Here is a 72,089-nt window from a genome sequence, read left to right as displayed (position 1 = left end):
GAAATCGGTTGGGGCACATTCACAGTGGCCATCCTCTTTGATCATGGTGTTTACGGAGAGAGATAAAGGGGTAGGAGGGTGGTGACCCTTTTTGCAGTCAGGTGACATGGCATTTCACATTTAACACAATTCTCCCTTTTAATTTACAGCAATCTGACTTGGAAATTTGAAGGGTATATAAGTCACTCAATATCTCATAGCATTTCTATTAATTCTGTAACATATATGGACCATTTGTTAATTTTTGGGCCCAGTTGGACCCAAAACACAATTCTCCCAATTTTAAAATTGTATCCCAAACCTTTAATACACAAATTATCAAGAACATTTTTTCACTTATATGTGAACATTAAATGACTATAAAAATTTATATATAATAAAATTGTTATTAATAATACTATTACAAGTTTAAATTATTTTTATCAAAATCATTCTCAACAAACCTTTAATATGCTTTACTCCTAATTATTATTTTTAAGTTAATTATTATTATTGTTGTTGCCGTGGTTATAAATTAATTTATAAGTTAAAATTAATATTTCTAAATGTAAACAATAAAAAATAAGAAAAATTGATAAAATGTTGATTACTGATGGTATGGGATTAAGGAATGAAAAAGCTGCAGCATAGTCCAAAAGTGAGAAAAGAGGCAGGCAATAGCAGTGAGTCTTGACTTTGATGTCCACCTTCTTTCCTGGCCTATTCACCTCTCACAGAAAGAAAATGCACCGGCCTTTCCATGAAGCCTCGCCCTTCGTTCCAAACACAATGCATATAGGCATTAACAAAATTAAAAACTAAAAAAGAATAAGATAAAATAAAAAATATGAAAGTTCCTTGCAAGATTAGGGGAAGCTCCTATGTTAAAAAGGTCGAGAGAGAGACTCTTCCCATGACGACCCAAAATTTTCTTAGTGTCTTGGAATTTGGGACTCACAACCAGATAGCGCCCAAGAATGGCTTCTTCAGGCACCTCTTCTTTTCAATGGAGATGGGATGTTTTTTTGACCTTTAGAGGGGAAGATACCCGCTTCAATTTTACGGATCATCTTTATTATGCTTTGTCGAGGACGGGCATCCACACCTTTAGAGATGATGAAGGACTTGAAAGAGGAGGAGAGATTCAACCTTCACTCTTAAAAGCTATTGAAGAATCAATGATTTCTGTGGTCGTTTTTTCGGAAAACTATGCTCATTCAAAATGGTGCTTGGATGAGCTTGATAAGATCATGCAGTGCAGCAGAGAAAAGGGCCAAAAAGTTCTACCAATTTTCTACCATGTGGATCCGTCTGATGTGCGGAAACAAACGGGAACTTTTGGAGAAGCATTTGCAAGATACGGAAACGTCACTGAGGAGAGGGTGCTGAGATGGAGGGCGGCACTGACCGAAGCCGGCGGTCTGTCTGGATGGCATGTGCGGCATGGGTATGTTATATAACTACTCCATCTCTTCCGTTTTGAGTTGCTTTTTATTCATTTACAACTCTGTGAATTGAGCTTTCATTGACAACTCAAGTCACAATTATGTTTGATTTTTAAGTGTTTGGAAACTGAGTTTGATAAAATCGGGTAAGCATAACCAAAATTAACTGAGAGCACTTCCTATATGCTTGTTTACATATTAGAAATTTAGGGCGTCGAATTAGCAATGCTTTTTTCTACTTGCTTTTAAAAATTATTTTTAAATTAAAGAATAAAAAATGATTTTTTAATATTTTCTAAAAAGAAATAAGATTTGGTAGCTCGTCTTTAAAATTACTTTTCAAAAATAAAAAAAATAAAAAAAAAACCCATTTCGATAAATTATTTTTAAAAGTAATTTTACTATTTAAATTTTATCAAAAAAATTGTGAATTCAATTTTTATGATATCAATGAAATTTAGTCCAAGTCTTATTAAACTAAAAATAGTTTTCTAATTATAAATAAATTAAAAAATAAGTAGTTTTAGTACTAAAATAATGAATTATATATATACAAAAATGATAGTATTTTAGTACATATTATAAAAATATGATCATCTTTCTAAAGCTTAATTGATTTTTTATTAAAAGAAATAATAATTTAAAATTAATAATATTTTATTCAAAAAAATTTAAAAATAAATAAAATTTCATATTTAAATATGTAAAATTTTTTATCACATCTATATATTTACCATTCAATTAAGGACATAGTATTTTGGATTAGTTTTTTTTTTTTTTTAATTTCAAATTATCTTAAAAAAGAGAAGATTCATTAAAGAATTTATGATATTAAGTCTCAATTTATTCAAAAAAAAAAATCTAAAAATAAATAAAGTTTAATATTTTTAATATGTAAATATGTAAAAATTTTATTACATCTATACATTTACCATTCAATTAAGGACGTAGTATTTTGGATTAGTTTTTATCTTTAGTTTTTTTTCAAATTATCTTAAAAATGAGAAGATTCATTAAAGAATTTAAGATATTAAGTCTCAATTTATTAAAAATAAATAAAGTTTAATATTTTTAATATTTAAATATGTAAAAAATTTATTACATCTATACATTTACCATTCAATTAAGGGCATAGTATTTATCTTTAGTTTTTTTTTTTAATTTCAAATTATCTTAAAAATGAGAAGATTCATTAAAGAGTTTAAGATATTAAGTCTTGATTTGGATTTTATTTACCTAGCAAGAAAAATTGAAAAATATGGTTATGCGCTTAGGAGAAACAGTAAGTTATAACTTATTATGTATTAATTTTGGTTTATTATTTTTTATAGTAATTACGTCTATTTTTGAATTCTATTAAAAATCCATTTTCCAACGACAAAACTCATAAAAATAAAGTTATGTATGAGAAATATAAGAGTCATTTTGGACAGAATTTAGATCGTGAATTTCCACTACTAATTGTGTTGTGTTTTGAATTTTTTTTTTTAAATTGATAAACTTGCTAACAAATTAAAGAAAAAATGATTCTACAGATTAATTAAATAATAAAGTCATATTAAACTAATTTTTGTTTATAAATTTTTTATATTAATTTAGTTATTATTTGAGTTTAAAATTATTTTAAAAAATTACTAAACTTATTTATGAATAAAAAAAAATATGAAGTTTTGCTTGATTTAGAGTTCATTTGCTTGGTAAAAAAATTAACAAAATTTGTTTTCTATATTGGTTTTGAGTTTTGTAACTTTCCAACATTGATTGGATTGGTTTTTGAGTTTTAATTTTTGTTTTAAAATTAATAAATCATATATATCAAGTACCATTTGATTTGGAATTAATTTATCTAAAAAACTTTAAAAGTTAAAGTAAATTCAAATAAATAAATAAATAAAGTGTAATTAAAAAGGAATCATATTTAAAAATTTTGATATTGATCGGTGGAGAGAGAATAAAAGAAGAAAGACATCCATCGGACTTTGTTGATTTTTTTATTGTTTTCTTTTTTAAATTACTTCCCAATGCTTTTCTTTGTTTTTATAAATATGTAAAAATAACTTCTATTACTTGTTATTCAAAATTGTTTTTTATTTCATCTTATTTTTAAAGATTATTTCTAGAGAATGACCACCAAACTGACCATAAATTTTTAAAAACAGGGTTTTAATTTCAAAAATAGAAAAACATTCTAAAAAAAAAATGTTTTTGAACAAAAATTTAACCAGTTTAAAAAAATTAAAAATTTACTTTGAGTGATTCTTGAAAAAACACTGTTTAATGGAATCTTAGTCAATTCTTTGTATTCCTGATTGCTCACCTCCTGTATGCTTGTACATATTCAAATTTTAAGATCGGTTTAGCACTGTATTTTTATACTTATTTTTAAAATATATTTTTAAATTAAAGAACAAATACCATATTTTTTAGTATTTTTAAAAAACAATGGTACTTGATAACTTGCTTTTAAAATCACTTTTCAACAAATAAAAAATAAAATACTCATTTGGATAAATTATTTTTAAAAATAAATTTAATATTTAAATTTTGTCAAAAAATTTGTGAATTCAATTTATATATAATATTAATGAAATTGAATTCATATTTTATTCATTATTAATAGTTTTATAATTACAAATAAATTTAAATACAAATCATTTTTAGTACTTTAGTATTAAAATCCTTTTCATATATATATATATACACAAAATGATAGTATTTTAATATATATTAGTAAAATCTCGATCTCAACATCTTTTTAAAGAGAAACTAACAAAGTAATTCATAATGAAGTTTAGCATGTGAATTTCTAATGTCAATTAGATTGAGTTCACTAACTTTATGACATTAATTGGATTAGTTTTTGAGTTTTAAATTATTTTTAAAAATTAGTAAATTAAATGTATTAATTAGTATCATTTGATTTGAAATTTTTTTTTATCTAATTAAAAATTAAAGATGTGAATTTCTAATGTCAATTAGATTGAGTTCACTAACTTTCTGATATTAATTGGATTAGTTTTTGAGTTTTAAATTATTTTTAAAAATTAGTAAATTAAATGTATTAATTAGTATCATTTGATTTGAAATTTTTTTTATCTAATTAAAAATTTAAGAAGTTAAAGAAAATTCAAAAAAGCACATATAATTAAGAAAGAAATCATATTTAAAGAATTTTGATATTTATTGGTGAAGAAAGAATCAAAGAAGAAAGAGATCGCATCATACTCATGTGCCTTTTATTGGTTTAATAAAATTATTTCTCCATGTTTTTTTTTTGTTTTTATAAACATGTGAAAATAACTTCTACAATTGGTTCTTGAAAATTATTATTTATTTCAACTTATTTTTGAAAACTATATCTAGAGAATGACTACTAAGCCAACCATAAATTTTGAAAATAGTTTTTTATTATCAAAAAAAGAAAAGTGTTTTTAAATCACATCATTAAACAAACTCTCATTTAGCATTCGTGCGTTGAAATGATCCTTATCTTCAAGGACACGATCCACTATTCAAATAGAAATTGTCAAGAAAATTAAAGGCAATGAAAAATAGAAACAAAAATCAAATATGATAGAAATTATTTTAAAATTTCTTGCATTATCAAAAGCTCCTCATCATTTATTTAAAAAAAAAAAGTTGAAAATATGATCAAGGAATAAATATAGAGTCCAATATATTGTTATTTATTTATTTCATAAAGAGAGCCTCAAAGGGAAATATATATATATATATAAAACATCAATTCTTTTGGATAGATATGTGCTCTGCCCATTCCAGTTAGTCATATGCGTTTTGAGTTTTGTCTCCATGATAGTAATATTGATCAGAATTAGGCATTAGCATAAATCAATTGATAGCATGACAAATATTGAAATTTAACATCATCAATTTATTTTTTCCCTGCCTTTCTTATAATTAATTTGTGGTTCGTATATTGTGCTTTTTATTTGGCAGGTATGAATCTCGGATTATTCAAGTAATTGTTGGACACATTTCGAAAATGCTGATCAGTCGTCCTGAACTCTTACATATTGATGACAACCTGGTAGGAATCAATTCCCGTTTGGAAGAAATGTCGTCACTATTATGTATGGAGTCAAGTGATGTTCGAATGATAGGAATACATGGAATTGCTGGAATAGGCAAGACTACCCTCGCCAAAGGAATATACAACCAAATTGCTCATCAATTTGAAGCTGCTAGCTTTCTTTTTGATGTTGAACGGGTAGAGAAACGCCATGGATCGCTTGAATTACTAAGACAACTTCTAGCAGATATCCTAGGGAGAAAATTTGTACGCCGCATAAGCAACATTGATGAAGGCATTAGCTTGATAAAGAAGACGCTCTGCTCTAGAAAGGTTCTTATCATTCTCGATGATGTTTGTGATTGGGCTCACTTAGAATCCTTGGCTGGAAACCATCAATGGTTTGGTTCAGGTAGTAGAATTGTTATAACAACCAGAGATAAACATATATTAGATGCGCATGGAGTTGATCAATTGTATGAGGTTCAGAAATTAAAATCTGAGGAAGCTTTTAAACTGTTTAGTTTGTATGCGTTCAAGGCAGACCTTCCTGACGATAGGTTTTGGGAGCTCTCCGGACATGCATTAAATTACTGTGATGGACTTCCGCTTGCTGTTAAAGTTGTGGGATCTCTCCTGTATGGTAAGACGGAGCTTGAATGGGAAAATACACTGCTTAAGCTACAAACAGTAGGGGACAGGGAAGTCCAAGAAGTGTTTAGATTAAGTTACGATAGACTGCATCACAGAGAAAAGGATCTATTCCTTGATATTGCATGCTTCTTCAGAGGGAAGGACTCAGATTCTGTTGGAAGAATACTTGATAGTTGCAACTTCTCTGCAATTGGAATGAAAGTTCTCAAAGATTGTTGTTTCATTAGTATTTTAGACAACAAGATAGAAATGCATGGTTTGATGCAAAAAATGGGTTGGGAAATCATTCGGGGAGAATCACCTGGACAACCTGGCAAATGGAGTAGATTGTGGAATCCAGAAGATGTCCATGCTGTGTTGACACAAAAAACGGTAAGAGCCAAGTGCCTGAACTTATTTAAACTTTTAAGGCATTTGATTTCACTTAAGAAGTTGCTTATGTATATGATTTTAAGCATTTTGTGCTTCACTTATCCCCTGTTGTTGGTTTTAGGGGACAGAGGCAATCGAAGGAATATCCTTTGATGTGTCGGCATCAAAAGAAATACAGATTACGACTGAAGCTTTTAAAAATATGAAAAAACTTCGACTCCTCAGGGTCTATTGGGATGGACTTTCATCATATGATTCTGACACGGTGCACCTTCCCGAAGAATTCAAATTTCCTTCCTATGAATTACGATATCTTCATTGGGATGGATGGAGTCTGGAATCGTTGCCATCAAATTTTAATGGTGAGAAACTGGTTGAACTCAGTTTGAAGCATAGCAGCTTAAAACACCTTTGGAAAGGGAACAAGGTCTGATCACTACTTATTCTCAATAAATTTTGAAGTTCTTCCAAGAAAATTTATTCAACAATTTTTATTTTATTTTTATGTTACAGTATCTTAGAAATTTAAAGGTCATGGATCTCAGTCACTCTCCATACCTGGTTGAATGTCCGGACGTGTCTGGTGCACCATCTCTGGAGACGCTAAATCTGGATGGTTGTACAAGCTTGCATGAGGTGCACCCATCAATTCCTAGGCTGAAAAATCTTAAGATCTTGAATTTGGGAAACTGCAGGATGCTTCACTATTTTCCCAGAATCATTGGATTGGAAAAACTTGAAGTTCTTAACCTCTCAGGGTGCTCAAGACTTGAGAAGTTTCCAGACATCGAAGCCAATATGGAGTCTTTATTGGAGCTTTATTTGGAAGGCACTGCTATCATTGAACTTCCCTCATCGGTTGGGTATCTCCGAGGGCTTGTTTTATTAAATATGAAAAGCTGCAAAAACCTTAAGATCCTTCCTGGCAGAATTTGTGATTTGAAATCCCTCAAAACTCTCATCCTTTCTGGCTGTTCAAAACTAGAGAGACTTCCAGAGATCACGGAAGTTATGGAACATTTAGAAGAGCTTCTTTTAGATGGAACATCTATAAGAGAGCTGCCCCGTTCAATTCTTCATCTCAAAGGTCTTGTGTTACTGAATCTGAGAAAATGCAAAGACCTCAGGAGTCTTCCAAATAGCATTTGTGATTTGAAATCTCTTGAAACCCTCATTGTTTCTGGTTGTTCAAAACTCAACAGATTGCCAGAGGACCTGGGAATGTTGCAATGCTTAAGGAGGCTTCAAGCTGATGGAACTGCCATAACAAAACCACCTATCACACTTGTTCATTTGACAAACCTTAGAGAGTTATCATTTAGTGGATGCAAAGGATCAACATCTAACTTCTGGATCTCATCCCTTACATTCAGGTTACTGCTTAGAGAAAATTCAGATGATATTGGTTTGCAGTTGCCTTCTTTGTCAGGTCTACGCTTCATGGAAAATTTAGATCTAAGTGACTGCAATTTAATGGAAGGAACAATCGATAACAAGCTTTGCCACTTGGAGCTTCTGGAAGTATTAAACCTCAGCAGAAACTATATGGTTAGCATACCTGCAGACATCAGTAGACTTTCTAATCTGAAAGTTCTTTTGGTGAGGCAGTGTGAGCAACTTCAAAAAATTCCGAAGCTTCCACCAAGAATAAAATTATTAGATGCCTGTGATTGCACATCCCTGGTGTCTTTACTGACTCCATCTCGGATAATAAGCCCACAAAACTGGTTGGTTTCCACTTGGCTTCGTCCTGTGGAATTCATGCTATGGAATTGCTCCGGACTATATCAGGATCATGTGGCAATGGCATTAGAGACACTTCATCAGGTCTCTCTCTCTCTCTCTCTCTCTCTCTCTTTCTTTCTCTCTCTCTCTCTCAATGGTATTATTATATTAACATTATAAACTGCATGGTGCAGAAACTTTTTCCAGAAATAGGATACAGTATTGTGATTCCTGGAAGTAGGATTCCAAAGTGGCGCTGGCATGAGAATATGGGAGCTTCAGTTTCAGCAACCCTGCCTCCACATTGGCTTGACAATAACTTCTCGGGGGTTGCTCTATGTGCTGTGTTTGCACTTGAGGAGGGCGAAACTATTCAGCGGCCTGGTGAGATTCGCTGTAATTTTGAATGCAGGGAAGGGCCTTATTTCAGTCATTCCATCACTTGGACACACAGTGGAGACCGAATTGTTGAGACGGATCACGTGTGTATGATGTATCAACCTCGCAGTCAATTTGTGAAATCAAACTCTACCTATGCCAGTGTGTTCAAGCACATCAAGGCTTCTTTTAGTCTATCAGGGGCATCGCATGAGGTGAAAAAGTGTGCGATCCGTCTTATATATGCCCCAAATACAAGTGGTAACAATATGGAAAATTCCCGAAGTGCCACCAGGAATGGCTCCGTACGCCAAAATAATTAATGGTAAGTCACCTCTGTTTCTCTCCTCAATTCCGTATGCCAAAGTTATTGAAGCAACTGAAATTAATTCTTTGGGAGGATTTCTATTTTTTTTTTTTTTTAATTTTCTTTTCTTTTTTTCTTTTTGCTATTTAACAAAAATATTAAATGTGCTCAGCAACATTGTTCTGGATTTTTAGGATTTGAGAATTTGAAACCCCTACACTTGAAATTCACTATTTGGGTTAAATGTCTGAACAAAGGAATTGACCATTTTACACACTATGGACTGCTAAAATACCTCTAATAGAGTAATCAAGAATGACACATCTGGGAGAAGATTAACGTTTATGAAAGTTGATGTCCTTCCTTTTCTCTCCTCCTTCAGCCAATACTCTAGGCATCTAGGGGCGATCACACACTATTTTTACTATAAGAGCAGCTAAAAGCAAGAACAAGACCAGCTATAAGTTGGCTTCACACACTATTTTTATCACCTTCCCCATTATCACACATCGACTTTTCTTAGCTATAACTTCAGAGAGTGATTCATGCTTACTAAATTTTCATTTTTCAGTTTGAAACGTTTATCTATTTTAATAATTGGATTCCTTTTTGTCTTCTTATTTAGACATAATATATCTGAAGCTGCAGAATTTATACCCATTATCAGTGATTTCTGAATGGTATTTTTCAGATTTACTATCTTACAATTTATGGGGCATCTCAACTTGGAATGGTTATTCAGTCAGAAATTCCCACAATATGTGCTATGATTACGGTAAGTAGGATTTTTTGGAGAAAAATATAGACAAAATGTTCGATTAATGCAGCTAAGAAAACCTTTGTGTTGTTTGGTTTAAATTTATTAAATGTAGTAGTATGGTGTTACCTGCAAAATATATGCTCTTAACTGTACTTTTCTGGAACATTGATTCATAGTTCCAAGGTTTTGCTTCTAATTTGTATGCTCTAAATAAAATTGTAGTTATCCTTTTGGATTTATTAGGAAAACAGAAAGCCTTCTTGTTTTCTTGTTATAATATATATAATTAGGATGGAATTATGATGAGGGTGACACATCCCAAACATACCCAATTGCCATCCTAATTAAGCATATCTCACTACTTTTTGAGTTTTATTTTCAGATTAATGTTTAAGCTAGTTGCCTTTGTTCCATGACATTGTCATCAAATTTAAAATTTATTTTCAATCTTCAATGCATCCATTTCATCCAAGGAATTTCTTTGAGTTTTAATCATTAATTTCCATTCCATAAATAAATAAATCCAGAATTTTCATATGATATTTCAGTAAAATTCAATTACTATCGATATTTTCATTTTTGGTTGGAAAAGATTTTGAGATTGTTTGCAATATTTTTGCAGTCACTATAGGTTTACCTAAGTTAAAGCTAGAGTTCGCCATGACCATTGGCTTAATTAGCATATATATCCCAAGCCTCCTTAGACCATCTATGGATGGTTATTCCCTAAAATATGTGAAACACCTCATTGTGAGGTTAAATTAACCACAAGGCACATCACTACTAAAAATTCAATTCGGATTATTGAACTCTAATCCAATTCTAAAAACATTGAGAGAGATAATAAATGCATGAACGAAAGAATAATTATAGACTAGTTTGCCTCCATTGAAGGTCCCACACGTTATTTCCTTGTTTTTTATTTGAGACAAGGTACCCCACATGCTTTTTTACTCTGACCAAGACTTTATTTTTCAACTTAATTATGTACCTTTTAGCAAGGTGGCATATAAGGCAACTACAAGGTTTTTGCCAAAGAATTTTGCACCTAATAATAAAAAATAATAAGGAATTGAGACAATTGTTTTCCATGAGCTCTCGGGTTGCTCTCCATGAAATTACCGGCTTGTTTATTTTCTTGACTATATAAATGCTGACGCTTGTTTATATTTCTTCTTTAAAACTTAAACATAAATGTTTGTTTTTCCACTTTGGAAAATATAAAATGTTTTATCTTTGTGTGGACCCCGCATTTTGACTTATGCGCTTCTACTCGATGACGAACTCGATTTTTATTTTGAAAATGATTTTATTTATTAAAAAAATGACTTGGAATCACCACTTATTTTCGTTTTATTTTTCAAATAGTAAACAAAATAAGAAAGAAAACCCTAAGTGTGACTTCTTATTTAGGAAAATGTGGAATGTGAAAAACCGGATCGGGTTTGGAGGTCAGGTTACTTATCAGGAAGGTATGGTAAAGACCGTAACACCCTTCTAAATCCCTAAAGTCGGGTCTCTACTAATAAAATGAAACTAACGTGACAATCAATAAGAAAATCAATGGATACTCAAATCGATTATGCTCATATGGGAATTAGAACATGCATAGAGAAATACCAGAATGGGAGTGGGTACGTACCTGGGTAACGAGCCACAATGCACTATCAAGAAATGGGGTTAGTGCACAACAATGATCATAAAATAAGTCACATACATCACTAAACAGGATAAGGAATCCAATGGCACACATGACACTTCATTCAAATTTATTTTTAGGGAAAACTTCAATGATGTTGGCCCCCACCAAAGCCCAATTTACTTTGTATGAACCAATTCCAATAACTCCATTATTTGGAATTATAGGATTAAGTTCATGCTTATTTTAAAATGCTTTAAAAACGAGAAAGATGTGGAAAAGACTTGCTGAATAGAAAATGGCAATTTATTTTATTGAAAAATGAGGTTTTGGAACCTAAAAAAATGCTATAAGGATGAAGAAAAATGTGGAGTTGAGATTATTTAAGAAGACTAAAAAGGTTATTTGAATAAAGGGATTTAGGAAACTATTTTCAAAACCAATGATGGTGAAATAAGAGGTGACTCGTGGCCCAAGGGTGACCATTCATTTGGTACACCATGCACAGATCATTTTATTCTGGGCTCACCTCAGTACATAATCACAAACAGATTCTTCATAAGTTACCTGGAGATCATCACTGGACAGTTTTACATCAATTCTAGCCAGCGGTAAATTTAGGACCTCTTCCCGAAAATTGTATCCTCATAGCGTGCAGCAAGACAACAGTCATGGACGAGTTTCACATCATCTGGCACACAGCATGTCAATGCATTAAAGCAACCTCAAATTTGTCAACAATCATATATTAGGGCAGCTTCTTCAGATATATGAATTCGAAGTGTATCATGTCGTTGCTCTGATTATCGCATCCCGTTTGAAAACAACTTATGGAAAAAAAAAAGGACTCTTTGCTTAGGATCGACATTTTTTTTACAGCCATTGGGATTATAACAGCTGGCCCTCTGCTTATGACACCAGGCCCCTTACCCATAGTAGCGTAACTCCTGAACAACCTCAGGATAGGAAGACCACTCTCCATAGCCAAACTTCTCTTCACGTGGAGGGCTCTTCCATGATGTTGATAATATGTCTCTTTATCACATTGATTCGACATTGATTCCCCCTTTAAAGATGGTGGTTCCTAAACTCGGTCACAAAAGATATTAGGTTCAAGCTCGCGTCCTCTGCCTAGGCATACAGAATGACTTCAAGAGCCTTTGCAAATGACCGGGCACAGTAGCTCTCCATTCCCTGCAACAACTTTGCTCAATAACACTCCTTATCTGATCAAATGGTATAAGAAGTCAGACAGCAACTTAGCCTGCTTCTTAGGAATCCTTGCCATGCACCTCCTCTAATGGGTATAGGGACGACATTTTCAACCCGGAGCGGGAACCAGATCAGGTGGAAAACCTCCTCGCTGCCAACAGAAACTTCTGGTTGCTTGGGAGCTCCTTTTCTGAAGTCATTGAAAGACAGCACAATGGAGAAGAAGCCGCTAGAGTCACCCTGATCCTAATGCACTTACAGCCCAATCATCTGCACTAGAGCATACTGTTCCTCCTTATCATCTTCAGAAACTAAAGACTAATCTAGCTTTTTAGAGTTTTCTGCACATGGATCTGCAGTTTCATCTCCATATTCTTAATTGGGGTACGCAAACAAGCTCCGTAACCAGTATTCATTTTGCTCAGCAATACCAACCTTCCTTGTTCTCTTGGTCATTTTCAATGGCTTGGAAGATCTCTACAGTTGTCCATGCTTTTATCTAAACTGTCCATGGAGTGAGGCATGTGTCCATCTCATCTCAAACCTCATCCAGCGTGTTGAGCATGTGCCTCTTCTTTTTTTTTGGAAGCCAGTAATGTGCTGCCCTTTATCAGCGTCAGATCTGTTCTGTTGCCCTCCTAGAGATGCTTCCTTCTGGTTGATTGGAGACTGTTAGGTACTGAGGGTGCCAAGGCTAGGAACCAGCCAAAGCTAGTAGCATGCACACCGAAGTGACCATGCATGTGGATTCTGGTGCCGGGTAGCCAAAAATTCCCCTCATGCGTGTTGAGACATGTCTGCTCTTTTCATCAAGTGAAAGACCACTATCCTGGCTTGATACTCTGACTATAGGCAAGGCGATTATGTCATGAAATTTCAATCGACAGTGAGGCGACTCAGAGTAAGAATCTCAGTTTTATCACTACAAAGGACGTGCAATTATGCCATTTCCTCAACTGCAACCATTCTCTCGCATTCTAAACATGCGTTTTGCGACATTCATGAACCTCAGATTTCCCGGTCCTTCTCTTCTGTATAACCTCCAATGTGACATGTACTATGGACCTCGAATATAGCTTCCTTGTGACCAGTTTAAAACCCGTTCTCAATCACAAGAGATCTTGTTTGCCCTTTGTCAATGAACATGCCCTTTGATAGATATCCATGCGAACTGAGGGAATGAGAGTATAATAGGAGAAAACGGTAAAGAAATTCAGTTGAAGTAGTGGAGTGAAGGGAAAGACAGTGAAAGGAAATGAGTGTATATGTGTGTAGTAGATACGGGAGACGTAAAGGGTGGGCAGTGAGACAATTTCGGTGGTTGGTGAATATGGGCAAGCAAGTGGAATGAGAGATGAAGAGTGGTGAGATCTTATGAGTTTAGTGATTTCATGGATGGATAAGGTGAAAATGAGGGTGGCAACTACAGGGTGTAGGAAATGGGTATGAATAGACTTAGAGAGAGAAGTGGGATTAGTGGGGTGGCTTGATGAGTATATGCATGGGGGGCTGGGGGGGTATGGAATGGGGAAGTGATGATGAACGGCAAGTATGATGTGGTGAATGTGCCATGATGACAAGATTCAGTTAGCATCCCTTTCATTAAACATTTAGCCAAGCTCTGAACCACTGAGGAACAATCAAGGCCTTAGGGTCGACTCGCGACATCATTTATGCTAAGTGACTTGGCATAAAGTGATAGGTCCTAGTCAAAGCCAGAATATAATTCTCTTTGGGTGAGAATAAACCACAGAATTTAGATCAAATCTTTTGTTGCGTTCTTATTGAATCTGATAGAATTTAAATACATAAAGTTCAACCACTTCCTACAAATAAAGAAACAACTACTCAACACGTTGCAAATAAGTAGCTATAACTGCATGACCCACTCCTTCCACTCCTTTGCAAATATGTGAACATTGAGAACAACTTGGACTAAGTCTTTGACAGCACATCCATCTTCCCATGCACAGTCTGTCCTCCTTACACGTACCCTGGATTTCTAATAGGCACACGTGTTGATCTTCTTAACTTATCATTGCCCCCTTCTTTCAGTCGAACCTTGTCCTCAAGGTTCAAATTAATATACTTGTTGCGTAGCTCCTAGGTATTTTCCCACGTAGCATATTCTTTTGGAAGCTTTTTCCATTGGACAAGGCTTTTTTCAACAAAACTTGACCCTTTCTTAACCCACCTAGTATTCAAAATAGCTTCAGGTTCCATAATAATCTCACCATCATCAGTTAGGGGCAGCAACTCAGTGCTGGTGGCCTTAGTCTCCCCTACCTGCCTTTTAGGCAGTGAAACATGAAAAACAGGGTGAATTCGGGAACCTTCAGGCAACTTGAGTTTGTAAGCTACCTTTCCAACCTTTTTTTCAATTTGGTATGGGCCATAAAAGCGACTGGCCAACTTTTGGTACGTCCTCCTATAGACAGTTTGCTGGCAATAAGGATGGAGTTTAAGGAATACCAAATCCCCCATTTGGAATTCCATGTCCCTTCTTTTTGAATCTGCCACTTGTTTCATTCGATTAACTGTTGCATGTAAATTGATCTTGAGCTGCTGTAAAATGACATTTCGAGATACCAATGTCTGGTCCACTTCATTCATAGAAGATGCTCCAACTTGATAGTTTGGAATACTTGGTGGTGGCCTCCCATAGAGAGCTTGAAAAAGGGTCATCCCAATAGAGAAGTGGTATGTAGTGTTGTACCAAAATTCAGCCCATGGAAGAAAAGAACTCCAATTTCGAGGTTGTTGAGAAACAAAACAGCGAAGATATTGCTCGACGCACCTATTAACTACCTCAGATTGACCGTTGGTTTGGGGATGATAGGCAGAGCTCATGTGCAGCTTAGTACCCGACATTTTGAAGAATTCACGCCAAAAGTGACTTATGAAAATGGGATCTCTGTCACTAATAATTGATTTTGGCAAGCCATGAAGCTTGGAAATCCCTTCCATAAATTTTTCAGCTACCATTTTTGCCGTGTAAGGATGCGACAAAGCTAAAAAATGAGCTGATTTACTCAGGCGGTCCACTACCACAAAATAGTGCTTTTGCCATTAGATGGTGGTAATCCCTCAATAAAATCCATGGTGATGTCGTCCCAAACTTAGCAAGAGATGGACAATGGTTGAAGAAGACCAGCTGAAAATAAAGTTTCTGCTTTATTCTTTTGGCAAACAGTGCATGAGATTACATATTGTTGAATCACTTTATGCATTGATGGCCAATAGAATTGTTGTGTCAATCGCTTGTATGTTCTCAATACCCCAGAATGTCCTCCATATGGTGAGTCATGGAATTCCTGTAATAACTGATTGACAAGTTGGGAATTAGGAGGAATTACTACACAGTTTTTGTAACATACCAAACCATTTTGCCACTTGTAGGGTGCTCCAGGATTTACAGTGGCAAGCTTGCCAATTCGGACCATGTAGGAATGCTCGTTGGCTTCCTTCTTGATTGCATTCCACAAAGATGTTTGAGGGACAAAAAGAGTATTAAGGCTGGGGCCACCTATTACTCTTGACAAAGCATTAGCATCAGAATTCTCCCTTCCCGGTTTGTAAGTGATCTCATAGTCATACCCCAGCAATTTGGATACCCACTTTTGTTGTTCTAGTGTCACTATGCGTTGCTCCATTAAATACTTGAGGCTGCGTTGGTCAGTTTGGATGTAGAATTTTCGGCCCAACAAGTAAGACCGCCAAGTCTGAATAGCTTGAACAATGGCAAGCATTTCTTTGGCATAGGTAGACCATGATTGCTTAGTGATTCCCAAGGCTTGGCTCAAGAATGCTATGGGTCTCCCTTGTTGAGTTAACACTACTCCAATGTCAGCACCTGAAGTATCAGATTCAATGACAAATGGTTCATTAAAATTAGGCATAGCAAGGGTAGGAGTAGAAGTCATTGCTTGCTTCAAAGCCTTGAATGCATCCTCTGCTTCTTCCGTCCATCTAAATTGCCCATTTTTTAAGAGGTTGGTGAGTGGCTGAGCTATAACTCCATAATTGCGGACAAACTTTCTGTAATAACCTGTAAGGCCTAAGAATCCTCACAAGTCAGAAACATTAGTGGGTCTAGGCCAATTAAGCATAGCCTTAATTTTCCCTTGGTCCACCTTGACACCTTGTGGAGTTACAATGTGACCCAAATATTCAACTTCTTGTTGGCCGAAGGCACACTTGCCAAGCTTGATGAAAAATTTGTGATGCCTTAATATTTCAAAAGCCTTTTTAACATGTTCAATATGCATGATCCAATTGGGGCTATAAATTAGAATATCATAAAAAAAAAAACTAACACAAATTCTCGAAGATATGGCCGAAATATTGAATTCATAGTAGCCTGAAAAGTTGAAGGAGCATTACACAAGCCAAAGGGCATAACCACATATTCATAATGACCATTGTGTGTACGAAATGCAGTTTTGTGAATGTCTAATGGGTGTACCCGTACCTGGTGATAACCTAATCGGAGATCAAGTTTAGTAAAGAAGGTTGCCCCATCTAGTTCGTCAAGCATATCATCAACGGTTGGAATAGGAAATCTATCTTTGATGGTTATAGTATTAAGGGCTCTATAGTCAGTTTCAAAAACGCCAAGTTCCATCTTTCTTTTTTACCAACAGAACAGGTGAAGAGAATGGACTTGTGCTAGACCTTATTAGCCCCAATTTTAACATGTCATGAACTTGTTTTTCTATTTCAGCTTTTTGAAAGTAGGCATACCTGTATGGCCGGACATTAATTGGCTCAATCCCCTCTTTGAGATTGATGTGGTGATCTATCTCCCTTTCTTGTTGAAGCTGCTTTGGTTCCTGATAAATGTCCTCAAATTCTTGTAACAACTGCTGCATTTCTGGTTGAATTCCTTGAGGCACTTCTTCCATGGCTGCATATAGACAGACTGTGAATATGGAGTTTTCCTGCTTTATCTTTTTTGAAATTGTTTTGAATTTCGTAGGTTGAATTGGTTGATTGTCAATTCATTCTAATTGATGACGCTGGTCCTTCCACGAAAACTCCGTTGTCATTCTTTTCCAATCACAAATCACCGTGCCCAATTGTTCAAGCCAGTACACTCTTAACACCATATCCAACCCAATCAGCGGTAATGAATAAAAAGTTAAGGTAAATGCAATAGGTCCAGTCAAAGCCAGAATATAATTCTCTTTGGGTGAGAATAAACCACAGAGTTTGGATCACCATTAGCCACTTTCACATTAAAGGGTTCAGTTGGCACCACCGGTAATTGCAATAGTTCAGCTATCCTCTCATTGATAAAATTGTGGGTTGACCCATTATCAATAAGAACAATCAGTTCATGGGGTCCCACTTTAGCCGAGACTCGCATGGTTCTAGCTGTTGACCACCTAGTGAGAGCATGGAGTGAAATTTCAGGTTCTCCTCGAAGGTGGGTGTGAGCTCCCGCTTCGTCATTTTCCTCTTCGTCATAGTTTTCTTCAAGCAAGAGCAGCTACGGTCCTTTGCATTTGTGCCCTGATGCAAATTTCTCATCGCAATTAAAACAAAGGCCTTGAGCATGCCTCCTCTGCATCTTAGCCCAAGTGAGTTGTTTCATTGGTGAAAGGGTCTTCATTTTCGTTGGAGAAGAGCCAATAGTGGTCCTGCTAAATGGACGTGTAGCTGTCTCATGACGGTTCAACTGCTCATCTCGCATCCTAGCCAAACTGATGGCTTCCTTCAAGGATTTTGGCTTAAACATTCGAATCCCATATGCTATTTCAGCTTTAAGACCTCCCATAAATGTGCCAACCAATACCTTTTGAGTCCACCCCTGAACTCTATTCCCCAATCTCTCAAATTCCCTTTGGTACTCATGCAAGGATCCCGTTTGTCTTATTTTTTTATAAAGACTCGTCAAAGTCTTCACAATCTGTTGGACCAAAGCGAGACCATAATTCCTTTACAAAAATGTCCCATGTCACCTCCTTCCTTTCCTCATGATAAGCCTTGCGCAACCACTGCCACCATTGATTTGCCTCCCCTTCCAAATGAAAGGAAGCCAAAGACACCTTTTGTGTTTCCAAAGTGCCTTGGTATTCAAAGAATTGGTCGACACGCGTAAACCATTCTATTGGGTCATCACCAGAATACTTGGGAAATTCAAGCTTGGCCAACTTAGAGGAAAACATTGGTCGTCCCCCTTCTGTGTTTTCATGAGAACGACCATAAGAAGATTGTCCATTGCTTTCATTGACGTTGCTAGAGGTTGGGTCTTGCCTTGTACTCAAAACTTCAGAGATCTTATTGATAGCATTCTCTAGTTGATGTAGTTTGTCATTAACACCCAGCTCCATTCTGCTCAAATTAGCTTGAAGCCCCCCAAGACCCACTTCTAAATTCTCGATTCTTTCTTTGTTGGTGGCCATGATGTATAGCTCTGATACCAATGATAGGTCCTAGTCAAAGCCATAATATAATTATCTTCGGGTGAGAATAAACCACAGAGTTTGGATCAAATCTTTTGCTGCCTTCTTATTGAATTTGATAGAATTTAAATACATAAAGTTCAACCACTTCCTACAAATAAGGAAACAACTACTCAACACGTTGCAAATAAGTAGTTATAACTGCATGACCCACTCATTCCACTCCTTTGCAAATATGTGAACATTGAGAACAACTTGGACTAAGTCTTTGACAACACATCTTTGACAACACATCCATCTTCCCATGCATAGTCTGTCCTCCTTACATGTACCCTGGATTTCTAATAGGCACACGTGTTGATCTTCTTAGCTTATCATAAAGAGACCTATAAGACGGGGCCTGCTTGTGGTTAATGGCGTCAGAACCAGATAATTGCTCCCCAAAATGCTCAAACATTGTTTTTCTGGTCCCATATCGAATTCTTCCTCTCCGAAGTCTCCAAATAACCTTAATAGGTGGATCCTCATTGCTGTTGTCACTTAACTTCTTTCCAATCTTCTAACTCAGCTAGATTCTTCATTCTGTTCATGTCCTTAGCCTTGAGAGAGAGAGAGCACAGTATAGGATCCTTCGCTTTCAGAAAATTCATGCTTCTCTTTCTCAAGTTCTGCAATATCTTCTTCACTGTCACTACAGATCAATGCTTCGCTACCATGCTGTTCATAGTAAATCCGTCTTCGCCCAACCACTGACTGGTCTTTAGCCATTCTTTGATTTCTGTTCACTACTTGACTTTCTGAATCTTAAAGCGGAGTCACTCGATTTGGAGACCATTGCTGCTCCGTGAACAACAAGTGTGGCAGAGAGCTTCATTGCCATGACTGGAAGAGCATCAGCTTCTTTCTCATTGATCGGTATGACATCCTTAGTAACAAACTGATCCAGATCAACCATAACTGTAGTATTTCCATGAGATATAACTTGAGCATTACCCTGCTTCTTTCCTATCCAAGATCTTCGTGCAAACCTAAACCATCTGGAGGAGCTTTATTCATCCTCAACACTCACGAGCTTTATTCTGTCATAGCATTATCTGGCTCCCTCAGGTAGGGATGTACAACCTAATGTACAACAAGGTAGGATACAAAGAACAGGGAAATGGCAAAACAAAACAGAGCACAAACCAATGAAACACATAAAACAACCAAAGCCATGTTTCATGTTTAGATCAACAGGCTTGACTGTAGGTGAGTGAACTAGAATGCGTCCCATGGAGATACAAACAAAATAAAACTCCTATATGATGCATATTGAAGACTAAAACAGAGTTGTGTTATTCTCAAATCACCCCAAAGAAAATAGACGAAATAGCCACAATAAAATCCATGAACCAAACAGGAACAATAAACTGAACGTATAATCAAACAATCCACAGAAAATATCAAGAAAAAGAGAATGAGACTATATACTGATAAAGAAATCGAAGGATCCATGGCAGTCATACCTTTCCTGTCTTCTCCTTCTGGTTTTTCCTTCTCACAGCCTACCTCTCCACCTTTTTAGCTTAGTTGCCTCTCCCCTCAAGCTTAAATTCTCTTCTCCTCAATCTTTTCCTTTTCTCAAGCTATCCCTCCTAAAGAAGTGTTCTATCACTCCCCCTCTAAGGTGTCTTCCCCTCCAAGAAGATCCCGCAATCCCAAAAATATCTCATCTCTGAAGGTAACAACCTACGCTCCCCCCCCCCTCCCCCTCTGACTTGCTCCCTAAGCAAAACGAATATCTCTACCAAATATCTCTCCCAAAAACGACAGCAAAAGCACCCCCTCTAGCTTGCTGCCCAAGCTCCAGAAGTCTCCCACAAAATATCTCTCTCAATCCCGCAGCGAAAGCTCTCTCCTCTGCAACTTGATACGCTCCTCCATAACGGTAACACGCTCTTCCTTTACAGGTGTCACCTTTCCATTGTCTTTCTTAAGCACTATTGTGATTCCCTGGCAACCATCCCCGAAGTGACATGTGGCCCTCTAGGATTGCTCCACTTGATAAAAAAGAGTTGCAGAAAACGAGCTCCAAACGGGGGTCTACACTTTGTCTTAAATTAAGAAACAAATCTAAAATATGTCCATAAAATTCCAAGATTAAAACTAAGATTCAACCACATAAACTAATATTTTTGTCTCATAATCAATGAATTTTTTTCAGTTAGAAGTTCAAAACACAACTTTTAATGTAATAAATAAATATCTACTAGAATAAACTATTCCAATTAATTAAAAAAAATCATAAGATTTGATACCCTTCCTTAAATTAAGAACAAGAAATTAATAAATTAATTTCAACAATTGAACACATATTTTATTAACAAAGATCAATAAGTAATTAATGAAATTTAACTTACAAGGATTTAATATTTTTTTTAGGATGACACCTTATTAGGAACAATAATTATTACCCAATTATCAATTTTTTGTTATTAATTACATTACTAATCATTAACCAAAATTTTGTTATTGTAATCAATTTTGCTATTTTGGTATATCTTGAAATATGTTAAATTAATTTTTTTCAAATTATTAATTTTCAAATATCATATCTTTATTATATAAAATAGGAAAATATAGATTATTAACCAATGACCAATTTACTAACCAATTAAATCACTAAATATTATAAAATTTTAATTATTGTAACCAATTTTGGGATATTTCAAAACATATTAAATTACTTTGTTCTTTTAAATTATTAGCTCTTGAATTATTATCTTCATTGTATAAATAGGAAAAAAAATATTTTTAGATATTTGGAAATACATTAAATTATTTTTTAAAAAATATTAATATTCAAAATTCTTTATCTTAACTATACAAAAAATAATTGACATCAAAAATAAAAATTTTGAGTATTCATAAGATATAAAATATGTATTCAACTTTGATTATTATATTTTATGAAGAGGGATATAGAGGTGATGTTAGATAAGTTATGTTGGGACTTATCCCATGATTAAATATGTTATAACCAACTAAATATAAAATATAATATATTATTTCATTTCTTATTATAAACTTTTCCCATTATATTTTGTCTGTTATAATTCTAAATAATACTTTTGAGACCAAGAGAAATTATTATCTTAACGAGGTTATTGATTTATCCATAAATGAATAATTTATTAATTTATTGATAAATAAATATTTATTAATTTATAAAGAATATTAGGTTTTTACTGTCCAATATTTATGCATGCATGACTTATAAATTTAAAAACAATGGATGTGATAAAAAAATTGATGTATAAAAGCTTAAGAGACTCTAAAAATAAGGTATAAATGTTAATTATAAAAAGAAGAGGTATTGCATTAAAATTTACTAGTATCCTAAGACTATGTTTGATTGATAGGATATGTATAATAGGATATGATTTTTCAATGGAATATGATATTCTTAAATATACATATCTTATGAACATGATATTTTAAGGTATCATATTTCATTAGACATGCTATATTATTTTATATTTATATTTAATTTGTGAAATGAATAAAAAATAATATGAAATATATAATATTTTCAATGTTTAAAATAAAAATTATATCACATTCAAATATTTTCTATTTAAAAAATAAAAATTTTGTTATATTTAACAATATTGATGATTAAAATATTTAAATTTTACAAATAATTTTTTTTATATTATGTTATTTAAAATATAAAATAATATTAATATTATTTAATAAATATTTGTTTAGTTTTTTTAATCATAAATTTAATTTATAATAAAAAAATTATTTTGTAAAATGAGTATATTAAAAAATAAAAAATTGATAAAAAAATAAATTTTTAATACATGAGATATGTATATTTCATATCTTACCATGAGATTAACATATCCATATGGATATATATATATATATATATATATATATATATATATATATATATATATATATATATATATACATGGTCATATGTAATGAAAACAAGAATTATGCCATGATTCAAAACAAAGAAGAGGGTTAGAAATCAATAACCAAAGAGATTTAAAAAGAGAAGGAACCTCAAACTTTTTAATTCATAAATATAAAACCATCCATGATAGGAGGTAAATTGGAAACATAAAACAAACCATCCATGATAGGAGGTAAACTTAAAGTAAACTTAAAATAAACTTAAAAATTTACATAATTTAAAGACCATCCATCATAGGAGGTAAATCTTAAAACATAGAATACATAAGGAGAAATATCTTACAATGGGAGAAAAGCTTTGAAGAAAGCTTGGGGCGAAGTGTTTACTTGTTGAGAGAGAAAGAAGAGAGAAAGAAGAGCATAAGCTTGGGAGAGATTTCAGATCTAAAATTCTAGCTTCTTACAAATGAGGATCAAGCCTCCTTAAATAGCCAAAAAGAGGGGACAAAACACTGTTTGCTTTTTGACTAACTGCCATGAATAGTAATCTCGTGCATGAATAGTGAATAGTGAAGAGTAAAATTCACTTTTCCACCGAATTCCACCAAAAAACCCAGTTTCGGCTGAGAAGACTACTGACAGGCTGCTTTAGACTGTGTAGTCACATGCTTGCTGCTTTTGGTGCTGAAACTGCAAAGCTGTAAAATATTCTTGATGGAAGACATAAGGCTGATGATTACTTGGATCTTCTTATTGGAGGAAGGATTCCTTCACAGTCGTCACCATTGTATGGAAGGTAGCTTATTGAATCATCAGATTCTGCATAAGAATTTTCTTGGGAGAAGCTTGAGCTTCCTTCTTCAAGGTTTTCTGGAAATCTTAAGGGGTCTTAGCTGCTGCGAGCATGGCTTATAACTGTTGCTTTTTGAGGAGAAACTGAGACATATCATCACTGGCTGAGACTTGTGTGGGGTTCTTGAGGAAATACTGCTTAACTGCATCAATAGATGCATCATTTTTCAAGGCATCCCACCATTTAGTTTTAAAAGTCCTTCCCAGAGATGGAAAGGCTGCTGATTCATCTGTAATGATAATATAGTCCCACTAGACTATCCAAGCAAGACCAAATTTGCTGAAAAAAAATAGTAAAGGGGGAAAAGCTGAAAGTTCTCTAGGAATATCAAAAGAACTTCTGAATAGCTCAAAGCCATCCAGAATGGGCTTAGGAAGAATCTTAATAGTTGGACCATAATAAGTCCACCAACTGTAGAACCAAAATCGGAAAGAGGAAAGCTGATTCTTAGATGGAAAATAGAACATCCATGAATTATGGAAGTCCCTATTCTGGATCAGAAAAGCATTAAACCATGCTCTCTGATAATCCCAATAATTAAAAAACCTTGGCTTTGATGGTTCAGAAAATTCCCTTGAAAGATTAGGATTTCCACCTCATTGCTTGACAGTAAGAATCTTATAGATATGACAGGTGGAGAATGCCAAGCCCATATTACTGAATTTATCAGCGTTATGCTTAATTTTAACAGAACCAGTTTCTGTAAGGATTGCTTCATAAAACTCTCTTGTTTTTAAAATATCACCAGAGGAATAATGAAAATTTTCTTGAAAAGCTTTTGCAGCAATCTCTCTAGGGTTTTCAGAGAAAAAATCTCTTTCAATAACCAAAAGAGGTTGATTTAAATCATTTTGCCAATATCTTGATTTTGTTGAAAGAGGTGTGGGGTTGGCAGCCACCATAATTTGTTTGTTTGAAAAAGAGGAGCTTGATGCTAATTTCTTTTGAGAGGGATTAGCCTTAGTGACTTGCTTGAAGGTCTAGGACCCTGAAATGGCTGGGTACTGGGTGGCCTTGACTGGATTAGCTAGATCAGAATGATCATAGTACAAGGTCATCATTTTATTAGGCATAGGGTTAGAAGAATGAAGCCTTGCTTCTTCTTCTTCAACTTGTTGGCTCCATAGCATTTTATGGGGAGAAGGAGCTTGACTGGATTGGGTTTTTTGGTTAGGAGCTTGGGTATTCTTTTTAAGGGCCATGGTCTCGTGAATCCTGGAATTCCACGAGTTGAGTGATTAGGAATGGAACTTTCTCCTTTAATAAACTTAATTTGAAAATTAGGGTTTAAAATAATCCAATTAGTTAAATTATACTTAAAAACTATATACTTAATTGTTTTCTCAGATGTAAAAACAACTTTTAAAATTCCTTGGTTCAAAATATTAGTTTGAAATTTGAAATGCATAAAGGAATGCTTAAAATATCATTTATAATGAGATTATGAATGAATTGGGTACCTAATATCTTAGGTGGATCATCTATTCCAACAAGATTAATTTCTTGATCACAAGGAGTGATGTTTTCAACAGGATTAGCAAATTCAAAAAGAATTTCCTTATAAAAAAGCTTTGTTCTTATACCTTGGTTATCTACCCACAAAGGATAAATAGAGCTTAAGAAGGGTATTCCTAGGAGGGTTTTTTCCTTAAGATCCTTAATAAGGATAAAGGTTTGCTTAATACAGATGTCATGGTTACGGGTATGAACATCTGTTAATTTATACTTAATGACAAGTCTTTTGCCATTGGCTCCAAACAGAGATTGACTAGTCTCTTCACATAAAGGAATAGGTACAAGACCTTCTTGAAGGTAATTTTCAGCTGCTCCTGAATCAATCAAAGTAATAATATCAAAGACAAATTTATCTTTGACTACTATAGTAAGGGAGACTTCCCACCTTTGGAAGATAACCCTACTCACATTATTCAAAAAAGTATCTGTCTCATTATCATTAACATGAGAAGATTCTGGAATATCCATAAGGTTTCCTTGGTTGACAATTCTATTGATTTGTTCTTGGAGATCAGAGAGACCTAAACCTATGAATTGTCTTAACTCCTTAATCTTTTTTTTATACTGCCTAACTTCATCATGAAGTTCCTTAATGCTAACTTCCTTGGGAGACTGTTGGTCAAACCTGTTTAAGATATCATTAAGGTTATAAGGATTTACAGTCTTCTTAGCTTCTACCTTAACAACAGATTTCTTAAAAACTTCATAAAGATTTTGCTTAGTCTTTTCATCTTCAACTTTTCTTAAAGTATCTAGGATAAATTCTTGATCTTGGCTTATGACATTTATGGTTTTAGGACGACAATCACAATTACCTTTAATACATTCTGCTTGGTCACTAGAAGATTGGCTAGAAACTTCACCACTACTGTCTAGTTGATTAATGTCATCTTCATTATCTGAATCAGTCCTTGATTCAGAATCTGTGGAGTTCAACATTACCTTACAAAGCATATTTTTTAGGTCATCTGAGACACTTAAGTTATTAATCTTTTGCTTAACTCTACAATCTTTTTTATAATGGCCAACTTTGCCACATTTGAAACAGATAATTAGCTTGACATTTAAAGGAGTTTCTACCTTTTTCTGGGTATCTTTGTTGACCCTTCTTTGGACGTGTCTTGACTGCTTAGTATCATTCATCCTATAGTTGTCATAGGTACCTCTCTTACTGTGGTAAAACTTATCTTTGCTAGGCTTCCTGCTTGGTTTTTGCTTAGAGGGAGACATAGTTTCCTTTTGGCTGAAACTAAACTAGCTACAGAATGATCCAAATTCATTCTTGTAGATTTTTTGTTCATTCTTCATTTGTTGCTTAAGCTTGAAGTCATTGCACAACTTAATCCCTTCAGCTGTGACAATGCTTATAATCTCACCATAGGTTAGCTTATCATAAGGGATTTGACCATTATACTGTTATCTTATCGTAATCATAATTCTCTCAGAGAAAAGCTTGGGTAATCCTGAGATGAATTTTTCTTTCCAAAAAGACTGGTTACAATCTGATCTTAGCATGACTTTGGTTAGGAAGACTTCCTTATACCACCTAAAATCATGAAGCTTGAGACACTTAAGGTTGGTTAAGAGATCTGCAATTTTATCCTTAATTTTTGCAGGATCTCCAATGAAGTGCTTGGATATTGAGTAGATTAGAGTAGCCACTGCATCCTCTATATCTTGGTCATCTTCGTCCTTAACAACTTCACTATTCTCATTAATCCTATAGGCTTTTAGGATACTATTTCTATCATCAAAAGTGAGATAATTATCCCACCAACCCTTAAGCTGACCTATAAACCCAGCAACAATGGTCTGAGCTACAACATGATCTGGCAGTCTATTGTTTAATTTATAGGCTGTACTTACCATGGTCATTTCTTGAAGCTTAGTGAGTATGTTATACTCGGTCATACCATCTATGTTCCATTCATAGATAGTACCACTGGTGTATGAGGCTTGAGTATACTGATTTCTTTCCTCAAACTGCATGTCAGGAAAGGTAGGTCTAGGATAGTAATTCCTAGTCTTAAAGGCTTCCAAATTGTTAATATCTTTTGAAATAGTTTGATTATGGGGTTCCTCAAACATCTTAATTAGTTCATCAGCTTCTTCTTCTGAACTAATATCACCTTTAGCCATATTGATTCTCTTATGAGGCTGGACAGTTAGAGGGGCAACTAGATTATTCTTAATCTTCTGGTTAATCCTATCAACAAAAGCCTGGTTAATTTAGGGATTTTCCTGGAATTCCTTAGAAAATTCAAAAGACTTAATTTTATCACTGCTCTTAGTGTTATTAACACGCTTATAAGGATAATATGGATATTCCTCTTGTTTGAAGAGTTCAAACCAAATCCAAAACTTAATATTTTTCTTTTCTTGTCCTAAGTAGGCATAGAATTCTTCTTGGTAAATGGTTCTAATGACCTTAGGGATAGTGCTAAAGAACCAATCATTTCTTTGCTTATTGACTTCAGAATAGAAGTCCTTTCTTAAGAGATCCTTGTTGATCTCAAAGTCCTCATCACATAGGCTTATTGTGTTAATCATCTGGGAATAGGTAGGAGACATAACAGGGGACTCATCCTGTTGGGATTCCTGAGTAGACTCATTTTCCTCTGTGTAAAATGGTCTAGCCACGTTGGTGTGACTTCTAACACCTGTTAGCTTAATGTTCTTAGGATTTCCTGAGTTGGAACCTTCCTCTTCCCTAGTGGTTCTAACTAGGATGGAAGAGCTTGAAGCTTTAGAGGGTTCATAAACTGAAACTCTAGGGCTGCTAGAATGTTTGAAATAGTTGGAGAAAACCAGTTCTCCTCTTCCATCAGGATATTGAACAATTTGTTCAATCCTTGCAGATCGCTGTGCAATGGCTGGAATAGCATTAGCAAAATGCCAGTTTTCAGGAAACTCAACATCTTTCCATAGGATCTTCTTGGGAATGATGAAATCTGACTTGTCAAGCATATCTGAGTGAAAGTAAGTTGTCTCACCCTTAGGACTGGTGCAAAGAGCCCCAGATCCAACGCTTGTGTTCATGCTCTTATAGGCAAACCTAGTTATGATTGAAACAGGACTGTTTCCTGGTTTGATCTTAAAGCCATGGGTCTTAATATGCAGGACAACAGAATCTAAGATGTCTGCATCTCTTATTCTAACTGTGAAGTTAGGATAACACTGGAAATAAACTGGGCCATCATTCAGTCCAGCTTGGACTGCGCCTATAATAGAATCTCGATATTCGAGATGCCTATTATCCCTTAAACACATGACAATAGAGGTGTTTAAACCTAATCTTGTCAAAGGCTTAACTGCTACTTGAATCATACCAAAGTGTATGAAATTATAGCCATATTTCTTATGCTTTTCAATGGATCTGTTATCTAGAAGTCTTATGACTTGGTCGTCTTGTTCTAAGTTGACTGACATTTCAGAGGTCTTGATGGTATAATCTGTGAAAAACTTAAAGGTTCCTTTCTTATAAATTTCTTGATTAGACACCCATCTAAATCATTTTGGATCTTAGGATAATTGATCTCTTCACTGTTTACAACAGTATCTTGAGAATCACTGGATCTCCTAGACATGGTTCTGAAAATTGAACTCATTTTAGGGTTTTGATCTAGAGCCTAATAGCAGATTGACAAACCTTATGAGACATCACCCCAACCCGCTTACAACCTAACAAACGCTTATCCACGGCTAACAACGGCTCAACCAGCAGGGCTCGCACTCCTAGGCACACTGCTACCTATCCTAGGATAGGTCAAAACACCCAAAACAAACCCAACTTCCCTTCCCGATGGCTCTGATACCATATATATATATATATATATTATCCTATCTAATGTTTAGTTGAACTTAGGATATGATAAATGATAAGATAATTTATCTCATTCCACCATCAACAAAAATATGGGATATGATATAATATCACATTTCTATTAATGTCTCATACTATATCCAACCAACCAAACATAACTTTAAAAACAAAAACAAAAAGATTAAAAGATGTTAGGATTACAAGAACGAGTGAATTGAGAAAATAGAATGTATAAAAAGTTACAATATTAGATAATGAAGTTACTCAATAAATATATACTATACATTTCATCATGCATGAATTTACATTTTCTCGGGCCTTAAGGGTTTCTAAAAATATTATTATTTTATTCTTTTAGAAAGGTCATTAATTTAGTATACTAGACCTAGTTAGGATTAGAATATTGAAACGAGGTTATTAATTCATTGAAGATTCATTTATCAAGGTTTCATGGGTAGAGGAAGAAAAAGGGTAATATATTGGTTGGTCATATGCATCTTTGCCCCATTGAAGCTTTTTTCACTTTCTACCTGCTATTGTTTTTGGGGACAATCATCTAAGCATATGAATAATGATATAAATAGTGAAAAAATGATAGGAAAAGATGAAGGATTTTTCCTTTTTAATTTATGATTTATTTTGTGAATTTTGAAATAGATAAAGAAACTTATTCATTATAGTAATAATATTTTTATAATTTGATAAATAAATGGATAGGAAAAGATGAACTATTTTTTCTTTTTTAATTTATGATTTATTTTCTGAAGTTTGAAATAAATAAGGAAACTTATTCACTATAATAATAATGTTTTTATAATTTGGTAAATAAATGGATAATATTTATATTTACAAAAGTATATAATTATCTAACAATATAATTTTAGTAACATTAGAGGGGGTTTTTGATTATTGAGAATTCAATCTCATTATTTTATTACAAAATAGAAGACTGTCCTTTCTAGTTTTTTCTTTTTTTTAATATTTTTTTCATCTGCCAATTAATCACATGATGAGAAAATAATAAAAAGTGATAAAAACAGCATTTTATCCTTTATTTAGCTAAAATTCATTTCCAGACATTTAATAAAATTATAAATATTTTAAAATTATTTATATTTTTTCATAAAGAGCCAAGGAGATTTTTTTTTTTAAATATATTCAAATAAATTAAAAAGAGGTTATACTTTATGTAGTAATAGTAATAATAATAATAATAAATTTAGAATATTATTTTAATCAAAGAGGGCAAACTCAATATTTTTTAACATGCATTTGACAAAAAAGAGGGTTGGCTTAATTCTAAAATAGTTAAAAAAAATTAATTTTATTAACCTTTTATAAGGTTTTAGCTAAATATATTTAATTCTTATTGATTTGAAATTTTCATCACACGTCTCACAAATCCTTCTTGTGTTGACTTTTTCATTGAACTCCCTTCTAATTCAAAATAATTATGAAATTTGATAAATTTTCAAACTAAGACCCTGAGTAAAATTGTCCCTAACAGGGGAAGGGGGTCACCTAAGGGGTAATTATGGAATTGTAGGGAGGTTAGCGGGATTGTTTCATCTGTTTTCTCCTTGTTTTTAATTCTTTGTTTTTTCCTTTTTCAAAACGATGTAGTCGTCTAAGACAGGATTTTGCCCCATTCAGCGTCCCCACACGTTTTTTCTTGTTGCCCAAGACACGCGTTTTCAATTTAATTATTGGCATCCGGACACCTTAAATTTGATTATATAATATCATTTAAATTTAATATATATTATAAAAATATGGATACCATCCGGCATAAAAGTATAATTGATTTTTTTATTTATTTATTAAAAATAGGGAATGGTAATCATTAGTAATATTTTATTTAAAAGGAATTGATTTTTAATATGCTGGCCAATGTTAGTACTTATTTATGCACAAAACATTTTAGACTGGTTTTGCAATTAATTGAAGGAATTTTTTAATTTTAAATTACTCTTAAAAATGAGAAAATTTGTAAAAGAAGTTAATTGTTATTTATGCCTTAATTTATAATCCATTTACCTAGTATAAAAATTTAGAAAATATAGTTATGTGTACAAGGAAAATAAAAAAATAATAACTTATAATGTATTGATCTTAATATATTATTTTAAATAATAACTAGTTTTATTTTCAAATTTTAAATTATTTTTAAAAATTATTAAACTAGTTAATTTATACAACACATAGAGTCTCTATTGATTCGAAGTTCTTTTTTTTTTAATAAGAAAATTCACAAAAATATAGTTATGTGTAGAAAAAAAAAACAATAAAGTTATTTTGAACTAATTTAAATCCATAAATTTATAGTAGTAATTATGTTTGTTTTTGAGTTTTAAATTATTGTTTTAAAATTAATAGACTTATTAACAATCCTAATTCAGTACATTAAAAAAGAAAAAGTGAATATTAAAGTTGGTTGGAAGATTGGAGGAAGTTCCAATGTTAGAAGGTAGAGGGATAAATCTTCTGACTCTCTTGAAATTTTGAGTTTTTGACACTTAACAACCCAAAAATTTCCTGAGTGTCTCGTAATTTTGGACAAACAACGTCCCCGACTATGGCTCCAAAGAGAAAGGGAAGCTCAACTAGATCAACTCTCTCTCCTTTTCCATGGCGTTGGAACATCTTTTTGAGCTTTAGAGGCGAAGACACCCGTTTCAATTTTACGGATCATCTTTACAAGGAGTTGATGCGGATGGATATTCGCACCTTCAGAGATGATGAAGGACTTGAAAGAGGAGGAGAGATTCAACCTTCACTCTTGAAAGCTATTGAAGATTCAATGAATTCTGTTGTCGTTTTTTCGCAAAACTATGCTCATTCAAAATGGTGCTTGGATGAGCTTGATAAGATTATGCGGTCCAGGAAAGAAAAGAGACAAATGGTTTTGCCAATTTTCTATCATGTGGACCCATCTGATGTGCGGAAACAAAAGGGGAATTTTGAAGAAGCATTTGCACGATACGGAGAAGTCACTGAGGAGAGGGTGCTGAGATGGAGGAAGGCACTGACGGAAGCGGCCAATTTGTCTGGATGGCATGTGCAGGAGGATGGGTATGTATGAATCTTTGCTTTCAGCTGCTTTCATTCATTTACAACTATATGAATTGAATTCTGGATTAATCTTTTAGGCACCATGCACTCACATCAGCAAGGACATGACCAAAAAAAGAAAAAAAGAATTGAGCCAATTCTGGGTATATTACTCCATGCTTATGCTTGTTTGTATATAATTTTATTTAGCATTCATGTGCTGAAATGATGTTTTCTTCAAGGAAACAATGGAATCTTCCAAGAAAACTGAACACGATGGCAAATAAATATAATAGAAGTTGTTTTGAAAGCTTATGTACTTTGATCGGAAAAAACTTAGAAAGGTTGAAAATGTGATCAAGGAATAGTTATGGACGGTAGCTTATTGTTAATTCATTTTTGTTTATTTATTTATTTATTATTTTCTTCCTTTTCTTTTCATTCCCTTTCCATTTTCCAATTATTCTTTTTCTCTCCGGTGTCAATATTTAAAGGGAGTCTCTAAGAATGAAATATTTTATAGAACATCAATTTTGTTTCATATGAATTTGTTCTATACACATTCCAATTAATAAGTCATATATAAAGATGTAAGTTAATTAAGTTAACTTTTATCCCTTCAAGGTATCCTATATGCTTGCTATAGTTCAACTTGTTTGATATAAATTTGTTCTACACATTCCAATTAATAAGTCATATATAAAGATATCAGTTAATTGAGTTAACTTTTATCTCTTCAAGGTACCCTACATGCTTGTTATAGTTCAATTGTTGTGAAGAAAACTAAACATCATCTGTTTAATTCTATGTTTATTACATTTGTAGCTCATTATTGCGTGTTTTGTCATGCTTTGTAATTGGCAGGTATGAAACAGAGGCTATTCAGAAAATTGTTCAAGAAATTTGGGAGTTGATTTCTGTTAGAAAGCCCTTAGATCTTGATGATAAACTGATTGGAATGGGACCTTGTTTGAAAGATATTGCTTCATTAATATCTAATGACTCAGACGATGTTCGCATGATTGGGATACATGGAATTGGTGGAATAGGCAAGACAACCCTCGCTAAAATTGTATATAACCAAAATTTTTATAAATTTGAAGATGCTTGCTTTCTTTCAAGTGTTAGCAAGAGGGATTTGCTTCAGTTACAAAATGAACTTCTTAAAGCTCTTACGGGGCCCTATTTTCCAAGTGCAAGGAACATTTATGAAGGCATTAATATGATAAAGGATAAACTCCGCTTTAGAAAGGTTCTTGTTATTCTTGATGACATTGATGATCAGGCTCAATTAGAATTCTTAGCTGTAAGGTCTGAATGGTTTGGTTCGGGTAGTAGAATTATTGTAACGACTAGAGATAAACGTTTACTACAGGTGTTTCGATTATACGAGGTTAAGGAATTAAATTTTGAGGAAGCTCTTCACCTCTTTTCTCTGTATGCGTTTACGATGGATGGTCCTCGAAAAGGTTTTATAAAGCTCTCAAGATGCATAGTGGATTATTGTAAGGGACTTCCATTGGATCTTAAGGTTCTGGGTTCTCTCTTATATGGTAGGACAAAACCTGAATGGGAAAATGAGTCGGCTAAGATGAGAAAATTACGTAGTCAGAAAATCCATAGTGTGCTTCTTACAAGTTTTCATGGACTGGACGCCATACAAAGAAGAATGCTCCTTGATATTGCATGCTTCTTCAAAGGGGAGGATATAAATTTTGTTAGAGAAATACTTGACGCTTGCAATTTCTATGCACACAGTGGAATAAGAGCACTCAATGAAAAATCTCTCATTAGTGTTTCGAATGACAAGTTATTGATGCATGATTTAATACAGCAAATGGGTTGGGATATTGTTCGGGAGAAATATCCTGATGAACTTGGCAAATGGAGCAGATTGTGGGACCCTAAAGATATCTATCATGTATTGACAACAAATATGGTAAGAGCTTAAGTACCTGACCTTATTTAAACTTTTAAGGCTTTTATTTTTTAACTGCTCATTTATGTAATTTCAGTTAGGTTTTATGCATTTCGTGCTTCACTTATCCCTTGTTCATGGTTTTCAGGGGACACAGGCAATTGAAGGCATATTCCTAGACATGTCTGCATCAAAAGAAATACATCTTACAACTGATGCTTTCAAAAAGATGAAAAAGCTTAGATTGCTCCGATTCTATCATAATTTAAAAAATATTTCTGACACAGTACATCTTCCTCAAGATTTTAAATTTCCTCTCATGAGTTGAGATATCTCCATTGGGATGGATGGACTTCGGAATCATTGCCATCAAATTTTCATGGTGAGAAATTGGTTGAACTCAGTTTGAAGTATAGCAGCATAAAACGACTTTGGAAAGAGCACAAGGTATGATTACTACTCCTTTATCAACAAAGTTTAAAGTTCAGCTAGCCAAGCAAATTTGTTGGAAAATCTTAATTTTATTCTATTTTATGTTACAGTGTCTTGGAAAGTTAAAAGTCATCAATCTCAGTAACTCTCAACACCTTGTGGAGTGTCCGAACTTGTCGGGTGCACCACATGTGAAGAGGCTAATTCTTGATGGTTGTACAAGTTTGCTTGAGGTGCACCCATCAGTTGCAAAGCTGATAAATCTGACCATCTTGAACATGAAAAACTGCAAAATGCTTCACCATTTTCCAAGCATCACTGTATTGGAAAAACTTGAAGTTCTTAACCTCTCTGGCTGCTCAAAACTTGACAAGTTTCCAGAGATCCAAGGGTATATGGAATATTTGTCGGAGCTTAATTTGGAAGGGACTGCTATTGTAGAACTTCCTTCTTCAGTGGTGTTTCTTCCACAACTTGTTTCATTGGATATGAAAAACTGCAAAAACCTTAAGATTCTTCCAAGCAACATTTGTTCTTTGAAATCCCTTGAAACTCTGGTGTTCTCTAGCTGTTCAGGACTAGAGATGTTTCCAGAAATCATGGAGGTTATGGAAAGTTTACAAAAGCTTCTTTTAGATGGAACGTCTATAAAAGAGCTACCCCCCTCAATTGTTCATCTTAAAGGCCTTCAGTTATTGAGTCTAAGAAAATGCAAAAACCTCAGGAGTCTTCCGAACAGCATTTGCAGTTTGAGATCCCTTGAAACCCTCATTGTCTCTGGTTGCTCGAACCTCAACAAATTGCCAGAGGAACTGGGAAGCTTGCAATACTTAATGATTCTTCAAGCTGATGGACTGCCATAACACAACCACCTTTCTCACTTGTTCACTTGAGAAACCTTAAAGAGTTATCCTTTAGGGGATGTAAAGGATCAACATCTAACTCCTGGATTTCGTCCCTTGTATTCAGGTTACTGCGTAGAGAAAACTCAGATGGGACTGGTTTGCAGTTGCCTTATTTGTCAGGTTTATACTCCTTAAAATATTTAGATCTTAGTGGCTGCAATCTAACAGATGGATCAATCAATGACAATCTTGGCCGCTTACGCTTCTTGGAAGAATTAAACCTTAGCAGGAACAATTTGGTTATGGTACCTGAGGGGGTGCATAGACTTTCTAATCTAAGGGTCCTTTCTGTGAATCAGTGCAAAAGCCTTCAAGAAATTTCCAAGCTTCCACCAAGTATAAAATCATTAAATGCTGGTGTTAGATTAATTTTTTGTAATTAATCTATAATTTGGGCCACACATGTAAATAATTAAAATGTGTGTGCTATCATTTAATTAAGCCTAAATATAGTGATCTAATTAATAATTGATTAATTGGCTTAAGGGTATAATTGTCATGAGATTATTGTGTAGATACCATTAGATAATTATTATTTCTATGAGGGGTAGAAATATAATTGTGATAAAATTAAAACTGCCCTAGCAGTTTATAAATAGGGTTATGGTCCCCATTCTACCACTACGCATTCCAATTTCCGAAAATCCTCTCAGAGAGAAATTGACACAGAATCTAGTGGCCAGAATTGGAAGACCATCTCAAAGGGTTTTCTTCCTATAAGGTTTCTCCTTCAATGGATTCAGGTATGTTTCCGCTATTATTTTTCTACTCATTTTTAATCAGGAGATTCCAGTATATATGAAATTAGGGTATTCATCTTGGTTGAGTTATAACAAGTGGTATCAGAGCCAACTCCTTGATTAATTCTTTGAGTTATTATTTTAATATATATATATATATATATGTCAATGGATTAAGATTTATGAAATATTGAGTTGATAAATTTTTTTTATTACTATTATTATTATTATTATTATTATTTAATAGCATTTTATGATATTAATATTTAAGTTATTGATCTAGCATTTTAAATAGGCTAATTAAAGAGGAAAATCACCAAAGTGACATCTTTCGTGTAGATTAGTCTGTTCGGGGTGTTAGATATTTGTGTGTATGTGATTCATGCGGGTATTGACTGGCCCAAAGGAAAGTTAATATTTGGTCAAATTGCATACATACCTGTGGTGATAAATATGTGATGATTATAAAGGTAACTTAATGTGAATAATAAATCAATCCAAAGATAGATTTATTATTTGACATAACTTATCATCAATGTTTGATCACTACAACAAGAGTACCACTTACAGTTAATATTACTGTCCAAAGACTTGATATTAATGTTGTGCTAGGTATCTTGAAATGTCATAATTTGCTTTTAAATTTAAAGATTATGTGTTTAATTGCTTATTTTATGTGAGCATGATGGTTTATTTGATTCATTTTATTTTGTTCTCGATTCAGCTTTTATATCAACTACTTCTATATCTGCCAACATCAATAATGTCCCTATGTTAAATGGGACTAATTTTAAGGACTGGAAAGAGAATATGATGATTCTCTTAGGCTGCATGGATATAGACTTAGCCTTGAGAATGCCCAAACCTGATGAACTCAATGAGCAAAGTACTCAAGAGGATGAGGTTTATTTGGGTAAGTGGGAACGTTCAAATAGGCTAAGTCTTATGATCATGAAGCGCGGAATTCCAGAAGCTTTCAGGGGTGCAGTAACCGATGAGGTTACTAATGCCAGTGACTTCCTTGCGGAAATTCAGAAACGTTTTGCCAAAAATGATAAGGCTGAAACGAGCACGCTTTTAGCAAGCTTGATTTCAATGAAGTATAAAGGCAAGGGTAATGTTCGGGAGTACATCATGGAGATGTCTCATCTTGCTTCAAAACTTAAGGCTTTGAAACTTGAGTTATCTGATGATTTACTCGTGCATTTGGTTCTCATCTCTCTTCCTGCACAACTTAATCAATTCAAGGTCAGTTATAACTGTCAAAAGGATAAATGGACTCTTAATGAGCTCATTTCATTTGTGTGCAAGAGGAAGAGAGATTGAAGCAAGACAAGACCGAAAGTGCTCATCTGGCTAGCACTTCCAAGGATAAGGGCAAACGAAAGAATAAGGATAATAAGGTTGCTGCTTCTAATGGCCTAGAACAAAAGAAACAGAAAGTTGAGGTAACATGTTTTTTCTGTAATAAGCCTGGACATACTAAGAAGGAATGTACCAAGTATGCTGCTTGGCGTGTTAAGAAAGGTATATTTCTTACTTTGGTCTGTTCTGAAGTTAATTTAGCTTCAGTATCTAGAAACACATGGTGGTTAGATTCTGGTGCTACTACTCACATTTGTGTTTCTATGCAGGGTTGCCTGAGTTACCGAAAACCAAGTGATGCTGAAAGATGCATCTATGTCGGAGACGGTCAGTCGGTAGAAGTAGAGGCAATAGGGCACTTTAGATTATTATTGAAATCTGGTTATTTTTTGGATTTAATAGATACTTTTGTTGTACCGTCTTTCAGACGAAATTTAATTTCAGTTTCTGTTTTGGACAAATCAGGTTATTGTTGTTCATTTGGAAACAATAGATTTGCATTATCTATTAATTCAAATGTTGTAGGAACCGGTTTACTTAATGTTTATGATAATCTATATTTGTTGGAAACTGTTCCGTCCTATAATGAAACCTTGCATGTGGAATCACGAGGTACAAAACGTAAATTGAATAAAGATAATTCGGCCTCATTGTGGCACAAACGCCTAGGTCATATCTCTAAATCTAGAGTTGAGCGACTTGTGTCCGATGGGATTTTAGATTCACTTGACTTTTCAGATTTTGATATTTGTGTTGAGTGTATTAAAGGAAAACAGACCAAAACAAAGAAATTAGGTGCAAATAGAGCTACAGACGTCTTAGAATTAATTCATACAGATATTTGTGGACCATACCCTACGGCATCTTGGAATGGTCAACAGTACTTTATAACATTCATAGATGACTATTCAAGATATGGCTACCTATTTCTTATACATGAGAAATTACAATCATTGGACGTGTTCAAAACATTTAAAGCAGAAGTTGAGTTACAACTCAACAAAAGAATAAAGAGCGTCAGATCTGACCGTGGTGGTGAATACTATGGTAGATATGACGGATCAGGTGAACAATGTCCAGGACCATTTGCTAAATACCTAAAGGAATGTGGGATCGTCCCTCAATACACCATGCCAGGATCACCTAGCATGAATGGTGTAGCAGAAAGACGAAACCGAACCCTTAAGGACATGGTAAGGAGTATGATTAGTCATTCTACTTTACCCGAAAAACTCTGGGGTGAAGCACTCAAAACGGCAGCTTATATCCTAAATCGGGTGCCAATTAAAGCGGCTGCTAAAACGCCTTATGAGCTTTGGACGGGTCGAAAGCCCAGTTTAAAGCATTTTCATATTTGGGGATGTCCAGCTGAAGCGAGACCTTATAAGCCTCATGAAAAGAAATTGGACTCTAAAACAGTTAGCAACTACTTTATTGGCTATGCAGAGCGATCAAGGGGTTTTAAATTTTATGATCCTGCTATTAGGTCAATTTTTGAGACGGGAACTGCAACATTTTTTGAGGATGTTGAGTTTGGGGGGAGAAATCAGGTTAGGAATATTGTCTTTGAGGAGGAAGAGGGATCTACTATTGCTTTTGATAATGTACAGGTTTCACTACCTATCATTGATCAAGAAGTAAATTTGGATCCTCAACCAACAGACAATATTGTTCAACCCTTAATTGCAAATGAGGACATTGCTCCTGAAGAACAAACTCAACAACCTCAAGAAAATATGCCATTAAGGAGATCCACTAGAGAGAGGAGAAATGCAATTTCGGACGATTATATCGTATATATCCAGGAACGTGAGGTAGAAAGTGGAATGATGGAAGATGATCCAATCAACTTCCAGCAAGCCATGAAAAGTTCCAACTCTCAGAAATGGATTGAAGCCATGAATGAAGAGTACAAATCTATGCAAGACAATAAAGTTTGGGAACTTGTCCCATTACCAGTTGGTACGAAGCCCATTGGTTGTAAATGGATATTTAAAACCAAGCGGGATTCAAATGGTAATGTAGAAAGGTATAAAGCACGTCTTGTAGCTAAAGGCTTTACTCAAAAAGAAGGAATTGACTTCAAAGAGACCTTCTCTCCAGTTTCTACGAAGGACTCTTTCAGGATAATCATGGCACTAGTTGCACATTATGATCTTGAGTTACATCAAATGGATGTTAAAACAGCGTTTCTCAATGGTGACATTGATGAAACAATTTATATGGTACAACCAGAAAATTTTGTGTCCGAAGACTCAAAGAATATGGTTTGTAAATTAACTAAATCCATTTATGGGCTCAAGCAAGCTTCTCGTTAGTGGTACTTCAAGTTTCATCAAATTATTGTCTCATATGGTTTTGAGGCAAATCTTATGGATGAATGTGTGTATCACAAATTCAGTGGGAGTAAGTATATTTTCCTGGTTTTATATGTCGATGACATATTGCTAGCCACAAATGATATTAGCATATTGCACGACACCAAGAGATTTTTATCAAAACATTTTGAGATGAAAGATCTTGGTGATACCTCATTTGTCTTAGGAATCCAGATACACCGAGATCGTTCTAGGGGTATTTTAGGATTGTCACAAAGGACCTATATTGATAAAGTCCTCCAAAGGTATGGCATGCAAAATAGCAAACCAGGTGATACCCCTGTCGCTAAAGGAGACAAATTCAATCTTAATCAATGCCCTAAAAATAGTTTAGAAAGTCAAGAAATGCAGAAGATTCCTTACGCTTCGGCTGTGGGGAGTCTAATGTATGCTCAGGTATGTACACGTCCGGATATTGCGTACATTGTTGGCATGTTAGGCAGATATCTAAGTAACCCTGGAATGGATCATTGGAGAGCAGCCAAGAGGGTTATGAGATATTTACAGAGAACAAAAGAGTACATGCTTACATATAGGAGATTGGATCAGTTAGAGTTCATTGGGTATTCCGACTCCGACTTTGCTGGATGCCAAGACAGCAAAAGATCCACATCAGGCTATATTTATCTGTTGGCTGGTGGAGCAATTTCATGGAGGTCTGCCAAACAGACACTCGTAACTTCATCCACCATGGAAGCAGAGTTTGTAGCATGTTATGAGGCATCCAATCAAGGAATATGGCTACGAAATTTTGTCACTAGGCTGCGTGTTCTGGATGGTATTGAAAGACCACTGAAGATATTTTGTGACAATAAATCAGCAGTTTTATATTCCAATAACAACAGGAGTTCTACAAAATCAAAATACATTGATATCAAGTTCCTAGTTGTAAAGAAAAAGTACAGAGTGGACAGATATCCATAGAGCATATTGGAACAAACTCCATGATAGCGGATCCGCTTACAAAGGGATTACCACCCAAGGTCTTTCATGAGCACACTGCTCATATGGGTGTTGTCTCATTTGAGGATATCCAAATTTAGTGGGAGTTTATATTATTCATTGTATATTGCTCTATGTTATGTTTAGACTTTATCTATAAATTTGGATTGTGTTCTGCAGAAATAAAGTATTCATTTTATTGCACTCTGTTAAATTATGCTAAAGATTTGATCTCAATAAAGTTAAGTAGGACCAGTTGGAAATAGGCATGAATAGATCACATTGCATGTAATTTCCATGCTATGTACTCATGATTGATCTATGTCATTTAGCTGTGTAGATATATGTGACCATTGATTGGTCTAGTAACAATTGATGTAACAAAGGCCACCTTAATCCTATGTCAGTATAGTTAATGGACGAGATTGTTCGGATATACCCTAAGGACATGATAGCAAATTTTGAGCTCATAAGGTTAAGCACATTTATTTGATTACATATGCATGTGGCCCAGTAGGAGATTGTTAGATTAATTTTTTGTAATTAATCTATAATTTGGGCCACACATGTAAATAATTAAAATGTGTGTGCTATCATTTAATTAAGCCTAAATATAGTGATCTAATTAATAATTGATTAATTGGCTTAAGGGTATAATTGTCATGAGATTATTGTGTAGATACCATTAGATAATTATTATTTCTATGAGGGGCAGAAATATAATTGTGATAAAATTAAAACTACCCTAGCAGTTTATAAATAGGGTTATGGTCCCCATTCTACCACTACGCATTCCAATTTCCGAAAATCCTCTCAGAGAGAAATTGACACAGAATCTAGTGGCCAGAATTGGAAGACCATCTCAAAGGGTTTTCTTCCTATAAGGTTTCTCCTTCAATGGATTCAGGTATGTTTCCGCTATTATTTTTCTACTCATTTTTAATCAGGAGATTCCAGTATATATGAAATTAGGGTACTCATCTTGGTTGAGTTATAACAGCTGGGGATTGCATATCCCTTGAGTTTTTATCAATTCCCTCTCCACAGTCACCACAGTACCTATCGTCTTCCTCTTGCCTTCATCCTGTATCTTTCAAACTGTCGAATTGCTTCGCACTAGCTCAGGATAATGTGGCAACCATACTGGAGAAACTTCATCAGGTTTATCTCTCTCATGTGTGAATTTGGTATTATATCTTAAAACATTATAATTATTTATTTATTTATTTATCTTTTGATGCAGAACTTTCTTCCAGAAATTGAATACAATATTGTTCTTCCTGGAAGTACAATTCCAGAGTGGTTCCAGCATCCAAGTATCGGATCCTCAGTAACAATAGAGCTGCCTCCAAATTGGCATAACAAGGACTTTCTGGGTTTTGCTCTATGCTCTGTGTTCACACTTGAGGAGGACGAAATCATTCAAGGCCCTGGTTAGATTTGTTGTAATTTTAAATTTAGAGAGGGGCCTTATTTGAGTAGCTCCATCTCTTGGACACACAGCGGAGACAGAGTGGTTGAAACTGATCACATATGGCTGGTGTATCAACCTGGTGCTAAACTTATGATATCCAAGACCAGTAGCCTCAATAAATTCAAGAAAATTACAGCTTATTTTAGTCTCTCTGGGGCATCCCATGTGATGAAAAACTGTCGAATCCATCTTATATACGCCCAAGATAAGAAAGTGAACCATCAAACAAGGTATACAAGTGCCAAGAGAAGCAGTGATAGAAGTGGTTATTTCCGTCTTGAGGAAACACAACCTAAGAAGAGGCTAAGAGGAGGAGAGAACTATGAGGAAGGATCTCATGCTTAAACTCATCCAAGAATGCTTATACTCTAAAAATGGCTTCTGTTAGCTTATTGGTGAGTCACTTCTCTCTTTCTTCTCATTTCTATATGGCAAAGTCATTCCATTCTCTGAATGTATATGTCTAGTTCATACGTGTGAGTGTTTAGCTAGGTTGACAATTCCGGACAAAATTCCTAAGTGTCTCCTAACTCGGTTTTTCAATCTTTCTTCGGACTACTTGCCTAATGAAAATCAAGTTGTTGAATTTGTCAAGATGCAAAGGTATGTAGTTGAGGTTGGAGTTCGATGAAATTGAATCAATCATATTATTTAAATGTTATATTTCTTGAAACATCTTTTAAGGAGCTAGGAAGCTTTGGGAAACATTTTTTTTACTAAGTGTTCAAAATGCCCCGTTACAGTTGCACTTTCTTGATGAAATCTCATCCGTTAGAGACACAACAACAACCATCCCCTTTGATTCTCTTCTCCTTTCCTAATTTGGGGTGTTTGGATGCCAAGAAAATCCAACTTTCCTATTGTTTTCCAAACTATTTTTAATGGATTTTCTTGAGAAAAAAATAGGTTGATTTTTCAGTCATTCATCTCTCAATTTCTAATCTATTTGGGTTTGGGTAAAAACCCATTTTCTTCTTGTATGGATTTAAGAAGACGTTGAGATCGAGCTTGGTGTGGACTCCAAGTATGTTTTGGAAGAAGAATATGAGAAACTGAAAGTGAAAGGTACTAGTCAAGTGGTTCGGGAAGGATTGGTAGGCTTGAGTTAGGTAAAACCTTGTATTCAATTTTTGTTCTTCATAGTAGAAGTTTTTGATTGGTTGTAGGCTAGTGATTTTTTATCTCTTCGGAGGTTTTCCACATTAAAATTTGGTGTCATTGACTTTTTCTCTCATTTTGATTTATTTTTAGATTTTTGATATCATTGGTTACTTGAGCATATATGTTAAATGGATGAACAATGAGTTGAAATATGTGTGATTATCCATTGGGTATCTTGAATAATTTTTCTATTCTTTTTAGTCAATGATATCTTGTAGTAATTGGAAATCAATTAAGGAGATAATTGTATTTATAAATTAATCTTGGGGAGTGTTGAAACATTTGCATGTGACTTACATTTGAAATTTATTAGGGAAGTGTTGTTGTATTCATACTTGCTTGTGAATTTTATACTTTGTTGAAAAGTTGGAAGAGAAGTTGATAGATATTGAGAAATTCTGAGGTTAGATAATTTGTGTTGGGAGATTTTTTTAAAAAAAATTGTTCAACAACACCTATTCATCCCCCTCTCTAGGTGTGGTCCATCATTGAGATTCACCTTTCAATACGCAATTTACATTTTCACTTGTTTATCTTTTATTATTATTCCTTACAAAATTTATTATCTTGCACATATTTGAAGTGTTTAAAAGTTATTCTAATTAATAAAAAAATTTGAATTTTAAAGCTACTTTTAGTTTCTTGTTGCATGTTACATTTTGTGGTCTTGTTCTCTTGTTATATGCTTTAAACTTCAAATTTGAATAATATCGTTAGGCCTCAATACGAAAATTAAATGGGTGTTCAGTAAAACTTTGTACTTATTAGTTAAAGACTTAAGTTGACTTTAAATTAAATTATTTTGGATTTGTTGATTTAAAACTTATTACTTTTTTTTTTACTTTAAGTATTAAGGTTGTTTGATAAAATTAACTTAAAATTTATTCTAAATCATTAAATTGAAATATTTACCTTCATTAATTCTAACTAATATTTATATTTTCATTGATTTTAAAAAATAAATTTATTTATTAAACATTAATATTTTGTAAAGGATCGTAGATACATAAGTTAACTACAAAGATATTTATTATAAAAGATGAATTGTGAATGTAGAATCATAGTTGTAAAATATAACTTCATTATACATGGATAAATGAAGCAAAAAAGTTTTGAGATTAAAAATAAGTTAACAATTTTAACTTAATACTTAAAGTAATTTTTTTATTTAAAGTTGTGATATTAAATTATTTTACCAGACATGCTTAAACTACTTAATGACTTAAGTCATTAAATTATATTAATTCATTAAGTTGATTTATCAAAAACCCTTTAGTATAGCCTATTTGTTAAAGATTTTGCCACGGGTAGATGCTCCAATTTCAACCATATCAAAGCCATAGTTGACTCCTTTAAGACTTCACATAACATCTTATCACTAAGACTCGAAAAAACAGCACTATGTGCTTTATCAAAGATCTTGGTCCTATCCTCAAAGGATAAAGAACTTGGTAAGTTTACCCTTAAGAACTTCTTGAAGACCCTCTTAACTAGTGGTGCTATCATCTCCATTCTCCATAGTGCCAAATCATTCTTCTGATTGAATATCAACCTTTTTTAAATCCATCTACAGGCTCTCATAACAGTTTGTTGAGTGGATTTTACCTAGACAAGATCAATTAAATAAGCCCAAGAATTTAAATACAACAAAAAATAAAGTACAATTACAACACCAAGATGTTTCGTGGTTTGATGAAGATCACCTATATCCACAAGAAAAGATCCACAATGCTCTACTAGTAATCAATGATATTGAACCCTAGTTTCTCTCTTTTGCACAAAATAGAAGGCTCTCTCTCACCCTTTCTTCGTGGCCAAACAAAAAAGTACTTATTTAGTTAGATTCACTCAAGAATTTCCTTTCTTTTTTTAGATTATTTCTTATAATGATTTTTCTACCAAGATCATGTATATTCCCTTTAGGATGGACAAAAGAAAACACATTTCTACCTAAGATAACTCATTTATACCTACAATATTCTTGAACATAAGTTTGGTACAAGTCAATAACTAATGATAACAACTTCTAACTAAAAAGACAACCTAATCCCGTTGGCAGCAAACCATGTACATGTGCACAATGTGATGTAGAGTCCACACAAACGGACCAATAGCAATTTGTGTGCATTGCCTTACATCACCTAGAATTTTGCACAAGTGGACTTGTGTCCCTTTGTGAACAACTTTAAGTTCTTGCCTTGCACTATGTCTGTGTTCACAAATAGACCGATAGTATGCATAAATGGACCAAGTGTCTTTTGAACTTGATTTCTGTTGTCCTAATTGTTCAAGTATGCTAATTTACAATCACTTTTCAATAGGTGGTTTGAAAAATTTACAGTCACTCATCATAGTATGCATTTGCTTGATCTTGTCTGTATGGCTTTCTCATTACTTAGAGATCAAAATCATAAATTAAATCTTGTAGCTAGAAAGCACCAAACAACACTAAATGTAGTGGACATCTGATGCGAGAATTATGGGTGCTCAAAACAATATACCTTTCATGAATGATCAGTGTTTCTCTTTGTTTAGTTACTCAAATTGTGATGAACCAGAGGATGAAGATCTTTATTGGCGTTTACTGATGAAATCCAACTTGGAATAAAAAGACATGGTCAAGATGCAATGGAGTCAAAGCACAGAAAGATGGCAGATTTTGCTAGCTGGTAAGCATTGCATAGAAAATTCTCTTCATAGACTCTTCCTTGGAAGCTTTCATGATAGAGATGCGAAAAGATTCAGAGTGTTGCGAATGGCAAATTTTGCACTTGAATTGTAGAGTGCTCTTATAGCATACATGTGGGTTTATATATTGAAGGTTTTGTACACTAAGATGGTTTATAAGCTCGTAGGTTTATGTCGGATGTTAAGTTATTCCAGTGTTTTGAGAACCGGACACCGGCCGGTCCGACCACCAACTGGTGGCCTATCCGGTCTTATGGCCCTTTTTGAACCATTCATCTAATGAACCGGTCTCGAACTGCTTAAACTAGCAATTGAACCAGTTCTTCAAGAGTCGGACAGTTTAACAACACCTCCCTTTTTAGCCTTTTTAGCAAAATGAGCTAAGTCGTCCTTCATTTCAATGCCCACTCTTTTATTTTGCAAAAAGTAGCCACTAGCTTTATGGCCCAATAACCACTTATGTTACAGTGAATGGGAAGGAATTACAAAGGTCTTCATTTCTCCTCTCATTTTCCATGTGGGATCAATGCAAAGGGATTTAAAGGAAAAATCAACTTTAATGTTGCAATAGGGGAGGTTGAATTGACAGGTTCATAATAGGATTATTGCTCCACTCTACTACTTTTTTTGTGTCATAATTTAACAGGTAATAAATTACATAGGTTATGTAAAAAAATAATATATATATAATACTTTTTTTTTTCCATTTTCAATATATTTTCATATTTAAAATATTGTATATATTTTATTTAATAAAATTTAAAATATTAATACATTTATATGAAAATGAATAAGTAATATTATAAATATTATTAATATTTAAACCAGGTCAATGGCAGTCCAATAAAGGGGACAAATGATGTGTCGGTGAACAACAATCTTGAACAGTACTCAACAGAGTCACCAAAAGGCCATGAAGATGGGAAAGATATGGAGAGGTTTGGTATTCAACAATGGGTTGCTGGTCTAGCGGAACATGACACTTTGTTTTTGGTGGGATGTTGCTTCTAATGGATCAAGTGCCACCACATGCTCATTACCGGCAGGAACCAATTACGTCTTGCAATCTCCCCATATCCAATGGATTTAAAATTCTGACCTTATGGCCTCCATGAACAGAGAAAGAAAAATACAAAAAAAAAAAAAAACAGAGTATAACACAAGAAGAGCAAGCAAGCAAACAAGCCATTGAACTAGATCATGTTTCATGAATTAATAAAAGGATCCGAAATAGATGGAAGAAACAGGGAGTAGTAACATGATTAATAAAAAAAAAATGGAGCTCAAAAAAAAATCTATATGGCAATTATTTATCAAAGAAATCCAAGAAACTAGGAAAGAACCAAAACAGAGTAAGCGTGAAAGTAAATTCAGATTCAACACAACTCAATACGCGATAAAATAAACTAACGATGCTCAAGTAGTAGGATGAGATGTTGATTTTCATGCAACAATTCCTAGTGAAAAATTAGAGAAAAACGAACAGAAAACACACAAATTTAAACTGGTTCAACAGATTGCTGACGTCCATAAGAACAGAGAAGACTTTTACTATATCACAAATTAGGATTACATAAAAAGGTATTTATACTAACTCTCAGGTAATGAAACTCCAAAAATACCCCTGAACCGCACCCCCCAACTTATCATTCGCCCTTAACAATAAAAATACAAGTTCGATTCGCTCCCCTCGTTCCACTCCGACATTTGCCCCTTTTTCTCCATATGTCTTTCATTCAATATGAGCCACATACTACAACATGAGATGATAGAGACCAGTGATAATGAGGAAGAATGAATAAGAAATGTGCAAAGAAAGCATACCTGAAGTGCTCCTCTGATCCTCCAAAGATCAGTAAGCTTTCCTCCTTCTTGCTACTCTCAGCTCACCTACTATAGCTCCTTTCCCTGCCTTCCCTCACTCTAAAACCCAAAATATCCCTCTCTAGCTCTCTCTCAATTTCCTTTTTGTCTTTGCTTTTCTCTCGCTCACCTCTCTAAGAACCCAGAAAAATCAGTAGGTTCACTCCTCTGCTCACAACTCTCTCTTTTTCTCACAGTCCCAAAATGAGAATCTCCCATTTCCTCTCTCTAGCTGCACACTCTCTGGTTCCTCCCTAAAAAAATGGCTCCCTCTCATTTTTTCTCCTCTTCGTTTTTTTTTTCCTCCCCGTTTCTTGCCCCTCACAAAACTCCTGATGTCCCTCCAACAGTCTTTGCTACGTGTCTTCCTCTGGTTGCCTCTTCAGAAAATCACTGCCTCCATTAACAGACACGCTGCCACTTTCTAATACCCTCTTCAAACGACATGTGCTCCTAAAAAACTTCACCATCCGGCCAAAAGAAGTGGGAGCAATAGCAGTCCCCAAAATGGGTCTACACAAGTGTAATTCCGCAACTAAAATTTTGTATGTCTGCGGCAGCTCATGGCTGCAACCATAAGGGTGTTAATATCCCACATTGTTAGGGCATATTACTGTCCGCAACTACAAGCTTCCATATGAATGCAAGCTTACCTTGGCCGCTGTTATAGGTGGTGAGTGGGGTTTGTAGCCTATGCAATGGCTGAAGGTTTCAATTCTTTTCATTGGTAGCTAGGTTAATTGCACACTCATGTTACACTTTATTTTTGTTAAAAGTATAATGTCATGTTAAACGTATAACTTCCTAATATATTTTACATACTTGAAAATAATCCTTGGAATAACCATTCTTCGCAACATACAATAAACTTCTCACAAATAAACCACGTCATTATCAAGAGGCGAGTATTAAAACAATGCTCCATGGAGTTTAGTTTAAATTTAAAGACTCTTGCAGTATCTTTGTTTACAATTTCTAAGTTCCTAACCCACTCTCTGATTGCATCTGAAGTTGCATCCCTAAAATTTCCATTGGGAGATTTAACCTACTGTAAGAACAAGAAAACTTTTAATCATTAATACAAGTTTAACAAAAAAACCCCAATTAATCTTAATGTAAAATTTATGCCAAGCCAAACATGTGTGATTCCAGAAGCAGCCGGTTCAGGAATGGAGTTGATGAGGAGTTGTACCATCCTTCTTTCTTTTTGGATGATTCCCAATTGAACCCCTGATCAGTATCCAATCCAGTCCAGTGCATAGCATTGTATTGATAAAGCTAGGATGGCTGCAGAGTGGTCTTCCAATAAATAAAGCTGCCTTCCAACTGTAATAACATATTTTTGGTGATATTAGTACTCAACCCTTATGATAGCGAATAGATCACAAGATTTAATCACATCATTTGTCATGGCTCTAATCATCAACAAATATGTAATCTTTCCACAAAATCCAAGATGAAAAGAGTTAAACAAACATGGTTTGCCACAATCACAAATTCAGATACCTTTAGGGATCCAAGTCACTTTGTGGTCTTTCCAATAGTTTATGCACATCAAGATACAAAATCTCATTCCTTTTATGCACTCCCATTTCCCATGACTCATGCTGGCCAATATCTGCAAAATATTCTGCTCCACTTAGATGGAAAAATAATAAATGCACAATGTTACATATACAATAGTTATCTCCAAAAAACAGAAAGTCAAGAACCCATAAAAGAACTGATACATGATTTGGACAACCCTATTACACAATTTGATCCAGGCTAGGGAACACAACTAATTCTAAGTCTTTAAAAACCATGTTTGAAGAAGATGAAACAAGGAAATAATCTATTTAATTACTAAAGAGAATTTGAATAATAGTCAAGTTTATGTGAAGAAATTAGCAATTACCTTATTCAGTTTGTTATGGAAAGTTTGGAAAAAGAAAAAGGTTGAAGTGAGTAACATAATTAAACAAAAACATTAGTTGAACACATGAAAAGCAAGAAGCATCAAGGACCTCATACCACAAAATGAATATTTCCAAGTGGGTTCTGATTCTGATGGCAGCCAAAAGGTCACCAAAACCCTCAAAACCCAAATCTAGTTTAGGGAAGAAGAAAAGAACACATAATTAGTAACTCGTACACCTTTAGTTTTAAAAGTTTCACATCAGAATTTTGTCTAAAATTTTATTGTAATTTTTCCAACAAAGTGCACATTTTTTCTGTACAGAAGTATCATAACCTTCGTTGAGATCAACTCCAAGTGTAAAGCTTTGAAATGCAGAGCTTACTAGAGGAGCCTTGGTGAGGTAACTAAAGATGGTGGCAACTAGGTGGATGGAATGAAACTTGCCTTGCAAAATTAAACACCCTTTGAGTAAATGGATCATATCATATGAGGGTAAAAACCAAAGCAAGAGGGTCCCATAAGGATGTAGAAGAAAATAGTCCCCCCTTCAATTTTGAGTTGGATATGGACACTGAGCTTAGCAAGAAGGATCAAATCTAAGATGATGGTAACCACCAAAAGCTAGTCCCATGTACAATGATGTTACATCAAGAATTACTGTACATACCTTTGTACAATGATGTTATACATACCTTTGAAGGGGATCCTTGATATTAGGACCACATTTATCCACGTCACATACATTGGTCTCATTTTTCTCGTACGTATTCTTAAATTCAAATTTAGCAAGTAATCATCAACGATATTCCATTCAGAATAAATAAATACAACTCAGAGAGTACAAGCGACCTTTCAAACCAAAATCTGTGAACCAAGTCTTAAACAACAGTTTCCTTTTGCTGATATAGCTAATTGGCTGGAGGTTTTTTCAGACAATCACCACTATTGTCTCAAGTTTGCCTAATCCACGACAACAAGCATGCAAAAATGCTCCTCAATCTTCAATTGCTCTTGAGAGATCTGATGCAATATCTCCTCCTTTCTCAAGTTGTTCATCATCTCTAAAGACTAGCGGTCCATAGGCAACCAAAGTTGTATAGAGATGATCTGTGAAATTCTTTCGAGTATCTTTACCTCTAAAACTCAAGAATACATGATAACTACTACGGATGCAAGTAAAAGTAAAAGTAAAAGAAGAGGCTCTTTGAGTGGTAGATGAAGTCATTTGTGAATTGATGGTGCGAAAATTACAGGAGTTTGGAGAACAAGAGAGGGTCTTTGGATGCTCATTGAGTACTTCTCTTGGCCTTTAGCAATTTTGAAGTTTTCTATGCAACTTCAAATAAGAAAGGGCGAAACCTCAAAAGTGAAAACAGGTTAGCTGGCTGAAATGCTTTATTGCGTTTGTGGAGCTAGCATTGCTGCCTCTATTAGTAATTGTATCTTTCTTTTATAATTCCTATAGTATTCAATGATTTTTTTTTAATAAAATATATATATATAATACTTATTTTTACCTATTATTATCTATCACAGCAATTTTTTTAAGAAAAATTAAAATATGACACTTTACAAAATATTTTTTTATAATAGCAGACTATATGCCACAAATAGGATGAATGTGGAAAACATTTGTTCAAGACCCTTTTTTAAAAAAAAAGAAAAGTAAAATAATTAATTTGGCTAAAAAATAAATCTAAAAACATCTCTGTAAAAGCCATTTTCCAAGGAAAAAAACCCTAATTAACATTTATATTTATAAATAATAAAATAAGAAATAATTCATTTAAAATCAAATTTATATTAATAAATTTGAATTTTAGTGGGACATTATTTATGAATACCTTTCCTAAAATACCCATTTCACTTTAATCTTACTTCTTAATTATTTATTTTGAGAATAAATAAAATTCTAGTTTTCTTAGGAGGATTGATTGCAATGTCATAAGTTTGAAAAAAAAATGAAATCATTATAGATTTTATTTGATTTGAGTTTTAAAATTTTATTTGAATGAAAAAACATTTAAAAAAAATACTTTTTGTTAATTTTTGAGTGTATTACCATGTAGCAACCTTATCTAGAAAATAGGTCACATCAGTTCTTGGCTATATAAAAATTTTATATAATATTAAATTATATATTTACATGAATTATTTTCATAATAAATTTGAATAAATTTTTTTAAAAATAATGCTTCAATTAATTTTAGAATTTATCTTAAAAATCAATTAATTTATTTATTTTTTAATTTTTTTTATAACAATACTAAAAATAAATGGTAAGGGGAAAACCCTTAAAATTCATGCATGAATTAGACACAAAACATATCATAAAAAGATGTTTAGGAGTCGGCACATTGTCAAAATTCCAGCATCAAGAAAGACGAAATTTTAAAGAGAAGTATCTCTATAGAAAACATTTTTAATATTAAAATATAAATATAAATATAAATATAAAAGACGATTCCTCACGTGACCAAAACGATTGTATTTTTGGACCAACCGTATTTTTGAAATATTTTTTAATGTACGTATACAATTGTCAAAATTCTTTATCGCCCATTAACTGGTTCATATTGAGAATAGAAAAGGATAATATAAGTTTCATGAGAAGGGGTTAAGGAAATCTGAATCCAGCAGAGAGAAGGAAAAGATTACTTGATTTCCATGAACTCTATGGCAAGGAAAGATGCTATGCAAAGTTTGGTTTCTTAAAATCTTTTTACATTTTGTGGTTGCATCGTCACGCTCGTTCTCAATGATATTAGACTTACAGCTTCATTGATTTGTCTCTTTCTCCACTTTTTTTATTTTGCAAATTATTTTGTTTTCCCCTTTTCTTAGTCACCAACCAAACACTTTTGCCATTGGTGTTGTGTCATTTTAGTTCTTTTTTCCCCCCTCTGTTCTTGTTCTTTTCGTTGTCTATGATTTTGTTTTCTTTCAAAGAAGCTTATAAAGTAAAAAATGTTTGAAATGCAATCTTTTATATAACAATAAATAATCGAAAAAAAAAGATATAAAAAAATAATATATATATATATATATATATTCTAAAAAGTAATGTAGAGAGAAGAGGAGAATTGAGATAGTGAGAAAGAACTTTTCTCTCATTGACGTGTGATTTTCTTTTCACCAAAAGCTTTTTATAAACTCATAAAAGTTTAAAATTAATATTTGTCGGGCTTTGTGGAGCCTAGTTTTGTTTGATCCGGTTTGACGACCTGACTCGAATAATATTGCGTGGGTTTTTAATGGGAGATTTACCGAGGCTTAGTCCATGGAGTGAAGGCTTGGACTGATAAATTTTTGGGCCCGTTTAGCCCATTGTGGAACCGTCTTTTGTAATTAGGGTTTTTTAGTGTGGTGTTGTTGCCGTGTTTTATACCGAGAGAAAATATTGTAGCCGAAAGTTGTACTCTGTATTCTTCCCTGATAAGAGTGATATCCTTGCAACTCCGTGGACATAGGCAAATTGCTGAACCACGTAAATATTGTCTTGTGCTTGTGATTTATCTATTTTTTGTTTCTCACAAGTTGGGAATTCGGCTTAATTCCCTTCAACATCTTCATTTAATCATTTTAACATGAGTATTAATGAAGGACTTGTATTTACAATCTTTTAATATGGAGGACTTAAGGCTCCCCCTCCCCTCCTCCCATTTGTTTTTAACGTAAAACAAAGTCTCTCATAGAAAAAATGAGAGAAAATAAGAGGGGAAAGAAATGAAAAGAAGTTGAGCATCGAAAGGGAATTAAACAATGATAGAAAAGGGGAAAAGAAAATGAGAAAAAAAGAAAAGAAAAAGAATAATCAAAGGATGGAGTACTCAGAAAACTCACCTCACAGTAATGTTGTTGATTCTCTTTTTGTTTTATTCTACCTTACCTTCACCTCATGTCCATTGTCGAAGAATTGTGATGCATAAGCCAAAAATAAAAACCATAAAGAGAGAAAAAAAAACTAAAATATTCTTCTCATGAAAGATTAAACGATCTTGTTTTGACACTCACTACAATGCTGTTTTTTTTTTTGTTAAACAACATCTATTTTTGGGTTGCTTTGTATCGTCATAACGTATGGTATCGAAAATATCAAAATGACACAACTAGTATCTCAAACAATACAATATATTTTCTAATACACTGTATGGTATGTATCGATTCCACATATGATAGGTATCACATGATAAATATCATGTATCGTATAATATTGATAGCAATGCCTGTAATGCTTCTTGGAAAACAGTTAAAAGATGATTCCTCCTAAAAACACTTCAACTACCAAATGCACATTTAAGCACTTAAATTAGAAAAACAGTTATTGAAGCACATTAAGCACTTAATGTGTTTGACAGTGATTTAAGAAACATTTCTAACCTTTTTAATACTTGAATGATAAAAAAATTCAAATGTTAGAAATGTTAGAAACGCTTTCTAGAATTACTACCAAACGGGTTCTAAATTAGATAAACAGTTATTTTAAATTTTTAACATTTAAAAAAAAGTTGTTGCACAAACCGAAGTACTAATATACGACATTGAAGTTTAGAAAAATCTAACACTTTTATACATCCTTACAAAGAAGCTCCACTTATCTTTAGTGAGAAAAATACATTTCAAATGATGGAAAGACCAATAAGCAAAGTGTTTTAACATCAAAGTTCTTCGACATCCACTTTCTCGATCACCTTTGCTCTTTATTAGGATTTGGTTGTTTCAAAATGAGATTGTCTTCGAAACCAACCCGACCTTCGTTGTCAGAACCCTTAAAATCTTCATTATTTCCATACCATGGCATACTGCCACACTATAATAGTAAAACTTGTCATTCTTGTCAGCCTTATCAACTAGGTTATTTCCTCCTAAAAATAGAGTCTACCTACTGTTTGAATGAACCTCTTGAGGCATTGAGGTTGAACGAAATCCATTGTGATAATCAAGATAAACACTCGTTGGAATCTTAAATTGATATTGGGTGGAACTGAATCCTGTCACTGTTGTAGTGTTAGTCCTGGCCAAGAGGCAATACTGAGCTACTGTAGTTTGTTAAACTTGATTTTACTAGAACTTAAGGTCCTCATAATTTAGGTTGTTTGCCATCACTGAATGGCCCAAGTTGGTGATGTTTGTTAAGAGGGTGTCTAGCATCTGTGGAGACTAAAGATTGAGTATAGTTGGCCTGGCAGCTTTGATTAGTTTCCCATCTGAGCTGGAATGTTTAACCCGTAAGCACCATTGAAGTTGTTCATGCTAGGGTGGATAGCAGGGTCCCGATGTGTCACGCCCCAAGACCCACTTCAAGGGTGTGACGGTCATTTCACACCTCAAACCCTAAGGCTTAAAGTGTAACCTAACCCAAACAATTATCTTGTAACTGGAAGTTACCAATTACCAAATACTTGTTCAGAGTAGCGGAACAAAATTCTAAAATCTTCAAAACTTAACTTTAAAACTAAGCATCCATCAACCAAAATCCATTATCCAAATAAATTGCAAACTCAAACAATTCAAGTGCTGACAAAATTTTCATAATCTCCAAATCTCAACTTCAAACTATCATTAAAAAATAAATAAAAGTTTAATATCTAAATAGCTTCCAAAAACCAAATAATCCAAATGAACATAAACTTATAAGCTAACAATGTCCAAAAATAACATCCTAAGCAAAATCCTAATGATGACCATTCCCCGACCTAGCCATCACTTCACCCGAACTAAAGGTACTTGAAAAGTAATCAACAAATAGGAATGAGCTCAAAGCCCAATAAGGAACATTAATGCAGTCCATGGATCAAATATTTCAAGTTCACTTGCAAAATAGAAGATATTATAACTAATTATTTTCATAAACCTTTGAGTTAATTTTGCCAATACATTCAAAACTTTTAACTATACATTTTCATTTTTTATTCAAATATTTTCATATCAAATTTAGTCAAAACATTCAAATCATTTATTTACTCTGGTCATCAAACATCAAATGGTGCCCAGTTAGGTGGGACTTTTCAAATAGGTGGCTAGCCTCAAATTGTTCCTTTAAGGTGGACAGAACCAAACACTACTAGTACTAGTAATCTCTAACCAAACCCCTAGAGGCTGGGGTCCAACTCAATTACATTCCCCACCAAGAAATGTAAAGGTCAACTATTATATCCTGTTGACAAGGGCCAAACAAACCAGAGTCAAACACTTATTTCAATTATTCAAATTTGCAAAACATAATATCTCCACATTTCTCTAATGTAAACAAAATATAAGGTTCTAACATACTTTTCATGCAAAACATATTTGATCCATGCATAAAACAAATAATAACTCTAAACGTTTCCAAATGATGTATATAAAAATTTGTTTCTAAAAAAAAAAAAACAATTGCATTAATTTCCCTTACCTCAAAAGAAGTCATAAAAAACTTTGGAGAAAAATAATTATGGAAAATCTACTCTTCACCTAATATAACATAAGAGAAATAACTATTACTATTTATCTATAATTTAACTAATCTATTCCTTATTTAAATAAATTAATAAATCCTCAATTTGTTTCTAATAACACATTACTAATTTAATTAAATTGCAATTTTATTTCATTATAAAATTCTAATATATATATATATATATATATATATATATATATATATATTGTTGACGTTTCTACATGTAAGAGAAGTTTCTTTGGAGTTCATTAGTTATTTAAGTAGTAACAATGTCTTGGCTATTTCAAGCTTTTTTTTTTTTTTTTTCTATTTTTATTTCTTAGGCTGGTGTACTTTTTGAGTCATGCTTCTAGCACACATGGATTGCACCCCCTGCAACTACCTCATTCTATTTATTATATTAAACCATTATTACTATATCTTATTTATTAACCTAAAACTAACTAGTTCCCACACGCAGACAACCATTTTTTTTTTCCACAATTCTTCTATCTTCCAGTGCACACGCATTCTTTTTTTTTTTTTCTTCACCATTCTTCTATTTTCCAGTGCACACATGTTTTTTTTTAATCAAATTGTTTTAATATTTTTTCTAATCCCTTAAGCCACAATTAACAATATATTTATTTATTTATTTTTAATAAATTAACCCTAGTCTAAATCGAAATCTTCCAAATAATCTTTTTTTTTTTTCATCTGAAAACTTAAGATTTCCTAATTAATCAAAATCTTAAATTTTCACTATTTTGATATTAAAACGAATAAAATAAAATAAAAAAACTAACCCTAATCTAGATTGAGGTTTTCCAAAAAAAATATATCATGTGCTTAAAATTAACTAATGAATCTTAAATATTAATCTAGGGGTTAGAATCTTACCTATAAAGATTTGTTCTTCAAACCCTGAAATCCGACTCCAATCTTACATTCTCAGGAACTCTCTGCGAATAGGAACGTGATTCAGAAAAGAACAGGAAGAACAGAATTCTAATTTATACCTAGGGTATTTATTCGTAAAATTACCTTTTCACCCCTTTTCCAATTTATTAAATTAATTAATTAATTAATTAATTTAATATTATTATTAATAATATTTTCCTAAAAAGAAACTTGGGCGTTACATCCTCCCCTCCTTAACAAAAATTTAGTCCTCTAAACTTGACATACCTGAGTCTTGAAATAATTGAGGATGTTTTTCTCTCATCTCTTCTTTTAACTCCCAAGTGGCCTCTCGGATACTATGATTGCTCCATTGGACCTTTACCAACTTGACAACAACATGTTGTAATATCTTATCCATCACATCCACAATTTGAATGGGCATCTCTTCATAGGTCAAGTCCTCAGAAATTTGAATAGGCTCGAACTCCACAACATGAGAGTGGTCATAAATATATTTCCTCAAAGTTGAAACATGGCATACATTATGAATCTTAGATAGACTTGGGGGCAAGGCCACTTTATAAGCCAAAGTGCCTACTCTTCCTAATACCTCAAATGGTCCCACAAAACGAGGACTGAGTTTCCCTTTTCTTCCAAATCTCATTATAGACTTCATAGGTGAAACTTTCAAGAAAACATGATCACCCACCTCAAACTCCAAATCTTGTCTGCGATTATCAGCATAACTCTTCTGTCTACTTTGTGCTACTTTTAATCTTTCCTTAATTAAGGAGACCTTTTCGACAGTCAACTGCACAAGTCCAGGCCCCAAAAGTTTTTTCTCTCCAACATCATCCCAACAAACAGGAGATCGACATCTCCTACCATATAACGCCTCAAAAGGTGCCATCCCAATGCTAGCTTGAAAGCTATTATTATAGGCAAACTCCACTAGGGGCAAATAATCATCCCAAATACCTTTTAGGTCCAAAGCACAAGCTCTCAACAAATCTTCCAAGACCTGAATTACCCTCTCTGATTGACCATCAGTCTACGGATGAAAAGCAGTACCAAAACTCAACTTAGTACCTAATGCTTTTTGTAAACTATGCCAAAATCTAGAAATGAAACGAGGATCTCTATCAGATACTATAGAAATAGGTACACCATGCATTCTCACAATCTCCTTAATATAAAGTGAAGCCAAACGATCCATAGAAAAATTGACTTTCATAGGCAGAAAATGAGCAAACTTTGTCAATCGATCAACAATCACCCAAATCGCATTATTGCCCCTTAAGGTCCTTGGTAACCCTGTCACAAAATCCATAGTAACATGTTCCCATTTCCACTCGGGAATAGAAAGTGGTTGCAAAAACCCTGCTGGTCGTTGATGCTCAGCTTTCACTTGTTGACACACCAAACATTGAGCCACAAATTGCACAATATCTCGTTTCATACCTGACCACCAATAATTCTATTTCAAATCTTTGTACATTTTTGTCCCTCCTGGGTGGATCCCAAGCCTAGAACAATGAGGTTCTTCCTTAAATCTCCATCATTTGGGACACACAATCTAACCCTAAACCTCAAAATTCCATCATCTGATAAAACAAAGTCAGGCTTACTGCCTTTTTTAACCTCTGCCATAAGTTTCACTAAATTCAAATTGTTTTTTTGTAGGGCCTTAATTCTCCCAACTAAGTCTGGTTGTACTCTAAAGTTCGCCACAAAAGCTCACGAGTCCAAAACTCTCATATGGACTTGTGAATTCCTCAAATCTTCCAATAATTGACTCTGACAACCTCTAATAACTGCTAAGGAACCAACAAATTTCCTACTCAAGGCGTCAGCCACAACATTTGCCTTCCCTAGGTGATACTGAATAATGTAGTCATAGTTTTTAAGTAGTTCAATCTACCTCCTCTGTCTCATGTTCAATTCCTTTTGGGAAAAAAAATACTTCAAACTCTTATGATTTGTGAATATCTCACAAGTTTCACCAAAAAGAAAATGTCTCCAGATCTTAAGTTCAAAAACCACTCCAACTAACTCCAAATCATGAGTAGGATAATTTCGTTCAAAAGGCTTCAACTGTCTAGAAGCATAAGCTACAACTTTCCCATGTTGCATAAAAACACAACCCAAACCCTGACGAGAGGCATCACTATACACCACAAACTCTCCTGAGCCTGAAGGGATAGTCAAAATAGGAGCTGTCACTAATTTGTTCTTTAACTCTTGGAAACTACGTTCACAATCACTAGACCACTCAAACTTAACCCCTTTCTGAGTTAACCTGGTCAGAGGTAGGGCAATCTTAGAGAACCCCTCAATAAATCGCCTATAGTAACCAGCCAGTCCTAAGAAACTTCGAATTTCGGTCATAGTATTAGGTCTTTTCCAACTTGACACGACATCTACCTTTCCAGGGTCAATAAAGATGTCATCCTTGGTCACCACATGCCTAAGGAAAGAGACTTTGTCTAACCAGAACTCACACTTCTTTAGTTTAGCATACAATTGTTTATCTCTGAGAGTCTGTAATACAATACTCAAATGGCGCTCATGCTCCTCACTACTCTTTGAGTACACTAAAATATCATCTATAAAAACTACCACAAACTGATCTAGATAGGGTTTGAATACCCTATTCATTAAGTCCATAAAAGCAGCAAGTGCATTAGTCAAACCAAAAGGCATAACCAAAAACTCATAATGCCCATATCTAGTTTGAAAAGCAGTCTTAGGTACATCTTCACTTCTAACCCTTAACTGATGATAACCAGACCAAAGATCAATTTTAGAGAACACACATGCACCCTGGAGTTGATCAAACAAATCATCAATCCGAGGAAGGGGATACTTGTTCCTCACTGTCACCTTATTCAACTCTCTATAATCAATGCAGAGTCTCATAGATCCATCCTTCTTCTTTACAAATAAAACAGGAGCTCCCCAAGGTGAAACACTAGGCTTAATGAAGCCCTTATCTAACAACTCCTGAAGTTGAATCTTCAACTCCTTAAGCTCTGTAGGTGCCATCCTATAAGGGGCCTTAGAGATAGGAGTTGTCTCTGGTGCCAAATCAATGGTGAACTCCACCTCCCTCTCTGGTGGCAAGCCAAGTAGATCCTCTGGAAAGCCATCAGGATAGTCCCTTATAATGGGTATATCTTCCAACTTTAAATCATTTTCCTCATTCACAATATAATCCAAAAAGCCTTGACAACCTTTCTTGAGCAAAGAACTAGCTCTCAAGGCTGAGATCATACGCAGTGGTTTGTCCACATGCTTCCCCTCAAAACTAAAATCAGGCTGACCAGGAATTCTAAACGTCACTCTTTTCCCAAAAAAATCAGCAGATGCATGGTATGAAGCTAACCAATCCATCCCCAAAATCACATCAAAATCCTGAAGGTCAAGAAGTACTAAGTCAACTATCATTTCTCTATACCCAATCATCACACAACAATCTCTAAGTATTTTATTAACCACAACAAAATCTCTCAAAGGAGTAGCAACAAATAAATCAAAGTCCATGTTATCAATCGGCATACCCAACAAACCAGCAAAAGATACGGAAACAAAAAAGTACGTTGAACCAAGATCAATTAAGGCTCTAGCAAATAAGGTGTGAATTCGAAGAGTACCTGTCACTACATCAAAAGTAGCCTGAGCACCTCTATGAGTCATAGCAAATACCCGCCCTAGGCTTCTGTTTATCATCTTTATTCTTCTTCTTAGGCTTCCCAAATACAAACTTCTTACTCTCTGGACAATCCCGAACCATATGTCCCTATTTTCCACAACCAAAACAAGCTTCTGTCTCTCTATAGTATGGCCTACCCCCATGCTTCTTGCCACAAGTAGGACAAATCCCATCTAAATTTTGTGCTGTTTTTCCTTTATTCTGATTTCTATTTGGAGCAGATTTTTTCTGTGCTTGGTTACCATGAGCACCATCATTTCTATTCCTCTTCCTTTGTTGTTCCCTATACTGGTGAAGCTCTTCATTATCCTTCTCTGCAATAAGGGCTCTGTCTACCACCTTTGAATAAACACTAAGCTTCATAATTGATATCTTATTCTTCAGATAAGGCTTCAGTCCATCCTGAAACTTTAATGTTTTTTCATCCTCTGTAGTAATCAACTGTGGGGCAAAATGTGATAGTTCGGTAAACTTAGCCTTGTATTGGGCCACAGTCAAATTTCCCTGTTCCAGACGGACAAACTCTCCCACCTTTTGTCATCGAACATTGTCAGGAAAGTACTTCTTATAAAAAGCCTCCCTAAATTGACTCCAAACAATAGGCCTTTGATCCTCCAAAAGCCTCTTAGTCATGTGCCACCAATGGTCTGCCTCTTTGTCTAACATAAATGCTGCATAAGAGGTTTTTTGCTCCTCGGAACAATTAATGACATCAAAGAGTTTCTCTATTTTCATGATCCAAGCCTCTACCTCTGTTGGATCTGAAGTACCAGAAAAGTAAGGGGGACCCAACTTCTTAAAGTCGTCAAAGGAGCTACCCCTAGTAGATGAGGATTGTCCTTGACTATTACTTCCAATAGCTCTAGCTTGACGCTCAACCAAGCTAGCCAAAGTCCCTAAATATCTATAAAGCCCTTCAGTTCTCATAGGGGGCAAAGCCTCAAGTGGAGGAGGTATATCATCATTAGCTTGATTGTTTTGGGAAGATGCAGGTTTCCTTGGTGGCATGGTGTCCTATAAAGCAACAAGTATAACTAAATTAGTCACTAAGAAGTCAAATAAGCAAATCAAAATTGTAAGGAATAAAAGGAATCAGACTAGATGAAGTTGAAACTTAAACTAATGCGTCACTCATCTATTCCCAAAGGTAAACTAAACAAGTTCCCATCAAGATCACAACCTAGTGCTCTAATATCATTTATAACAACCCACTCTCAACCGTGTAGATATTTTCCGCTTTGAACCCAAAGAGGCCCTAACAGCTTTAAAACACGTTTACTTGGTTAAGAGGAGCCTCTACATATATAGCGCCAGGAATTTTCTCCTAATATTAAATTAATTAATTAATTAATTTAATAAATTGGAAGAGGGGTGAAAATGTAATTTTACGAATAAATACCCTAGGTATAAATTAGAATTTTGTTCTTCCTGTTCTTTTCTGAATCACGTTCCTATTCGCAAAGAGTTCCTGAGAACGTAAGATTGGAGTCGGATTTTAGGGTTCAAAGAATAGATCTCGATAGGTAAGATTCTAACCCCTAGATTAATATTTTAGATTCATTAGTTAATTTTAAGCATATTATATATTTTTTTTGGAAAACCCAAATCTAGATTAGGGTTAGTTTTTTTTTTTTTTAATTTGTTTTAATATCAAAATAGTGAAAATTTAAGATTTTCATTTATTGTTGGAAATTGGGAAATCTTAAGTTTTCAGATGAAAAAAAAAAAGATTCTTTAGAAGATTTCAATTTAGACTAGGGTTAATTTATTAAAAATAAATATATAAATAAATAAATATATTGTTAATTGTGGCTTAAGGGATTAGAAAAAATATTAAAATAGTTTGATTTAAAAAAAAAAAAAAACGTGTGTGCACTAGAAGATAGAAGAATTGTGGGAAAAAAAATGGTTGTCTACGTGTGGGAAACTGGTTAGTTTTAGGTTAATAAATAAGATATAGTAATTATGGTTTAATGTAATAAATAGAATGAGGTAGTTGTAGGGGGTGCAATCCATGTGTGTTGGAAGCATGACTCAAAAAGTACATCAGCCTAAGAAATAAAAAAAAAAAATAAAGCTTGAAATAGCCAAGACATTGTTACTACTTAAATAACTAATGAACTCCAAAGAAACTTCTATATATATATATTATAGAATTTTATAATGAAATAAAATTGCAATTTAATTAAATTAGTAATGTGTTATTAGAAACAAATTGGGAATTTATTAATTTATTTAAATAAGGAATAGATTAGTTAAATTATAGATAAATAGTAATAGTTATTTCTCTTATGTTATATTAGGTGAAGAGTAGATTTTCCATAATTATTTTTCTCCAAAGTTTTTTATGCCTTCTTTTGAGGTAAGGGAAATTAATGCAATTGTTTTTTTTTTTTTAGAAACAAATTTTTATATACATCATTTGGAAATGTTTAGAGTTATTATTCGTTTTATTCATAGATCAAATATGTTTTGCATGAAAAGTATGTTAGAACCTTATATTTTGTTTACAACAGAGAAATGTGGAGATATTATGTTTTGCAAATTTGAATAATTGAAATAAGTGTTTGACTCTGGTTTGTTTGACCCTTGTAAACGGGATATAATAGTTGACTTTTACATTTCTTGGTGGGGAATGTAATTGATTTCAACCCCAGCCTCTAGGGGTTTGGTTAGAGGTTACTAGTATTAGTAATGTTTGGTTCTGTCCACCTTAAAGGAACAATTTGAGGCTAGCCACCTATTTGAAAAGTCCCACCTAACTGGGCACCATTTGATGTTTGATGAACAGAGTAAATAAATGATTTGAATGTTTTGACTGAATTTGATATGAAAATATTTGAATAAAAAATGAAAATATATAGTTAAAAGTTTTGAATTTATTGGCAAAATTGACTCAAAGGTTTATGAAAATAATTAGTTATAATATCTTCCATTTTGCAAGTGAACTTGAAATATTTGATCCATGCACTGCATTGATGTTCTTTATTAGGCTTTGAGCTCATTCCTTTTTGTTGATTACTTTTCAAGTACCCTTAGTTCGGGCGAGGAGTGATGGCTAGGTCGGGGAGTGGTCATCATTAGGATTTTGCTTAGGATGTTATTTTTGGACATTGTTAGCTTATAAGTTTATGTTCATTTGGTTTTTGGAAGCTATTTAGATATTGAACTTTAAATTTTTTTTTTTTTTTTTTTTTTTTATGATAGTTTGAAGTTGAGATTTGGAGATTATGAAAATTTTATCAGCACTTGAATTGTTTGAGTTTGCAATTTATTTGGATAATGGATTTTTGTTGATGGATGCTTAGTTTTAAAGTTAAGTTTTGAAGATTTTAGAATTTTGTTCCGCTACTCTGAACAGGTATTTGGTAATTAGTAACTTCCAGTTACAAGATAAATGTTTGGGTCAGGTTACACTTTAAGCCTTCGGTTTTGAGGCGTGAAATGACCGTCACGCCCTTGGAGTGGGTCTTGGGGCGTGACAGAATGGTATCAGAGCCGATCCCCGACCCTGATGTGGGGTTTGTTTGGCCTCGTAAGGGGTGTTTGTCTGTTTGACCCCACTATTCCATGGTACATAACGAGGACGTTATGTCTATATGAGGGGTGTTTATGATGTCCCACATCGGATAGGGGAGAAAGTTCATGACGCTATATATGTAGAGGCTCCTCTTAACCAAGTAGACGCGTTTTAAAGCCGTGAGGGCCCCTTTGGGTCTAAAGCGGAAAATATCTACACGGTTGAGAGTGGATCGTTACACGATGAATCTGAAATGGAGGTTTGGGCCATACAAGGCCAACATTGCTGTTGATCTATTGAACTCAGTCAGATGGCCAGGAGGGAGCAGCAGATAGAAATAAAGACTAGATCAAAAGGCCAGCTAAGAGCTGAATGAGTTGAAAGCACATGCTTCTCCAATAAACAAATTGCTCCTGCTTTTAATTTGTCGCAGTTTATCCTCTTGGGAATCCATATTACAAGGTATAACAACAAGAGCAGAATCTTGAGGGAAAGATGAGAATAATGTTAACGAAGGCACAAAAAGTGGCTTTGGTGGTGTCACATCGTTCTCTCCTACCCATCCAGGTCCAAACTTCACTCCAAGGGGCAATGCTCTAAAACTTGGTATCTGTGGAGATCAAAATTTGAAGGAAAATCAGCAACCCTTAAATTTATTTATTTATTGATAGATGAAGAGCACATCTATGAAATCTACATTGATTTTACACCTCCCAGTAATCATATTCCAACTGATCACACAATTGATCCTCACAAAACAAATAGAAATTCCTGAATTACTTGGGCATAACTGAATACACCCCTCACAGTAATTAAATAGATGAAGAACACATCTATGAAATCTACATTGATTTTACACCTCCCAGTAATCATATTCCAACTGATCACACAATTGATCCTCACAAAACAAATAGAAATTCCTGAATTACTTGGGCATAACTGAATACATCCCTCACATGTTTTCTGGGTAGTGAGGGATTGACTGTAACAAGGAGCCTTGCTTGGAAGATCAAATCTATAATTATGAGGAACATTAAGCAAGTATCATACCACATTATCACACTGCCAGAGATTATGTTCTTCTTCCAACAGTTAGCCAAGGCACTAGCAACATGACCATTTCCATGTTGTTCTTATTTGAAATGTGGTAAAGTATACATATATATATATATAAACAAGAACTCAGAAAGAATTCATGTGGTATCAGTACTCTAAATTTCTTTTCCTTTTTATTTTCCCATTCTAGTTCCTAGGAAGCAAAGAAAGTTGCCTAATGAGCTTACATTGCAATATTAGATATAAACAAGAGGAACCAAAATGAACATTATCATAATAGGATTAATAAAAATGTATTTACCTTATATTTTGCTAAATCATTGATTCAATCTTGAGAATTCTTTTTCTCCTTGACTATGCATATTAATTTCTAGGGAAGTACACATTCTTCTCTATCATAGACCTTTTCATATCACTGCAATCCACGCAAAAATGAAAGAAATTCATTTGAGATTATATTTAAATATGGATTATACTTGAGAAGAATCCAAACAATAATGGAGCTACATAGATACACATGATTAACAGGTAGTATGAAACACATAATGGAGCTTGATTGAATTAACCAAGGTCCTTATCCAAAAAACCACTTAAGCAAAAAGTCATGCAAACTCCATCTAAGGTTAAATATTTTAAATAATCCTTTACCATTGATTAAGATCCTTAATTCATAGACTAAAATCCAAATTAAAAAAAAACCTCCAATAATTAGACTGCATTTGTAAAACATTTATGCCTCTTCATCAATGAAGATCATCCTATTATATGATAAATTTTCTAAGATTTGACTCACATATATAGAACTACATAAAGCAAATTCACCCTAGATTAATCATTTCAAATCATTTATGATTCAAAATTAACAAGAACTAGAATCTCAATATACTTAAATTTTAATTTCTCATATTAAAAATCAAAATGAACTTTTAATTCAAAATATTAAATTAGTGTTTAAAACTTTCATATTGTAATTAAATTCTAATGATTCAATAATTCAAAATACCTTTTTTTTTTTTTAACCTTTAAAATGTGTTTAATAATTCTATCAAAATATATAATTCATGAGGCTAACAAAGAATCAACATTTACATACTATTCACCCCAAATAATTAAATCTCCTAACATAATAGAAAATCTAGGAAGTAGATCTCATAAAATCAAGTTAATAATTTAAGAACAAATTAATATACAACACTCTTCATCTAAGCTAAATAATCTGAAATAATTCAAGAAATATGCTGATTAATTAATCCAAAAATCCTAAATCTAGTTGAAAATTTTGCTAACCATAAATCATTATAATTGCTAAGTATATGAATGAATATACTTAGGTTTCAAAATACTTACCTTTTATTAACTCAACTTGGTGGCATGACTAAGAAATCGAATTTTCTCCTTTTACTCATGAAGTTTATGAGTCAACTTTGAAGATACAAAAAAAAAAAAAAAAAAAACTCACTTTATAAAATTGAGTGAGAGATTGATGATTTGTAACAAAGGCAATACCACCAAGAGTTGCAAAAAGCTCACATAAAAGGTGCTTGATATGGATTTGCTACTTAAGTTAGCAAGTTGGAGGAAAGTAAAACACGGAGAAGAGAAAATTTTTGTGTACCTTATAATTTTAATAGAGCACTCAATTTATAATGGATAAGTTCGTTTGAAGATTGGGATGATGCCTAGGGTTGGAATTATGATAAGATTATGATAACCCTGATCCCATGTTATTCTTATCACTCTTAGGATTTTATAGTAGGTAAGCCTTATCTAAAAGGAATTTTGGAAATATTGTGATCCTTTAAAGGGAAAAGGGCCTTGGTGGGACTTAATTGGAGTGACTAGACCAAAAGAACAACATAAAGATGCAGATTTGGGCAATTTAGCCTTAATGATTGCCATGAATCATCCTCACCCTTGCAGCTCGGGCCTAGATTGAGATAAGCAAGCTTGAGTTAGTTCACATGAGCATAGCCTAACTTAATTAGGCATATCTAAGCTAGTTGGTATGGGCCCCACTCAACCTTGTCAAGGAAGCCTTGAAAAGGCTTAGAATGGCATGATGACATAGGCTTGGGTGAATATATAGGCCACTTGGACCTTTCTTAACTTAGGCTTACCTAAGCATATCTAAGTAGGTAGTGGGCTAGAGTTGAATTTTGTAGACAAGATGCCATAGGCTCAAGCTCATATTATTTGTGGTACTTGTTATTGAGTAAATTATATTTTAATTAAATCAATTATATCCTATGGGTTAAGCTACTTTAAGTTTCACGAGGTTTCACCATAACATATCAATAATTAATTCTTGGGTTTTTTTTTGGGCTATTTGATTAATTGAAACCCATCTTATGGCTAATTAATTAAATAGGACCAATGAGCTAGATTAAGTGAACTTAGCCCATATTTTGGGGCCCAACCATTTGTCCATTTCTAGCCTATATAAAAGCTTTTAGAGTTTAGGGTTAGGCTAACTCTTAATCTCACACCTTCTAAAAGAATTGTAGTCTCCATCTTCCTCGATCTAAGTGTTAATATCCAAATAGGAGTCATTGGGTAGAAGACATACAAGAGGTCTTCAAGAGTTTCATGAATTCATGAAATTGAAGAGAAATAGTGCGCGGGAACATCCAAATTCAATGGTATGGTTTATGAAACTTAAAGATCCTATTTTTGAATTGTTATGATTTTCACTATGCTAGGTTTGAGATGCCAACAATGCCAATTTGGAATCTATGTGATGCCAACAAAACTTCCTAGCAGCCTTAAGTTTGATATGAGTCATTTCATAAGGGCAAAGGCTGCATTGGAACATGTAGCTCTCCCAGTCACAAAGAGGAATTGAATGCTATCAGAGATAGGGTTGAGTTTGTTACTTTAAGTTCTACTAATCTATTTTTTTTTTTCTAGTGTTTTCCAATCGTCTCTCATTTCGTTACTTTTCTTATGTTTTTGTTTTTTAGATTATTCTCATTCATAGTAATTAAGAAGGATAATTACATTTATCTTTTATGTATTTCTTAGCTAAAAATGAAAAAGAAACATAGAAAAAAATTTCATACGATTTTGAAGAGAAAAATGAATATTAAAATGTACCTTTTGGTATTTGACCTCAAAACAAAAACTAGCATATGCTTGAAAGCCATTCTCATCATTTTCTCATAGCATTTATTAGTTTTTCTAAAAAGAATTAATATTGAACTAAGAAATGGAAAAAATGAAATGTATTTTCATCATCTATAGTAACATTTCACAAAAGTTGTGTGCTATTAAAACCATTTAGTCATTAATGTCTACTAGAAAAAAAAAACTTTGAGATGCTTCTAGATAAAATTTCAAAACTTTACTCTTACCATCTTCTAGAATAAGTTAAATTCAACTACAAGGCCCATTATTCACTAGTTGTTGATTTGAACCCTCCTTGTCTGTTGGGATGAGCCTTCTTCACACCATCTTTCCTATTGATCCATTGGAAATATGGCTTCAGCTTCCATTCTTCTCAAGGCCAAAGATGCTTCTGCATCTAGTCAATCGTCTGATGCTTTCCTTTCTTATCCACTACAGAATTGAAAAAAAAACATGTGGATACTAATATAGTTTTTGAATAATACAAAATCAGTTGTTATTTAAGGAAACTGATCATATTTGGGTGTTACATAACTATAACTTAAGTTTTTTATTTTGATTAGAGATTTTTAGGAATTGAAAATTTGTGCATAATATATATTATCAAATTAACATATGAACTTAAAAATTAAAATTATAACTAACAGATAAAAAGGCTTTGACTTGTACTCAATGTTTGTATAAAAAGTTGATTAAAGACATGGTTTTGAGTATATGAATACAAATCAATGCTTTTACCTTGAATTTGTGCTAGGGATAGCAATAGGGTGGGTTCAAACAAGTCGCCTCCCACATCCTAAACCCATTCCATTTACACAAAGTAATTCCTATCGCCACCCTAAAAACAAATAAACAGTACGTGATGAGACAAGTATGAGAATTTCCCATATTTGCCCTACCCCATTTGATTTTTAATTTTTTTAAAACAATTACATTAAAATTAATATAATTTATAAATAAGTAAATATTATAATTTTTGTAACTTATTTTATTAATAAGTAATTTTTTATTTTATATGTATTAAAATAGGAAAATAAAAAAACAATTAAATTATTTTTAAAATTAGTTATATATAATTAGGATAAGGCAATAATCAAACTTGTCCTAAACTCATCCCTAGTTTAAAGAAAAATCTCAAACTCACCTCTAACCCTTTTATCTTAATTCCAAACCCATCCCATTAGAGGTAGGGTAGGGTGAGGTTAGTACTTGAAAAAACCTACCTTATTGTCATCGATAATTTAGTGGGCAAATCAATGTTTTTAGCTTCAATTTGTGCTAAGGCACAATTTAGTGGACTAATTCTTTATTTTAAAGAAAATGCAGAAATAAAGAGTAAAAAGAATATTTAAGAGTCAATGGAGAAAGATAGCTAAGAAAGTGTTGAAGAAAAAATGACTTAACATGATTACAAAGAGTGTAGTTAAGTATTAATCAAGGAAAAATTATAGTATGAAAGGATCATGGCATAGTCTTGCGATTTTTGAAGATTAGAAGTGTACTTCAAGTGCAAGAGGACATCTTAGTTTGATATTAGAAAAGCTATGAGGAATTAGTAAATCAAAATTTCCATATGTGGTTATGAAGACAAAATGCCACATTGAATTTTGATGTGTTACAAGCATAGAATCAAAACATGGATATGGAAATCTAGAAAGACAGTATCTATAATTGAAAATTTTATGCGACCATATGTATACATCAAAATTTTGATGTGGGGGAGAATGAAGTAGGAGCTCACATCAAAATTTCATTGATCAAATTAATGAGAGGGTTAATATATTGAATTTTGATTTGTGGTTCATGTTAAATAGATTTCCATTATAAATTATCCTTTTTTATTCAAGGTGAACTTTAGGTGGGGTAAAAGGCTTGTAATAGTTACTTTTACACTTGTTTTAATGATAAGGAATAATGAGATGTTACCACATAGCTTATAACTTTATTGAGAATCTTCTAAACATTTTTGTAATTCATATTTTGAATTTAGTTTAGAGCTTTTTATATTTTTCTTTTCCATCCACTCCATTTTCTCGCACTTTCTTAGCTATAGAACATGGGAACCAAGGTTGAATTTCTTATGATTAGTGATTAGATCTTTATATATCTAGAGAATGAATGCATTTAAGGGAGAATTTCAATGATGAGTATATCTCTTGTTATAAATTCTATCTCTATTCTCCAAATTCTTGGATCTCAATTATCAATGCGACAAAATTCTCTTTGGATCTATTAAGACCTGATATCTTTGATGCTTATATTGGCTCACTAAATGCTTATTTTTTATATTTGATTTATTAATCATAGACTTTGATTAAGGATGTGCAAAATCTTATATTACATCTTGAGATGAATTTGGACTTAGAAGTTGCAAAGACCCAAATTTGAAAAAGACATATAGATCCTCTTGAAGAATGCCAAGATTCTATTCTTAGTAGAAATTTGATCTTAGATGTGTGGCCTTTTATGAACAATTTTTTTTCTTTTTTATCATAAACGAAGAAAAATATGTTAAAAGAAGAAAAGATACAAGATAAGGAAGAGATACAAGAGAAAGAGAAGAAACAAGAGAAGAATGAGAGGTCCTTCCCACAAAAACAAAAACTGAACAAAAGAGAAAACACCCAACTTTAGAAAACTAAATACAAAGAAAAACCCTAACACTCTCAAACTTTTGAAACGTAAACCACAGTCAAGTTGAGTTGTAAAACACTAAGAGGAACTCCATGAAAAGCTGCAGTACAAGAGGCCCAAAGAGAGGAATAGAAAATAAGCAAGTCACATAACATCTCTTCCATTCTCCCCTTATCCTCAAAAATCCTGTTGTTTCTTTCTTGCCATACCATCCATAACAAAGTGAGGCAAGCAATTTGCCAAAGTGTCTTGCCTCTTAATGAATTCCCCAAACCTTTAAAAGCAATAACCATCATGTCTACAATACTCCTTGGAGGGACCCAAGCCAACCCTACTAGATTGAACAGCTTATGCCAGAGTCCAATGGTAATAGGACAATGAAGAAAAAGGTGGTTGATCGATTCTCCATTTCCTTTGCAAAGAAGGCACCATTGATGATAGAGAGATTTGTAGGGTCTTCTCAATTGCAACTTGTCATTGGTGTTTACCTTCCCATGTACTACTAACCAAGCGAGGGCCTTAACCTTTGAGGGGGCTTTTGAACTCCACAAAAACTTGGTCGGAAGGAACAAGATAGGATTTGAGACTTTTGACAAGGCCAAGAAAAAATATTTCACTGAAAACAAGCCTGATAATGACAAAGACCAAGCTCTTGAATCTGCCAAACAAAAGGAAAGAAAAACACTGAACTAAGGGAGGACATGATTCTCTGAAAGAGATCAACTTTTGTATCAGTAAGATTACAACGAAAATTAAAATTTCAAGACAGTGGAAAGGAATTTCCAAGTGAGGTTTTTCACAGAAATAACTCTATAAAGACCAGCAAATTGAGAGCACAAATTTTGGTTACCCCACCAAAGATCATACCAAAAACGGATTCTCTCCCCATTTCCCACAA

At 33.7% G+C, this 72,089-nt stretch overlaps 4 protein-coding genes across 4 annotated transcripts; 3 read left to right on the top strand and 1 right to left on the bottom strand.

Moving 5' to 3' along the window:
- Positions 1-907: 907 nt before the first annotated feature.
- LOC117905701 (disease resistance protein RPV1-like) lies at positions 908-8,858 on the top strand (the record flags this gene model as incomplete). Its single annotated transcript, XM_034818587.1, has 5 exons — positions 908-1,426; positions 5,382-6,480; positions 6,602-6,907; positions 6,994-8,307; positions 8,400-8,858. Coding segments are annotated over exons 1-5 (3,648 nt in total), but the record flags the coding sequence as incomplete, so codon positions are not given.
- A 22,725-nt stretch (positions 8,859-31,583) lies between these two features.
- LOC117905699 (disease resistance protein RUN1-like) lies at positions 31,584-35,272 on the top strand. The gene is made up of 4 exons (XM_034818584.1): positions 31,584-32,080; positions 32,924-33,998; positions 34,075-34,134; positions 34,520-35,272. The coding sequence occupies exons 1-4, from the start codon at positions 31,584-31,586 to the stop codon at positions 35,270-35,272; spliced, it is 2,385 nt and encodes a 794-aa protein (XP_034674475.1).
- A 1,613-nt stretch (positions 35,273-36,885) lies between these two features.
- On the top strand, positions 36,886-37,380 carry LOC117905698. The gene is made up of 2 exons (XM_034818582.1): positions 36,886-37,302; positions 37,366-37,380. The coding sequence occupies exons 1-2, from the start codon at positions 36,886-36,888 to the stop codon at positions 37,378-37,380; spliced, it is 432 nt and encodes a 143-aa protein (XP_034674473.1).
- Positions 37,381-60,945: 23,565 nt separating this feature from the next.
- Positions 60,946-61,866, bottom strand: LOC117905697. The gene is made up of 2 exons (XM_034818581.1): positions 61,456-61,866; positions 60,946-61,389 (listed from the first exon to the last, which is right to left on the bottom strand). The coding sequence occupies exons 1-2, from the start codon at positions 61,864-61,866 to the stop codon at positions 60,946-60,948; spliced, it is 855 nt and encodes a 284-aa protein (XP_034674472.1).
- Positions 61,867-72,089: the final 10,223 nt, after the last annotated feature.

The sequence above is a fragment of the Vitis riparia genome, chromosome 18 (assembly GCF_004353265.1).
Source record: "Vitis riparia cultivar Riparia Gloire de Montpellier isolate 1030 chromosome 18, EGFV_Vit.rip_1.0, whole genome shotgun sequence".
Taxonomy (NCBI): Eukaryota; Viridiplantae; Streptophyta; class Magnoliopsida; order Vitales; family Vitaceae; genus Vitis; species Vitis riparia.
Note: the sequence above shows the minus strand (reverse complement) of the source record. Positions and strands in the feature narration are given on the sequence as shown.

Excerpts from the sequence above, each read along its gene's own strand:
- LOC117905699 (XM_034818584.1), top strand. The coding sequence starts at position 31,584 with ATGGCTCCAAAGAGAAAGGGAAGCTCAACTAGATCAACTCTCTCTCCT. Across the intron at positions 32,081-32,923 it reads TGGCATGTGCAGGAGGATGG|GTATGAAACAGAGGCTATTC; the intron begins GTATGTATGAAT and ends TGTAATTGGCAG. Across the intron at positions 34,135-34,519 it reads ATGGTTTTCAGGGGACACAG|TGTCTTGGAAAGTTAAAAGT; the intron begins GCAATTGAAGGC and ends TTTATGTTACAG.
- LOC117905698 (XM_034818582.1), top strand. The coding sequence starts at position 36,886 with ATGGATATAGACTTAGCCTTGAGAATGCCCAAACCTGATGAACTCAAT.
- LOC117905697 (XM_034818581.1), bottom strand. The coding sequence starts at position 61,866 with ATGCCACCAAGGAAACCTGCATCTTCCCAAAACAATCAAGCTAATGAT. Across the intron at positions 61,390-61,455 it reads TGGAGGATCAAAGGCCTATT|GTGGGAGAGTTTGTCCGTCT; the intron begins GTTTGGAGTCAA and ends CGATGACAAAAG.